The sequence below is a fragment of the Dromiciops gliroides genome, chromosome 3 (assembly GCF_019393635.1).
Source record: "Dromiciops gliroides isolate mDroGli1 chromosome 3, mDroGli1.pri, whole genome shotgun sequence".
Classification (NCBI taxonomy): Eukaryota; Metazoa; Chordata; class Mammalia; order Microbiotheria; family Microbiotheriidae; genus Dromiciops; species Dromiciops gliroides.
The window spans coordinates 547,012,197-547,084,285 of NC_057863.1; the positions used below are offsets into that span (position 1 = coordinate 547,012,197).

The window sequence follows — 72,089 nt, forward strand, 5'->3', positions numbered from 1 at the left end:
GCACAGCAAAGACTGGGCCAACCCAGAAAGAGAGGAAGGAAATGAGGACCATGGGGAAGATGGGAGGCCCCCTTAATTGTGATCCCCTAGAAGCTGCAGCACAAAGGTGAAGATGTAGATGACACTCATGTAGATTGTCAGGGTACCTATGATATATTCCTCTGGGTTGATGGTGTGCCTCTTGTTCCCCAAGACCAGCTATGTGTCATATGCTATAGACAGAGTACAAGCCACAGCTCCATGGGCAGCATATAGCATATGGAAGCAGTAGACATATTTGAAAGCCCTCACAATGGCCGTGATAATCCTATTCATTGTGAAAACAATCCCAAGCACACGGAAGAGCCAAGCACAGGATGTGAAATCCACCTTGGTCTGGAAGCAGAATATGGTGACAATGATGGTGAAGATGTCAGTGATAATCATGGCCAAGATGACCACTTTGGTGTTATACATTCTGGCTATGCAGCCAGTCATGAAGCTCACTGCTAGGGTGAAGATGGTCACCAAGATGATGTTTCATGGGAAGCAGCGCCTAGATCCCTGGCATCAGACAAGGGTCAGGCATGTGCCCTGGAAAACACCATAGGAAGCAGAGTAAGTAGTGAAGTTCTTTACAAAGGTTTGAACAAGTTCCACAATGGTGAAAACAACAATGATGACAACTGTGATGAGGAAGTGGATTGAGATGATAATATAAACCTTCCGAATGAAGTGGTGTCAGACCTTCTTGTCCTCCCACTCTCCAGTCCCAAAGTTGTCTCCTCTTCCCCATAGACTTCAGCTCTGCCAAAATTCATGGCCACTGGATGGATGGGAGGCATAGTCTGAGCATAGCCAGCTGGGTGTCCAAAGCCTGGCTCGGGGTGGGGGGGGGGTAGGCTGGGTAACTCCCAGAGTATCCTCCTGGTGGAGGAGGAGGATAAAGGGGTTTTTGGTCTTCATATGGAGGTGGGGCACTAGGGTTTGACGTGGTTGCTCAAGATTGAGGGTTCCTCAGTGTCCTATACCTAGCCACCACTGAACTGCTCTGAGCTCTCTGCCTCCTGGCACTCGGCCTTGACAATTTTTTTAGATTGTTGTGTTTAGGTTGTAATGTTTTGGGAGAGCTAGGATTGTATATGATGCCATCTTGACTCTGCTCAAAGGGATGTCTCTGGATGGGAATAAGGGACTGACAGATTTTAAGCCAGATGGCCACACTGTGGTCTCTGACCCAGAGATTCCAGTTCCTGCTGAGATCCAGGTCAAGAGACAAGAGGACAGCAGACTTCGGGTAGAGATTTGGGGACTTCGACTGGTGATAAGAAAGCTCCAGGCTTATCCAATCACTTCTTCTGGAAGGAGTATGACTCCCTGCCCTAAGGTAGCAGGCAGTGAGCAAACTTCTGTTAGGGAGCTGACCTGGCTGCAGAAGTTCAAACAGAAACCTGAGGGAGGAGTCCCAGGAACAATGGCTCCTGAGTAGTCAGTGGAGACAATGGTGAGCCACTTTGAGCAGCTGATTTCCTTACCCTACTAGAGACCTTCTAAGGGCTTCCTTTAAGATCCAACTAAAATCCCATCTTCGATTGGAAGCCTCCCCCAACCTTTAATTCTAGTGCCTTCCCTCTGTTAATTATTTCCTATTTATCCCATACGTAACTTGCTTTGTATATGTTTGTTTGCATGCTGTTTCCCTCCTTAGATTGTAAGGTCCTTGAGGGCAGGGATTGCCTTTTGACTTTTTTTTTTGCATCCTCTTTTTGCATCAGCACAGTGCCAGGCACATAGTAGACACTAAATAAATGTTTATTGATTGATTGATACCCCAGAGGATTTCTCTGAGGACAAATCTTACAGAGTCAACTAAATTTATTAAAGCCCCTAGGTGGGGGGGAAATGTTCTTTATCCCTTTTCAGGTGGCAGAACTGGGAAATTATTCACACCTGTCCTATTGAGTTCATTATTAATTTATGAAATGGGGACAGGCATGCCTAGTTCTTTGGTTACTCTCCAGGAAAGACCACCATGGCAGCAGGAAACAGGGCTCTAACCACATTTTAATAACCATGGAGAAGGTGAGGGCAAACAGCCCAGAAAGTACCAAGATAAGCTATGAAAGGAAAACAGAAACAGACAGCTTGGGGGCAGCGGATGGGATGGTAAAGGAAAGGCAGGCATTGTAGGGAAGAGGAAGGAGAGGGAGAAAAGCAGAGATATCACTCATATAACCATGGATTAGAGTTGGGAGCATTAAGCAGCATGGAACCCATAGAAGGGTGCTGCGGTCAGGGGGGGAGTGGAATGTTGGGGGGACAGGAATTTGAACTCTCACTTTTATAGGGGTTTTGAGGGGCGGAAACAGATTAAATCTTATCCGTTCATTAACATATAAAAATCATTTCTGTCAGTAAAACTTTAAAGTTAACTTGTCCATATCATCTCAAAATTATCAACATCATTTGGTCATCTGCTGGTCTTTACTAAAATGGTCTGGAATTTGTCTGGGATTTACATCCCATAGGACCAAAGGGTTCTCTGACAAGGGTGCCTTCTGCTGATTTAGAACATATTATGTGGTGATGAATGTGAATTCAGGATGTGAATTTTGGTTAATGTATGAAACAATTTGAAAATTCTGCTCCTTTGATTTTTGGGATAATTTGTAGAAGACTTTGAGTATCCCCTTTGCATTCATATTTCCTGCTACTGCCCCCTTTATACTGCCTACTTATAAACTTACTATGCTGACTAGAAGGGGAGGGTGGTCAGGGGGACCAGAATAAAATGCAATTTAACACACCTCTAAAGACGACTCCCCTCCCCCCACCCCCACCTATTTCTTGCAGCTAGATCCTGATGGGGACCTGTAAGGGAAGGGAGCATGGTGTGAAGATACTAAAGGAAAGGGGTTTGAAAAATTAGGCTTCTGGGGCAGTCCCCAAGGTCTGTCATATTCTTTTTTTCCCTCACTTAATAGTATTTATTTTTTCCCCAATTACAAGTAAAGTCATTTTGCAACAGTCATTTTTTTTTGGGGGGGGCAGGGTAATGAGGGTTTAGTGACTTGCCCAGGGTCACACAGCTAGTAAGTGTCAAGTGTCTGAGGCTGGATTTGAACTCAGGTTCTCCTAAAGCCAGGACCAACACTTTATCCACTTCGCCACCTAGCTGCCCCCAACAGTCATTTTTGTAAGATTTTGTGTTCCAAATTTTTTTCTTCCCTCCCTTCTCTCCCCCCTCCCCAAGACAGCAAACAATCTGATATAGGTTATACAGTACAATCATGTTAAACATTAGTTGAGTTGTGAAAGAATAATCAGAACAAAAGGGGAAAACCACAGAAAGAAAAAACAAAAACAAAAACAAAAAAAATGAAAATAGTATGCCTCAATCTTCATTCAGACTCCATAGTTCTTTCTGTAGATGTGGAGAGCAATATCAGGACTCTAAGAGAGTGAAAGATATTTTTTCTCTAGTGATGAAGATGACGGAAGTAGAATTACTTCATTATATCAGCTCCTCTTGCAACAATCCTGTGTTACCCATGTTTGCCACAAAAATGTCCTTATGGCTATTACTGGACGATTCTGACCTCAGGGATGCAGGAAGCCTGATGTAAGTAGCACTAGAAGAAGAGCTTAGTGTATATAAGAGAAAAAGGAAAACAGAAAGACAGGCCCAAAGATAACAACCCATGTAATAGACCTCTAAAGAAAGGATTAAGTATAGAGAAGATTGACAACCAGAAATCTCAGGATAAGCCTCCCTGTGCCATAAATATGGAATATTAGTTTTAATGATCTGGACAACATAGTGGTTGATAAAATTTTAAAAAATAGATCTTTATTAATTTTTTATGTCATATACATTTCTCCCTACATCACCTTTATTCCCATTTCTCAGAGTTATCCCTTATAACAAAGAAAAAAAAAGAAAAAAAATCACTAGCAAAACCAATCAAAACACTGGAAAAAAAATCTTACATTTTATATATAATACTCCACTCCAGTACTAGGCCTATGAACAGTCATGGAATTGCTGGACCAAAGGGTCTACCCAATTTAGTTATCCATTATTATTTTGGGGCATAGTTCTAAATTCCTTTCCAGAAGGAATACATCAATGCAAAGTTTGACCAACAGTGCAATTTACCACCCACCCTTGTGTGATTGGTGTACAGGTAGAGATTTGGTGAAAGGCTTAGATCTTTGGAGGAGACACTTTCCCCCTTTTTTCATTTTACCAGACCTTTGTTTGTGCAAAACCATTTCAATTTATGTGATAAAAATCGTCTACTTTATCTCCTTTGATATCCTCTCCTTTATTTGTCAAGAATGCTTCCCCTAACCATAGCTGTGGAACTTATTTTCCTTGATGACTCTTGATGAATTACTAAATTGTTTATAATTTAATCTCATATCCAGGCTAAGAGTTCTTAGCCTTTTTTGGTAACACAGACTTCTTTGGCAGTGTGGTGAAGCCCATGAATTTTCTCTGAAGATTGTTTTTAAATGCACAAAATAAAACCACATATATTGAAATAGAGTTACCAGAGTAAGCAAACAACAACAACAACAAAACAAGATCAGGCACCCCAGGTTAAGAATCTGTGATCTAAATTGTAGATTCATTTGCAGCTTATTGTGGAATATGGTTTGAGATGCTGATCAAAACCTAATTTCTGACAGATTTCTTCCCAGTTTTCTTAGTAGTTGGTGTCCTTTAGTTTGTGGAACCTTATCACGCTATATTAAATTTCTTCTTGGTCTAGAGTATATAATTGGTTCCATTAATCACTTCTCTGTTTAGCCAATAACAAATTGCTTTGATGATGATGGCTTTACATATAGTTTCAGATCTGGTACTGGTAGGCACAAGGATACCTTTGCTTCCCCCTCCACCAATGACTTACTTTTAGATTCTTGATCCTTTATTCCTCTAGATGAATTTTGATTTTGTTTTGTCTAGTTCTTTTAAAAAGAAACCCTCTGGTACTTTGTTTGGTATGACACTGAAATGTAGATTAATTTCTATAGTATTTTCATTCTTATGTTGTTATGTTCGAACCATGGAAAACTAACATCACCTTAATTATTTACCTTTGTCTATTCTGTAAATAAGCTATAAATATATATGTGTACATATGTTCATATAATTCTTGTGTGTATATTGGTGGTTGATGCTGCCAGACATGTAAAATATTCCATATTTATTTTTAAAGGAATTTTATTTTTATCTCTATTTTCTATGTTTTGTTGAAAATGTACAGAAAGACATAATTTTCTGTGTTATTTTATATCCTGCTGCTTTGATAAAGTTATACATTTTTGCTTCAATTAATTTTAGTTGCAATTCTAGGGTTCTCTATCTTAACACGTCATCTACAAAAAGTGAGGGATTTCCTTTTAGCCTATGCTTATTCTCTCAATTTCTTTTTCTTGTCTTATTACTATAGTTAGCATTTCTAGAACTAAAAGTAGTATCAGTTGGACATTGAGTATATATCACAAGTCCAAAATATACTTTGTCTTAAAAATTGGTAATAAACACCTCATTCCTATGAACTTTGTTCACTTTGTCAAGAAAGTAATACCTCATTAAGGAGACACAAAAAGGTCCATTATCTTTATGGGCAGAAGATTTAATAAGGGAAGTTCAGAGTTATTCCATCTTTGGGATTTGAAGATTTGGGGGTGGTCATATCAAGGAAGGAAAAGACACTCCCTGTGTGTAACAGGACATTGTAAACCAAGTCATAGGGACACATTTTTGTTCCAGATGTTGTAGCTTCTTGGTAGCCAGCATAGTTTCAACTTATTTATTTTATTTTGCTCAATAACTATTTGTTGAATCACTGGCATACCATATGTGTTTACTGGGTGCCAATGATATAACTAAGGTAAATCTTCAGGATAGGAAAGGATCTGAGGCATGTGAGGAGAGGTAGGAAGAATGTGAGATAAAAAGTGTTGCCCTATAAATGTGTTTTTGATGGGGAATTTCCAAAGCAATGAGATTAGAAATCCATTGTATTTGAGTATTTGAGATATTACACTACAAATAGTCAGTGATCATAGAGTCCTCTTCCTGACTTCAGAGTGTTTAGAGAGATCTGTAATTAACAGCTACCCAAGTCATCCAGCTTCCTATGCTAATCATCCAGCACCTACAGTCAGTCCACTGTCACTGCATGCCTCATGTCAATCAGTCAGTCAGTTCAGTTCTTTTCTGTTATGTCCAACTCTTCATGACCTAATTTGAGTTTTCTTGGCAAAGATACTGGCATGGCTTGCCATTTCCTTCTTCAGCTCATTTTACAGATGATGAACTGAGGCAAACATGGTTAAGGGACTTGCATAGTCGCACATCTGACACTGACAGAAGTATCAGATGCTGGATTTGAACTCATGAAGATGAGTCTTGCTGATTACAAGCCCAGTGCTCTATCCAATGTGCCACTTAGTCACATTGGGAGACAATGTATGATTGCCTTAAAAGTCTTCCTCCTAAGCTGATTTACAACATTTATTTTGTGCTTATATGTCCTTTCACCCAGTTCTGCCTACTCATTAATGTTTTCTCTAATTTTCCTATGGAAAAATAATACAGAGGAGAAAATGAAATGTTTAGAGACAAAAATATAGTGTAATTTACCTCCAGAATCCCTGACCTACAGAATTGCAGAGTTGTAAGGGATACCAGTGGCAATCAAACTATCTATGCCTAGCAAAGTATTTGAATTACAGTATAACTTTCAAGGCATCATCTATCCTTTGCTTCAGAAATCCAATGAAGTTAGCTGTGTGACCCTGGGCAAGTCACTTAAACCTCATTGCCCTGCAAAAAAAAAAAAAAGAAAGAAAGAAAGAAAGAAAAAGAAATACAATGAAGTAAAACAGTTTTTTTTTTCAGATAGACCTTTAATTATTATTGTATGTATTCCCCTCCACCAAAAGCCTCATTTTGGGGGAACTTCTAGCCATTTCTTCTATTTTGGCCTTCTGGGGACAGGCTGAATAAGTTAAATTTCCCCTATCCATGTTATATTCTTTCAAATAATTGTAACACAGTGGATATCTAGATACCATTAAGTCTGAGGCCACAGGGACATTCTGACTATTCAAGGGGAGAACAGTTGCACCTTATCTCTGGGTACCCCACACCTTCCTTCTGAGACTTTGATGCACAAAGCAAGAAGCTGGATGATTTGATGGGATTGATAAGGTATCAAGGAGAGTATTTAGAGTTGGTGAGACAATGTATATGCCTCACCCAGACATTTTCCTCCCCCAAGCCTCTCTTTCTACTGTTGTAGTTGGGGTAGAAGGAGTAGTTCCTATTAACTGCCCACCTCCAAGTTTTTTTTTCTTTTCTTCTCATGAGGAAAAGAACCTAAAAACATAAAAGCTAACTGTGCTTCTGCACCTGGCAGTGCAAGCCACCCCAACAAACTGCTCCATCATTTGCTTACTATCCTTTCATTACTACCATTTTATTCTCTCCTTTATATAGAAAAATCTAGGACCCACTCACCCTTGTATGATTGGTGTACAGGTAGAGATTTGGTGAAAGTCTTAGGTCTTTGGAGGAGACACTTTCTCCCTTTTTATCATTTTATCAGACCTTTAATTTTTTTCAAATTACATGTAAAGATAGTTTTCAACATTCACTTTTGTAAGATTTTGAGTTCCTAATTTTTCTCCCACCCTCCCTTCCCTTCCTCCTCCCAAAGCCAGCAAGCAATCTGATATAGGTTATACATTACAATCGTGTTAAATGTATTTCCAAATTAATCATGTTCTAAGAGAAGACTCAGAACAAAAGGGAAAAAAAACACAAGAAAGAAGAAACAACAACAACAACAAAGCAACAAAATCGAAAATTGTACGCGTCAATCTGCATTCAGACTCCATAGTTCTTTTTTCTGTGTGCAGAGAGCAGTTTCTTTCATGAGTCTTTTGACATTGTCTTGGATCATTGTATTGCTGAGAAGAGTTAAGTCTATCACAGTTGATCATCACACAATGTTGTTGATACTGTGTACGATGTTCTCTTGGTCCTGCTCATTTCACTCAGCATCAATTCATGTAAGTTTTTCCAGGTTTTTCTGAAATGTACCTGCTTATCATTTGTTACAGCACAATAATATTCCCTTACATTCACATACCACAACTTGTTTAGCCATTCCCCAATTGATGCACCTCAATTTTTAATTGTTACCACAAAAAGAGCAACTATAAATATTTTTGTATATATTCGTCCTTTCTCTTTTTTATGATCTCTTTGGGATATAAACCTAGTAGTAGTATTGCTGGGTCAAAGGATATACACAGCTTTATAGCCTTTTAGGCAGGGTTCCAAATTGCTCTCCAGAATGGTTGGATCAGTTCATAGCTCCACCAACAATGCATTAGTGTTCCAATTTTACCACATCTCCTCCAATATTTATCATTTTTTTGGTCTTAATACACATTCCCTTTTTTAAAAAAAATTATTTTATTTTAAATTTATGGACTAAAACAAACATTTCCATAATAGTACAATAAAAAGAAGGTTGCACATGAAACTACAAATGTACTATGCATAACTTGCTACTCTTTTCAAATAAACAACAAAATTATCACGTGAATTTCTTTTTTTCACTTTTTTCTTCTCTTCTCTTCCACCCTAGAGATGACTACTATTAGACATAAATAGGCATATATATGTATATATATATATTATACAAAAATTATTCTATACATTTATTTATCAGTTCTTTCCCTGCATGCAGATAGCATCTTTCTTCATATGTCCTTTATAGTTAATTTGGGTAGATCTCACATTCCCTTTTTCAGAGCTACTGAACTACAGGGGAGGAGGAGGAAGAAACAAAGACTCCTATTCAGAAGTCAAAATCATAACAAAGGTACATTGAAATTGTGCTCCTAAACAAACACAAGTTTCTACAAATGGGAGGGTCTTCCACAAGCAAAGGTAGATGAGTAGATGAAGGACAAAAATGTAAATGTATCATGCCTTGACCAGGGGTTCCTAATTTCCTTTGGTTTGGCTTTTAGTAAATCTTCCTGTATACTTTATCTAGGATGAAAGGACCAAAAATGTAGAGTTGACTAAGCATAGGGCTTTTCCCATATTTCTAGCTAAAAATCATTTTTTCTGGAATTAGAGGACCTGGGTTTGCCTCTGACATGATTCATATGAACCTGATAAGTCATTTAACCTCACTGGGCCTCAATTTCCCAATGTACAAAATGAGGGAACTGGACTATATCTCCTCTCAAGGCCCTTCTAACCTTTAGATTTATGATCCTATGTAATCTTGGGATTTGCCATCTACAGAGTGGGCCAAAAGTTACAAAAGGGTTTCAATATTTAATAACTCCTTTATTTTTTGTTTTAACTTTACAATACCATAACATCATATACAGTATATATAGGAAATGAATTTGTTATATGTACAAAATCAAATCTCACAAATGGCAAAAAATAAAGAAAAATAATTTCTAAAAAGTTATTAAAACATTGTGACTTTTGGTCCACCCTAATATATGCTATAAGGAATAAAATAAGACGGTTAATTTACATCAGATACTATTTAACAAATATTGCCCATATTCCCTCAACATGGTTATTCATGTTCCGATTTGGAAGCCCTGGCCTAGGCCTAGAGGCAAACCAAAGGGAGGGGGGCAGGGAATTTATACTATCTCTTTTTTTTTCCATTTACACTATCTCTTAAAATTGGGTTTTCACCCTTTAGACAAGTGAGTTCCATGGGACAGTGCTTAAAATAGGGGTTCTTAAACTTTTTGTTTGTCCTTTTGTTTTGTTTTGGTTTTTTTGTGGGGCAATGAGGGTTAAGCGACTTGCCCAGGTCAGACAACTAGTAAGTGTCAAGTGTCTGAAGTTGGATTTGAACTCAGGTCCTCCTGAATCTAGGGCTGGTGCTTTAACCACTGCATCACCTAGTTGCCCCTAAACTTTTTAATATTATAGACCCCTTTGGTATAAAATAAAATGCGTAGGATTATAAAGGAAACCAATGATATTGAGATAGAGTTATCAAACTTTTAATTAAAGTTTGCTGACCCAAGCCTCAAATGGAAATACATTCCTCTCCACCCCCAACTTGTTGGGGGGCACAGGGCAAAGGGCATTCCAACTGGCAACTATCCTGGTTAGGTCTTAAAAATGAAGATTCCCATACTGATGTCAGCACTGGCCAGTCTGATACATTCATCTAAAATATGTGTAAAGGTCAACTATTATCAAGGACCTCATTTTGCAACTGTGTGAGGCCCAGAGAAATTAATTGACTTGCCCAAGATCACACCAGTAGGATTCTGACCACAGATGCACTGCTTTTCCCACTTGGCACATAGTGCTCCCCGTTCCTGGATCTGTCACCAATTTTCTGTGTTACTTTGGACAAGTCATTTCCCCTCTTAACCTCTGTTTCTTGATCTGTCAAACAATCCAGAAATTAACAGGAATGTCTACTCATTTCTTTTGTTTGATTTGTGTGAGGATGAGAAGGCAGCTTGGGAGGGATCCCAGGCTAAAGCAAAGATTGGCCAGCTCAGCCTGGGTGGGGCCCTAGTCAGGCCCCTTGGAATGAGTGCTTTGTGCTTTATGCACTCTGAGCTGAGTGTTGGTCAGACAGTAAGAGAGGAGCACTTGGGACAGCTCCCACCTCAGCGCGGAAACATGGTTTCCTTCTCATCTCTCTCCGTGCAGCTGGAGCGGCACCTGCAGACATTGGCTGTGATTCTATGGATCTTGAGTTTCCTAGTCTTGAGTAAGGAAGTCCTGACACGACTCTGTGTCTGTTGCTGTTTGTGTGTGTGTGTGTGTGTGTGTGTGTGTGTGTGTGTGTGTCCTGTGTCTGTCTCTGTTTCTGTCTCTTTCTCCCTGATTCCCACCTTCCTAACCTTGAGGGGGGCCCCTCCCTTTTCTCTTCCAGGGTCCCAGGGGAAAAGGGGATGGAGATGGGAGGAGTAGCAAAGGAGGGGCCAGTATTGGAAATCAATGTGAGGGTCCTTCTGCCTAGAGTCCTTTCCCTCTACCTCCCTCCTAATGATGCAAAAGGAGAGGAGGAAAGCCTGGGACAGTAAAAGAATAAAGAAATGTATAGTCCTGGCTTTGTCACTCGCTACGCGTGTGATCTTAGACAAGGCACCTATCCCCTCCTGGCCTCAGTTTTCTTCTCAGTAAAATCAGGTAATTGGGCTAGATGATCCCTAAGGTACCTACTAGCCCTGAAGGTTGAAGGGCTTCAGAGGAAGATCAATTAAATGTTGAAGGAAGACTGTGTAGCCTGATCATGAAAGAGAGGAGACAGTATGGTAGAGAGTGGCGATCCTCCTCCCAGTTAATTTCTTCCTCTAGATTTTGGAGGTGATAAAGGGGAGGGAAGGAAAAGGAAAGAAGAGGAAGAAAGGAAAGTCCATTTAGCACAGTATCCCAGGGATGTGTCCTTGATCCCTGTTGGGGTTCAGCATTTTTATCAATGACTTAGTTAGAGACAGAAGTGGCATGTTTGTCCAATCTGAAAGTGGCTCAAAGCTAGGCAGATTCAAAGCCAACTAATAAGTTGGCTGATAGGATGTCAAGAGATCATGCTAGGTTGTAATAATGGAATGAATCCTAGAAGATGAAAATCAAAAGAGGAAGTATAAAATTCTGTATCTGACAGAAAGAATAAGGGACAGGGAAAACAGAGCTAGACAGAAGCTCGAGAAAGGTCTGAGGGCTTCAGTGAGACAACCAGACCAATAGGAGGAAATGGTGGGATGTGGTAGAGAAAACAGATAATATAATCTTCAGTTACCTTAAGGGAGCCATAGTGCCCAGGTCTGGTGCTTGTCCCATTATACCCTTCACTAGTCAGACTACATTTGGAGAATATTATGTTCACTTCTGGGCACCACATTTTAGGAAAGACATTGACAAGTTGGAGTGTCCAGAGGAGAGTGGCCAATTGGGTAGAAATAATGCCCTAGAAGGATCAGTGAAGGAGCTGAAGATATTTATCATGAAGAGAAGACTTAGGAGGCATATAAAAAGTAAAGTATTTGAAGAGTTGTCAAAGAGGAATTTGTTTTGTCCTGTTTGGCTCTGGAGAGCAAAAGTAGGATCAGAGAATGGGAGTGGCCAAAAGGCAGATTTTGAATTGATGCAAGAAACTCCTAACAATTGCCCTGTACTGGAACCCAAAGCTCTGGGAAGGTTGTGGTTTCCCTGTCACTGAAGGTCTTCAGTTGGAAGATGAGTGACCGCCTTCTGGGAGAGACTCTTTAGTTATAGGTTGGACTAGCTGAATTCTTTTTCAGGGTTGAGATTTTATATTCCATGAGTTCTGTTACTCAGCCCATCTCTATTTCCTCGGGCCCTGGGATCACAGAATATAAGAGTTTGTGGGGATCCAGAGTACATCCAGTGCAACCCCTGCCTGAAGAGTAATCTCTTCTATAATGTCCCTGACAAGTGGCCATCCAGCCTATGCTTGAATACTTCTAGTGAGGGGGAGCTCATTACCTTCCAAGTCAGTGCTTTCCATCTGGGGACAGATCTGATTTCTTAAAGCTAGTATGGTAGAATGGAAGGAGGAATGAATCTGGAGTCAGGAGAGATGGAGGTTCGAATGTTGTCTTTAGTACCCAGTGTGAGAGTATAGGGAAGTTCCTATACCTCTCTAAAGCTCAGTTTTCTTATCTGTACAATCAGGGTGATGGCATAAATGCCTATAGCACTTACCATATAGGGTTGTCGTGAGAGTCAAATGAAATAAAGTGTGTAACTTTGTACATTTTAAAGCACCATCTAGATGTCAGCTCTTATTCTAGTCCTAGGGACTAGAATGTTGGACTTGGAATCAGAATGACCTGGTTTTCAGTCCTGTTTCTTCTACTAGTTTTGTAAGGTTGGGCAACTCATTTTTACTTTTCCAAGGTCTCAATTTTCTCATCTGTAAAATGGAATAATAATCTCTAGATCTTAACTCATAAGGTGATCATGAGCCTCAAATGAGATAATGTGAATGAACTCAATTATTATTACTGCTATTATGTGCAAGCTAGATTTTCCTTATCTTAAACTGAAAACTGTCTGTCACCAAGGATTCTGTGACCTCATTCTTCCAAACTTCTGCCTCCTGGCATAGAAACTTGAGCCTCTTTTTTTCCTGTACTTTTCTCCGTTATTCTCTTTTTTCATTCTTTCAAGAATCACTTTGTTCTCCCTGATTAGAAGGGTATATATTGAAGTGTTCCTCTGCCAACTTGATCCTTCTTCTGTAGGTGAGAGACCAGTCTAGAATTTGGGATCCAGAGCTATTCCTTGGCACTTGAAGGAAGAGGAACAAAGGAGGAGAAAGAGGAAATGAAGAATGGGGGAAAGGAAGAGGAAAAAGAAGGAAGAAAGGGAGATGGGGAAGAAAGAAGAGGAAATGGAGGAGAAGCAAGAAAAAGAGATGAGGGGGAAGGAAAAAGGAGGATGCAATGGATATGGAATAGAAAGAAGAGGAGAGAGAGGAAGAAGAAAGAAGAGGAGGAAATGGAGGAAGAGGAAATAGAGAAGTAGGAAGAGGAAAGAAAGGAATAAGGAAAATAAAAAAGAAAGGAAAGGAACAAGAAAAGGAGAAAGAAGGGGAGGAAGAAGTAGAGAAGAAAGAGAAGGAAAAGAGGAGGAGGTGGAGGAGGTGGAGGAAGCAGGAAGAAAGGAGAATCTAAAATGTAAAAAGGAAAATGTGCCTGGCATATAGTAGACACTTAAATACTTATTGATTGATTGATTGATTGACTCAGGTTTCCACAATCCAGTCTCCATCCCTCCCAAAGGCCCTGGTGTTATTGGGGAAAAGGACAAAGAGAAGGAAGAGGAGGAAGAGGAGGGGGGGGAGGGGAGAATCCTTTAATGGTACTCAGCAGTGAGGCAAGAGGCAGCATCAGAAATCAAGCTGCTTGAGGCATGTAAAGAAAAGTCCTTGAAGGGACTATGTGGTGGGAAAAGTGGTGACAGAAAAGTACTTGCCAAGTTGGAGAGGAGAGTTGTAGAGAAAACAAAGCAGGAATTTGTGGGCTTAAAAGGAAAGATTTTTCTGCTCAAAAATCTTCAGTGATTCCCTATTACCTACTGAGAAAAGTCCAAATTCCTCTGCCTGCTGTCAGGGGCCTCTTCACTCTAGTGTCACCTACCTTTCCAGTCTTGTCTTTTACACCTCCACTCAATCTGTGCTCTGACAAATCTGAACAAATTCTTTGCCAGTGCTGCCCTTTGCTTCCGCTTCTTAATAGCATCCCCATTTGTTCCCTGTGTCTGGAATGTCCTCTCTATTCATCTTTAAGAGCGCAGCTCAGATTTGACCTCCTCCATGAACTCTTCCTTGATTTCCTTCCTTATATCAGCAACAATCTTCCTCCTGTGTCTTACACACCAAATTATTTTGCACCTCTCTGATGAATTTGTGTACCTTATCACATAATGTAATTAATTATGTGTGTGTGATATTGCCTATTGACTGAGCTCCACAGGAAAAAAGGATGGTGTCTCACTCAAATTTTGTAGCTCCCCTAGAACAGTACTCGGCATATAGTAGGTACTTGATCAATGTTTGTGAGTTGGCTTATTAAAGAACTCTCAGGATCAGCTAAATTTGTTTTATATCTCACCCCTAATGTCAAAATCATTCTATGAAAACAATTGGATCACTTAGGAAACTAGGAAATAGACTAAAGAGAGGAAAGTACACTTGGGAGAGACAGAGGGAAATAACTTATCTCAGTGAACTACAAGATAAACCTTTGATTGTCAATTTTGAGCCTACAAAGTTTCATATATATGTATTATGTATATCTATCTTTAGATATGTTTATTATACACATATATAGATGTAGAAAAATATCTATCTAGATATCTATATATACGTGTTGTAACTATATCTCTATAGACATATGTATATATGTACAATTTGGAATGTACACATAGCTATATGTAGATAAATCTATAGATGTAGATATATGTAGAGCTATCTCACTATGGATATATCTACATCTATATATTTTGATGTTGTTGTTCAGTCATTTCAGTTATGTCTGACTCTTTGTGACTGCATTTGGGGTTTTCTTGACATAGATACTGGAGTGGTTTGTCATTTCCTTCTACATTTTTGTCTGTCTCTTTGTCTCTGTCTCTCTTTGTGTACACACATATACATATCTCTGGAATATAAATTCTGAGCTGGGGGAGACATTAGAACATAGAATACCAGATTTAAGAGGGATCTTAGAGCATAGACTATCAGAGCTGGGAAGGACCTTAGAACATAGAATGAAAGAGCTGGAAGTGATCTTAGAACATAGAATGTCAAAGTTTGGAGGGACTTTAGAACAGAGAATCTAAGACCTGGAGAGGATCTTGGAACATAGAGACATATTTATTCTAGTGTGCCTTCTCATCCAGTGCATGGATCTCCTCCCTAACCTCCATCCTGCATATAGATCTCCAGTAACAAGAAGATCATTAACCATAAAATGCAGTCTGACCCATGTTTGGATGCATATTTGGAGCTAGGCACTCTACCCTGAGTCTCCCTGCTGACTGCATTGCATCTGTCCTTTTCCCAGGCCAGGTCTGCACAGTGATCTTTGTTAGCCTCTTCTTCACCCGCTTTTGGCTCCTCAGCGTCCTATACTCAGCCTGGTGGTACCTGGATAGAGATACCCCAAGGAAAGGTGGGAGGCAATCCAAGACCACGAAGCAATGGCGCATATGGAAGTACATGGCAGACTACTTTCCCATCTCGGTAAGTGGGCTCAATGGGGAGTTGGGAAGAGATGAGTTATTGCCATAAGAAACTCCATGGCATGGTAGAAAGAGCCCTGAATTCAAGGCAAGAGCAGGAAGGGACCTTTGAAATCAGGTTTTAGTCCCCACTTCTGGCCAATGCAAGGATCCAGCCTCTGCTTAAAGATCTCCAGGGACAAGGAGCTCACTACCAAAATAGCAACATATCCCCAGAAAGCTTTGACAGTCTTGAACACCTGGGTTTAAGTCCCACCTGACACACTTTCTAGCTGTGTGATACTGGTACCGTCTCTTCACTTCCCTCACAGGACTGTGAGGAAAGCACTTTGTAAATCCTTAAGAAACCCCCTAAGTGAGTTAATATTATATTGGGGGAAAGGGGGACCTGGGTCCTAGTTCTAGCTCTGCCATGAGGTACTCCCTCCCCTGCGTCTAAGTTTTATTTCTTTTCTTTTTCTTTTTCTTTTTTTTTTGGTGGGGCAACTGGGGTTAAGCGACTTGCCCAGGGTCACACAGCTAGTAAGTGTTAAGTGTCTGAGGCCGGATTTGAACTCAGGTCCTCCTGACTCCAGGGCCGGTGCTCTATCCACTGCGCCACCTAGCTGCCCCCTAAGTTTTATTTCTTACAAAAAAGAAGACCCTTTCAGCTGTGATCTCCGATGATGTTAAATGCTTGTTAATATAAACACAAAATTAAATAATGTTTAAAAGGTCATTGGTAACTTTTGAAAGGGCAGTCTAAGTTGAATGATAAGGGTAGAAGTCAGATTGTAGAGTTTAGAAAAGAATGAGAGGAGAGAGATGTGGGAGGATTGCCTAATGTTGACATCTTTCTCAGAGTTTAGGCTGGAAGGAAAAAGAGATATAGGATAGTAGCTAGCAGGGATGGTCAGATGAAGTGAGGGCTATTTGAGGATGGGGTGCTTGTGGGCATGTTCATGGGCAGCAGAGAAGCAGCCAGTAGAGAGGGAAGGACTGAATGTTCTCAAGAGAGAAGGAACAATATCCTAGAAAAGATGAGAGGGCAGATGAAAACATGCAGTGGTCCACACAGAAATGTGCATTCTTTAGCATCATTGCAACTGTTGAAACCTCCATTTCTGACATTAAAATGTAAAATGTACATGATGTAAATATCAATGTAAAATGATAAAGGTAGACTAGATCAGAGGTTCTTCACCCTTTTGTGTATCTTGGACCCCTTTCGCGATCTAGTGAAGTCTAGGGACCCCTTCAAAATGTTGTGTTATTCAAATGCATAAAGGAAAATACATAGGATTAAAAAAGAAACCAATTTTATCGAAATACAGTTATCGAAACATTTTTCAAAGCAAGTTCATGGCCCCCAGCTTAAATTCTGTTCCTCCTCTAAGACTGTGACTTCAATGGAACTGTGATTGAGATGATATGTGTAATCCTTCCAAGATGGTGTCCATAGTCCATCCATGCTACTCTCATCTTGTCTGACTCTAGTACACCTTCACCCATAAATCCTGCAGTGGGAGCCTTCCTCTACTTCTCTTGACATTGCACAGACCCAGGTGGAGTCTGGGTGCTGTCTTTCTCTTATCTTTCACTCTCACTCCATGACTGACCACCCTACCTTCTTTCCTGGTTCTGTCTGGTTCAGATGACATTCTTTTTTTTTTTTAGTTTAGAATTTTTTCCCAAACTACATGTAAAAACAAATTTTATCATCAATTTTTAAAACTTTGTGTTCCAAATTCTCTTCCTCCCTCCCTCCCTCCCCACCCCCCCTTTAAGAACTCAAGCAATTCAATATGAGTTATACCTGTGTAGTCATGTAAAACATTTCCACATTAGTCAGGTTGTGAAAGAAAACAGACCAAAAAAACTTTAGAAAAAGGAATTAACAAAAAAAATTATGCTTCAATCTGTATTCAGATACCATCAGTTCTTTCTCTTTCGATGGATTGCACTTTTCATAAGTCCTTCAGAGTTGTCTTGGACCATTGTATTGCTGAAAATAACTATGTCGTGCACAGCAGATCATCTTACAAAATTGCTGTTATTTTGTATACGGTACATTTCACTTTGCATCAGCTCATGTAAGTCTTTCCAGGTTTTTCTGAGAGCATCCTGCTCATCAATTTTTTTAATAGTAAATTACATTTATATAATACTTTAAAGAGAGAGTTCCTTACAATCAACTCATGAGGTTGATTATTGCAATAACAGTAATAGAAAACATTTATATAGTACCTTATACCTGACAAAGAATTTTCTTCACAATAGCCCAGCAAAGTAGGTAAGCACACATTTTATAATCATCATCATCAGATGACATTCTTTGCTACTTCCCTTGCCCAGTTCTTGGCTGGTAATATGGCATAGCCTCCTCATTCCCAAGGTGTTCCTCTCCAGTGGCTTTAGTGCTTTGGAGACAGAGGTAGCCCATGCCCCACAGTCATGAAGTTTGAAAGTCATGCTTAGAATCCCACAGGTGATAGAGCTGGGATTTGAACATCCATCAGGGTTTGTTCTCTTTAGATGAGGAACTAGGTTTCCCTCGTAAGACCAGGATAGGAGTCATGCCTGGGGACCCCTACCTATTGAAGGATGGCCAGAAGTAAAGACCAAGCACCCTCTGAGCTAATCCTGAAAGCCTTTAGGATACAAGATTCCAGGACATCCTCAGAGCAGCCAGTGAGAGTCTCAGAACTGTGCGCAGTTCAGGGAGCAGTGAGTACTACATAATGGCCAGCAGAGGGCGCGTGTGTACCGCATTTAGCTTTGCCTGGGACTCCAGCCTCTGGGAGAGCGCTTCAGAGGCTGGTATTGTGGGGTGCATTTAGGTGGGGAGGAAACCTGGCAAAATTCTCGTTCCTTTGATTTTCTTCTGCTGACCTTTGGAGTGAATCTCTGAGAAGAAGTAAAGGGAGAAGGAGCATATGAGAGATGGCATTTTTTCCCCATCTGCCCATGACACATATTGCACAAGTCACACTTCATTTCTGTCTGCCTCAGTTTCCTCAACTCTAAAATGGGGATAATAATACCACCTACTTCCTGGGGTTGTTGTGAGCATCAAATTAGGATCAAATATTTGGAGAGTAGTTTGCAAACCTTAAAACACCATACAAATGCTAGCTGCTGTTATTGTTGCTATGACAAAGCATTTTATCTAAGATCATAGATTTAAAGCTAGAAGGGACATCAGAGGTCCTCATACTCTTTCATTTGATTTTCACATTTATCCCATGAGTTGTCAATTTTAGAAGTGAGGAAACTGAGAACTAGAATGATAGCACCTCTGTGAAGTGGGTTGGGATAGGAAAGGTCCTGAGATTCCCTGAGAGACCTTTAGGGAATCTGTCTGAGCTTGTTTCTTTTCTTTTTTTGGGGGGGGGGTGAGGCAATTAGGGTTAAGTGACTTGCCCAGGGTCACACAGCTAGTAAGTGCCAAGTGTCTGAGCCCGGATTTGAACTCAGGTCTTCCTGAATCCAGGGTCGGTGCTTTATCCACTGAGCCACCTAGCTGCCCCTGAGCTTGTTTCTTTAAAGAATATCTTATTGGGGCAGCTAGGTGGCTCAGGGTCACACAGCTAGTAAGTGTCAAGTATCTGAGGCCGGATTTGAACTCAGGTCCTCCTGAATCCGGGGCCAGTGCTTTATCCACTGTGCCTCCTAGCTGCCCCTTCTCTCATTCACTTTTTTGGAGAGATTCAGCACCGTGGATTCATTTTATTTTCTGCTTTGCTAATTATTTCTTCTGTATAGGCCGTATGTTCTGAAGTGTGTTCTTTTCTTACTTGTCTTCTGTTTCCCATTTCTCTTTTGAACTATTCTGGATGATCTTGTGTTCTATGCTTTCTTGGAATCCCATAAAGTTCTATGTAAAGCCAGAGCTGGCAAAAGATTAAAATATCAAATAGTGTCCCAGTATCTGACCATGAAGGGTTCAGAGTAAACAATGACTCTCTGATTTGGGGTGCTTTGAGAGAGTGGGACCTAGTTTAGGTCATCTAATCTAAAAATCAGGCCAAGAGATTGCTGCTTTATGAGGAAATTGATGGTGTAGGATGCCAAGGATAGATATGTTAAATATATCATGGGAACTAAACAATATCAGCATTGGATATATAGCTATAAACACACATTTTAATCCTATTTATAATAAGGTTTTAATTCTTTTAACTGAAAAATGAATATTTGCATTTTCTAAAGATGTAGATGTTTTATTGCTTTGCATTTTGCTCTTTCTGATAATGAATTTGTAAAAGTTAAAGACTTTTTTGTATTTTTAATTTTATTATACATTTTTTTTTTTACTGGGCAATGGGGGTTAAGTGACTTGCCCAGGGTCACACAGTTAGTATGTGTCAAGTGTCTGAGGCCGGATTTGAACTCAGGTACTCCTGAATCCAGGGCTGGTGCTTCATCCGCTGCGCCACCTAGCTGCCCCCAATTTTATTATACTCTTGTAGAATTTGAATGTCTGAATGGAATTGTTGTAATGTTGAAAGTATTATGTTCTGTACCCTTTTGTTGTTGCTTAGTCGTCCAGTCATGTCTAACTCTTTGCGACCTCCTGGATGATACTGTCCATGGAGTTTTCTTGGCAGAGATGCTGGAGTAGATACTGCCATTTCCTTCTCCAGTATCTCCTTCAGAGTTCCCTAACCTAGGGACCACACCAGACAGAAGAAAGCCCAAGGGGATTACACAGGCAGAACCCATCCCCCTTCTTTTCTCCCCTCATACACACACACACACACACACACACACACACACACACACACACACACACACACACACATACACACAACATACCCACCCACCACACTAGACTAGGAAGACATTGCTGCTTTTTGCAATGGGATGGGTGACATATAGGGATGGAGTGCATTAGCAGAGTATCTTTAGCAGGAGGGGAATCCCTGAAAGAGTTCCAGAAACAAGCTCATGGGCCAGTTTTTGGAGCCTCCCATAGTCTGGGGGCCGGTGGAGGAGGACGGTCCAGTGAGCTCTGATGCTATTTCATGAGGTTGTTATCTTGTTGGGCTGCTATATCCTGTGGATTCAGTTGTAATTGTTTTACCTCTGCCACATAATTCTTCTTTGGGAGGTTTTGAGAATTAGTGGGGCCTAAAGAAAATATCGATTCCTCTCTCTTGTTCATCATGTGAGTTGTCATCTCTGAGCCTAAGGCCCATCTCAAGGGGTGGCCTTATTACATAGGGTGACTTAGAATTATAGACTCTTGGAGACACCCTTGTGTAGTGGGACTTAGAGTCAAGGAACCTTGTTTCAAATCTTCCTTTTGCCATTTACTAATTGTAGGATCTTGGCCAAGTTACTTCCCCTGTTGGGCCTTAGTTTTATCCACTAAATAGTTGAGCTCCTGAACAGTTTTTCTCCCTGTGGTGTTGGAAGGGGAAAACTGGGGATAGCCTGAACTCCCTCTTTTGCACCCTAATTATAATGCCTGGAACTCTCTGTCTTTCTCCTTGTTTCTAATCCCTGGTTTCCCCAGCTTCCTTCATGTCCCAGATAAACTCTCGCTTTCCCCCTTTAATCTTTTTTTTTTGGCAGGGCAATGAGGGTTAAGTGACTTGCCCAGGGTCACACAGCTAGTAAGTGTCAAGTGTCTGAGGCCAGATTTTAACTCGGGTCCTCCTGAATCCTGGGCCAGTGCTTCATCCACTGTACCACCTAGCTGCTCCTCCTCCTTTGATCTTAATTCCTCCCTTCTAAGACTTTTTCCAATTAATCCTATATATATGTATTGCTCATTCATAGATGTTGTCTCTCCACTGGACTGTAAACTCCCTGAGAGCAGGGGCTGTTATTGGCCTTTCTTTGTATCCTCAGCAATTAGCACAGTACCTGGTACATAGTAGGTGATTAATAAATGCTTGTTGACTTGACTCTACTGTCTTTATCATAGCCTGAAATTATAGATCTATTCCTTTGAGTTAAAGTATCAAAAGCTTTTTTTTAAAGTGCAGATCTTTTCTTTTTTTTTTTATAAGTGAGACAATTGGGGTCAAGTGACTTGCCCAGGGTCACACAGCTAGTAAGTGTTAAGTGTCTGAGGCCGGATTTGAACTCAGGTCCTCCTGACTCCAGGGCTGGTGCTCTATCCACTGTGCCACCTAGCTGCCCCTAAAGTGCAGATTTGAGGGACAGCTAGGTGGCGCAGTGGATAGAGCACCAGCCCTGGAGTCAGGAGGACCTGAGTTCAAATCCGGCCTCAGACACTTAACACTAGCTGGGCAAGTCATTTAACCCTAATTGCCTCACCCCCCCCCCCCAAAAAAAGTGTAGATTTGTCTGGGAAATGATAGACAAGAAGGTTATGCATGTATCATCCCTTCCCCTATGACAATTGGCTAAGAAGAAGGCCCTGATGAGACGATGGTTTAAGGTTTGGGAGATGGAGGAAGGAAAGTCTCCACTTGAAATGGGAACCCCCAAGCTGGGCCAGGACAGGTAGATGCAGGGAAGGGTGTGACTTCTTTAGTCTCAGTTTCTGGTTTGGGGCTTTATATGAGTCACACTTTGATCCCTCCTGTATTCTGGGATAGTGTGGGCTGGCCCTTCTTGGTCCTGGAGGTAGTGGCTAAAAATAGAGCACACTTTCTGTAGGAACTCCCAAATCTTGGCTCAGTGTACTGGTGGCTCAAACCGTGGCTCATTCTCTTTCTTCTGACAAAGTTCCGAACCTAGAGTTGGTGCCATCTCTTACTCTGAGGTCAGACCCTATTGGTAGCAGGTCTCCTGTAGGGCTACAGGTGTTTTGCTGTTCTGCTTCCTCTCTCCTGCTGTGGCTAGGTATGGACTCCCAGAGCTGTCTAGTTGCTATAATGCCTGGGCCTGGACACTGTGATGCCTGGGCAGAGGTCTGGCCCTATGTCTCCCTGTGCTTCCTATAGGGCTACCTGTACCCTGTAGTTCCTGAGCGACATGGACTTGTCTGGGCACTACACTGCCTGGTTCTAGTCCTATCTCCTTCTGTTCTACCTGGGCACTGCCTGGACACTGCACCCCTCCTACCTCTCTGACCACTCCTCCTCAGTCCCCTTTGCTAGATCCTCACCTAGCTAATTGTAGGTGTGCCGTAATCTGTCCCAGGCCCTTTCCTTTCCTCCCTCTAGACTACTTCCCTTGGTGATCTCATCAGTTCCCATGGTTTTAATGATCATCTTTGTGCTAATGATTCTCAAATCTACCTATCCTGCCCCAGCATCTCTGCTGACCTCCAGTCTCCCATTTCCAACTTTCAGACATCTCCAACTGGGTGTCCAGTAGACATCTTCAACTCAACATGTCCAAAGTAGAACTTATTATCTTTCCTTCTAAACTTTCCCCCCTTCTCTATTACTGTAAAGAGCAGTACCATCCTTTCAGTCCCTCAGACTCAAAATCTGGGAGTCATCCTGGACTCCTCACTATCTCTCATCCCTCCCCATATTGAATCTTTTGCCAAGGCCAGTTGATTTCACCTATGCGACATCTACCAAATATACCCCCTTCTCCCCTTTGATACTGCCACCACTCAGGACAGGTCCTCATCACCTTATCCCTGGACTATTGCAATAGACTGCTAGTGGGTCTGCCTACTGTAAGACTCTCCCTCCAATCCATCCTCCATTCAGCAACCAAAGTGATTTTCCTTAAAGGAAGGTCTGATCATGTCACACTGCCCACTCCCCCCAACCCTCAATACATTTCAATGGCTCCTTATTACTGGCCAGATCAAATACAAAATTCTCTGTTTGGCATTCAAAACCCTTCGTAACCCAGTCCCCTCCTACTTTTCCAGTCTTCCTACAGCTTAGTCCTCACCACACTCTTTGGTCCAATGGCACTCACATCCTGGCTGTTCCATGAAAAAGATGCTCCATTTCTCACTTCCAGGCATCTTCTCTGACTGTGCCCCATGCCTGGAATGCTCTCCCCCCTCACCTCTACCTTCTGTCTTTCCTGGATTCCTGCAAGTTCTAAGTAACATTCCATCTTCTACAGAAAGCCTCTCCCAATCACTCAGTTCTAGGACCTTCTCTCTGTTAGTCATTTTCTATTTATCCTGTATATAATTTGTCTATACATATTCACTTGCATGTTGTTTTTCCTTTTAGATTGTAAGCTCTTCCAGGGCAGGGGCTCTCTTTTGATAGTCTTTTTGTATCTTTTCATTTGTTCAGTAAACATTTATTAACTGCCTAGTATGACGGCACTGTGATAAATTGCTAGGGATACAAAAAAAGGCAAAAGACAGTCTTTGCCCTCAAAGTTTACAGTCTAATGGAGAGACAATATGCAAGTATCTCCAGCACTTAACACAAAGCTTGGCATGTAGTAGGCACTTAATGCATGTTTATTGACTGACTGATTACACAGCATGTTTCTCCTGCTGTGCTTTAAGCAGGTTGGACTGGGCACTGAGCTAGCTGCCTGACTGCTTTCTTCTGGCCCTCTCTGTTGCCATACCTCTAGAGGGACCACTTTCATGCAAGTTGCCTGGGCACAGGTCTCATCCTGCCTTCTGCACTGGGTGCCAATCTCTCTCTCTCTTCTGGTCTCATTTTCTGCCCTTGGGTCTGCCCTGCTGCTTGCCTCCATCCCTGCCCACCGTCTAATCCCTTTTCCACCTGACATCCCTTCAAAATGCTTGAAGATAACTAACTCCAGAGGCTCCCAAGTTTTCTCTTTTCTATCATAAATATATGTAAGTGGGGGCAGCTAGATGGCGCAGTGGATAGAGCACCGGCCCTGGGTTCAGGAGTACCTGAGTTCAAATCCGGCCTCAGACACTTAACACTTACTAGCTGTGTGACCCTGGGCAAGTCACTTAACCCCAATTGCCCCTCAAAAAAACAAAAACAAAAAACCAAATAAATAAATAAATAAATATATGTAAGTGTATATGATCATTATTATTTTTTTGCAGGGCAATTGGGGTTAAGTGACTTGCCCAGGGTCAGATTATTATTATTATTATTATTATTATTATTATTATTATTATTATTTAGCACTTTATACTTTACAAAGAATTCTCAAATACATTATCTTAGTTGATCCACAAAACAAGGAAGCAGGGATGTTAAATCCTTTTTATAGCTGAAAAACGAAAGCCCTTGCTTTACCCAAGGCTTCAAAGCACATCAGTGGTAAGGCCAAAACAAGACAGAGCACTGAGCCAAGCCTGCAGAGTTAGCTTCAGGTCCCCACTCTGCTGTTATTAGCTATGTGACCTTGAGTAAGTCCTATCCCCTCTCTGAACCTTAGCTGTGTCTCCTGTAAATAGGAGTACAAATGGATTAGGTGAGCTTCCAGCCCTGATTCCATGAAACCTTAGTCTATTGACTTCTGTCAAATGCTATCATCTCTCAAAGAAACAAAAATAGCAGCTACTTGAATCGTCAAAGCCAACTGGCTTCATTCCTTAACCTCAGCTCTCATTTGTCCTCCCCCCTCCCCCCCCCACCATCTCAGGGGACAAGCGACATCAGCAGAGTTTAGCTCCTGGTCAGTGGAGGAGAGCTCATTAATCTGTTCTTGTGCAGAGCCTTCCTGCCACACTGGGCGGAACATTTGTCAGAGCAGAGAACTTTCTGCTGTTGACATTCATCTTAGCTTATTCATTCTTTCCTCCCCCCCCTCCCACCTGCCTCAGCTGTCTCCCACCCACCTCAGTACCTCAAATAGGACCGAGGTAGAGGCACAGAGAATCCCCTGAGCTCACAGGTAAAGCGGGAGGATAGAATATCAGCCTGGATGCCCTGCAATTCAACAAGATTTAGTTCAATGAATGTTTATTAAAGACTCACTCTAGGCAGACCCCGGTGCTAGGATAGGGGAGTTTATCAAGTTAGTTAATGTTTTGTTGATTTGGGTAATCTTAATGGGTAATCTGTTAATCAGATCCATCATATTATTTTCAATTTTATCTATTTCTCCTCTAATTTTTGAATTCTTTCAACGTACCTGTTTTGAGATTAGTTTCTTTCCTTGTTTAAAAAATTTCATGCTAACTTTATTAGCTTACTTTCCTTTTATTTTTTTTACCATGTAGTTTCACAGCTATAAGTTTTCTTCTGAGGACTGCTTTGGTCACATCCCATTCATCAGTCACTTAAATCCAATTTATGATAGATGATACTCCAAGAAGAATTTAGGGAACATTGCTGGGATTATAAAGTTGTAGGCAAGAAAACTGTAGGGACATGGGAGGCATTTTCACCACTTTTGCTGAATGAAATCAGGAACCTCAAAGAGAAAAGTTTATTTGAATAATGAACAGCTAGCTGACTGTGCCTATGAATTGTGGAAAGAACTATTAGGAGAATAAATACCATAAAAGAGAGAGTGGTATACTTACTCAAGCAGTAGATTTCCTGAATACTGAAATAGATCAAAACAAATCAATAAATCCATGAGACAGCAAGCAATATTAGAACAAAATAAAAAAGATTAAAAATAATAAAAATCTAAGATACTTTTTTTTTTTTAGTGAGGCAATTGGGGTTAAGTGACTTGCCCAGGGTCACACAGCTAATAAGTGTTAAGTGTCTGAGGCCGGATTTGAACTCAGGTACTCCTGACTCCAGGGCCGGTGCTCTATCCACTGCGCCACCTAGCTGACCTAGGAAAAGGTCAAGGAGAGATAATTTAAGCATCATTAGACTACCTGAAAACCATGATTTAAAAATCCTAGAAATATATTTCAAGAAATCATAAATGAAAACTACCTAAATCTATCAGAGCCAGAGGGCAAAGTAGAGATAGAAAGAACCTATCAATCCCCTCCTGAAAGGAACCCCCTAAAAGAAAAGTCCTATAAATATCTTAACCAGAATTCAAAGCTCTTATGTCAAAGAAAAAAATGGATAACTGCAGTTACCCAGAAATAAGAAGTTCAAGTAGGAAGAGATAAGCGGTTCAATTATAATCAGGGTCAAACAAGACCTGGCACTTCTACTACAGACTAGAGGAGATCTTGGAATATAATATTCCAAAATAAAAGACTTAGGCATACAACCAGGAATAACTTACCCTGCAAAGCTGAATATAATCCTACAGGAGTAGGGTGGGGGGGATATATCTTTTTTTTAAAAAATTGGGGGGGGGATAGATGTTTAATGGAATAGAGAAGTTTTATGCCTCTCTGATGAGAATAAAAGACCTAGGTTGAGTAGGAATTATTGAAATCCAAACACAAGAGTCCAGAAAAAAGACTAGAAAGGCTTGAAGTTTCCCTTGTAAGTTCCAAATGTCTTTCAACTGTCAGATGTCAGATATGTGGCAAAGGAAATTTTCTCATTAGAGAAAGTGATCACTAGCAGGAGGATAGGCCCTTGTCTTGGTCTGGATTGATAGAAGACATGGAACAAAGCTGTTTCTATAGTGCAAACCTGAGGTAAATTCTGATTGCTTGTCTTAAGTACTATAAGTCCTTTAGTTCTTTAACATTCATTTTGTGTACAGGAAATAACTATCTGTCCCATAAGCATAAATGCACAAATCTAAGCCACTAACATTGTTAGAATTCCAACTCATCCTGATGTTGATAAATGCCTCTTCAATGGCGTTTTCCAAGTTCAGATTTTCATATGTCAGGTATTGTTAAAGTGGGATTCACCAGCCATGCTAGGGAATTCTGCAATGTGGAACACACTGGAATGGGGAAGGTACTAATTGCTCAAATGGTTGGTGTTTCCTCAGCTCATCAAGACAGCAGAATTGGACCCAACCCGGAACTACATTGCTGGCTTCCACCCTCATGGTGTTCTGGCTATTGGAGCCTTCACCAACTTCTGTACTGAGGGCACCAATTTTTCTTCTGTGTTTCCTGGGATACGTTCCCACCTGATGATGTTGACTTTTTGGTTACAGCTTCCTTTCTTCAGAGACTATATCATGAAGGGAGGCAAGTATTTCTCTCTACCCTACCTCCCCATCTTCATCCTACCTATATATGGTTTAGGGTGGGAGAAACAGTCATTAAAAGAAAGTAGCAAATAGGTCTTACCTCTCTACTACCAGGAAAGGGATCTGATAGGCAGCAAGAAAGATTGTGGTTAGAGAGAGACAGAGAGAGGGAGGGAGAGACAGACAAAGAGGGGGGGAGAGAGGAAGGCAGGGGGGAGGGAGGGAAGAAAAGAGAGAGAGAGAGAGAGAGAGAGAGAGAGAGAGAGAGAGAGAGAGAGAGAGAGAGAGAGAGAGAGAGAGAGAGAGAGATCTAGCAGAACGCTGGGTAATTGAAGTTCCTTATAACTTCTGTGGACTATAGTATGCTCCAAGCACTTTCACATTTTCCCCATGGGGTAGGTCATTCATGCAAGTATTCCCATTTTCCAAAGATGTGAAGTGAGGTTGAGAAAAAGTGGTCAAACAGTTAATCAGTGCTAGTACTGGGATTAGAACCTAGATCTCATGACTCCAAGTCCTTTGCTATTTCTACTTGATGATTTTTGCAGAATGAAGGAAACATCAGAAATTTATTACCATACTTGATTTTGGGACATACATTAACTCTCCTTTCCATCTGCTCTCCTCTGTATTGGCCAGCCTGGGCCCTGGGTAATACTGGAGTATGTTTGCATCTTCTTTCAGGGGACAGGAAGAGCTACACCCATTCCTACATGGACATTAGCATGATCCAAGACTTCCCCGTTTTCCTCTCTGTCTCTCCCTAGGGCTGGTATCATCAGACAAGGAGTGTGTCTCACACCTCATGAGCAAAGAGGAGGGAGGAAACTTGCTGGTAATTACAGTGGGAGGGGCCAAGGAGACCCTGGATGCCCATCCTGGAGACTATACATTGCTACTGAAGAATCGGAAAGGATTTGTTAAACTTGCCTTGATTCATGGGTAAGAGCGATCTTAGCAGGGTTCATTCTTGGGTTTTCAGCCACTCTAAGGCTAAAATTGATTATATTTTGATGTTTATATACTCAGTCCTATGTCAACATAGATTATATTTTTATGAAAAGAATGATTAATTTTCTTTTTTATTAAAAAAAATTGTTTAGTATTTTATTTTCCCCAATTACACGTAAAATAATCTTTGACATTCTTTTTTTTTTTTTTTTAGTGAGGCAATTGGGGTTAAGCGACTTGCCCAGGGTCACACAGCTAGTAAGTGTTAAGTGTCTGAGGCCGGATTTGAACTCAGGTACTCCTGATTCCAGGGCCGGTGCTCTATCCACTGCGCCACCTAGCTGCCCCGACATTCATTTTTAAAACTTTGAGTTCCAAATTCTCTCCCTTCCTCCATTCCCCCCCCACCCCCACATTGATTTGGCTTTTGTTTTGTTTTGTTTTGTTTTTGCAGGGCAATGAGGGTTAAGTGACTTGCCCAGAGTCACACAGCTAGTAAATGTCAAGTGTCTGAGGCTGGATTTGAACTCAGGTCCTCCTGAATCCAGCTCCAGTGCTTTATCCACTGTGCCACCTAGCTGCCCCTCCTCCCCCACATTGAGAAGGCAAGCAATTTGATATAGGTTATATATGTATAGTCATACAAAACATTTCCATATTAGTATGTAGTAAAAGAAAATAGAGACAAAAAAAACTCAAGAAAAATAAAGTAAAAAAAAAAGTATGCTCCAATCTGTATTCAGACAAAATAGCATTTTTCATCATAAGTCCTTCAGAATTGTGTTGGAATCCCCAAAAAGAAAAAAAGACTTAATTGTACAAAAATATTTATGACAGCTCTTTTTGTTGTGGCTAAGAATTGGAAATCAGAGGAATGCCCATCAACCGGGGAATGGCTGAACAAGTTGTAGTATATGATTGTGATAGAATATTTATTGTGCTATAAAATGACAAGCAAGATGATTTCAGAAAGGCCTGGGAAGACTTATATGAACTGATGTAAAGTGAACAGAACCAGGAGAACGTTGTACACAGTGACAGAAATATTATTTGATGAAGAACTGTGAATGACTTAACTATTCTCAACAATACAATGGTCCAAGACAATCCCAAAGGACTAAAGAAAGAACTGAAATTGATTGAACACAGACTGAAGCATGCTATTTTCCACTTTCTTCCATTTTTTTTTTTTGCAGGCAACAGGGGTAAAGTGACTTGCCCACGGTCACACAGCTAGTAAGTGTCAAGTGTCTGAGGCCAGATTTGAACTCAGGTACTCCTGAATCCAGGGCCGGTGCTTAACCACTGTGCCATCTAGCTGCCCCCACTTTCTTCCCTTTTTAAAGTGTTATTCAAGTTTTCTTGTACAAAATGACTAATATGGTAATGTTTTACATAATTGCACATGTATAACCTATATCTGATTGATTCCTGCCTCAGGGAGGGGGGAGGACAGGGATGGAAGGAAAGAGAATTTGGAACTTAAAATTTTATATAAAAGTGTTTATTATTAAAAAAAAAAAAGTTAGGGGGGCAGCTAGGTGGCGCAGTGGATAGAGCACCGGCCCTGGAGTCAGGAGGACCTGAGTTCAAATCCGGCCTCAGACACTTAACACTTACTAGCTGTGTGACCCTGGGCAAGTCACTTAACCCCAACTGCCTCACTAAAAAAAAAAAAAGTTAGATGAGAAAAAAAGAATAGTCTTGGGTCATTATATTGCTGAGGATAGCTAAATCATTTACAGCTGATCATCCCATAACATTGCTGTTACTTTGTACACAGTACATTTCACTTTTTCTGAGAGCATCCTGATCATCATTTCTTATAGGGCAATAGTATTCCATCATAATCATATACCGTAATTTGTTCAGCCATTCCCCAATTGATGGATATTCCCTCCATTTCCAATTCTTTGCCACCAGAAAAGAATTGCTATAAATATTTTTTGTACATATAGATCCTTTTCCTTTTTGTTTTTATCTCTTTTTGGATGCAGACCTGGTAGTGGTATTGCTAAGTCAAAGGGCGTGCATGACTTTATAGCCCTTTGGACATAGTTCTACATTTCTCTACAGAATGGTTGAATCAGTATATTACTCCACAAACAGTACATTAATGTCTCATTTTCCCCACATCTTCTCAAATACTTGTCATTTTCCTCTTCTGTCCTGTTAGCCAATCTAATAGGTATAAGATAGTACCCCAGAATTGTTTTGATTTGCATCTCTTCAATCAGTAGTGAGTTAGAAGGGTAGCTAGATGGAGCAGTAGATAGAGCACCGGCCCCGGATTCAGGAGTACCTGAGTTCAAACCAGCGTCAGACACTTAACACTTACTACTTGTGTGACCCCGGGCAAGTCGCTTAACTCCAATTGCCTCACTAAAAAAAAAAAATAGTGAGTTAGAGCATTTTTTTCATATGGCTATAGATAGCTTTTATCACTTCATCTGAAAACTGGAGACCAATCAATTTTCACTGAATCACAGAAGTTTAGAGTCAGAAGAAATATACAACCTGGACCCAAAAGAGGTCCATGCTATAACATGCCTTACAAGTGGTTATCCAGCCTCTACTTGAAGACTTTTTTGTGAGTGTAGCCCACTACCTCTCTAGGCCACCTATTCTGCTTTTTTCTATTCTGCTCTTATTATAAAGAAGTTTTGATTAGCAAGTCTAAATTTCCCTAAATTTTCCTTTTTGAAAATTCTAGTTAATCATTGCTCCTGTTTCTCCCCTCTGGAGACAAACAGAACAAGTCTCCCACATCATAGCCCTCAAATACTTGGGGAATTTTGGTGACATTCAGTCTCTCGCCAAGACATTATATTTTGTTGGAGATATGTCTGACCCAATAACAATATAGATTATATTTATTTGGGGGTGATTGTTGGTGACTTAGTTTAGGGGTTTACAGGAGGTTTTAAAGGACAGAAGTGATTGATTTCTATTGTTGACAACTCTCCCTTTAGCAGCAAATGCTTTCTAAATGATTCATTTTTGTGGCAAGCCTGAAGGTGTGTTAGAGAAAATGAAAGATAAAATTTAAATATCCTAGGAAATATTATTAAAAGACATTTCAAGTCCCCCAAAACCATGCATGATGAGACTAAGGATGCAACTACTAATTCCTTCAGTGCTTTCTTACCTGACTGATGGAATTCCCCAATCCTATACCTCCCAATGATTCAGGCCCTGAGAAACATAACATGTGGACCCAGTTCATAGTATGACAATAGAAAAATGACTTCCAACTTTTCTTCCTTTATGTAGGAAGAGTCCCATCTCTGACATGTGTAGTTGATGCTTCACTTTTCTCATTTCCCAGAAATTCTAAGGCAACAGTCAATTTGTTGAGAAGTTATTGGCATTTGCCTCTACTTCCAAATCTCTGATTTGGGATCTTAGAGCATTATAATTGGCTGAGATGAAGGACAGTGGAGAAGACCCCATATGAGATCACAACCCACAGTTTAAGAAGCTTTGGGCTAGATGACAGTAGAGCCAGATGGATTTGGAGCAGGTTGAATGTCCGGACCCAAAGAATAGTGCTCAGTCATTCAATATCATATTGGAAAAAGGTCTTCAGAGGAATGAATGCCACAGTGATGTTTGCTTGATCCTCTGCTGTTTAGCATTTTTATCAGTGATATAGATGAAAACATATGTGTAATGCTCATAAAACTTCAAGATGAAACAAATATCAGAGGGTAGGGGACATGATGAATAATAGAGTCAGGATCCCAAAAGGTATTTACAGACTAGAAGACTGGTCCAAATCTAATAAAATGATTTTGATAGGGATAAATATAAAGTCTTACATTTGAGTTCAAAAAATCAGATTTATAAGAAGAAATGGAGAAAACATAGATAGACAAAAGTTCATCCGAAAGAGATCTGGGAATCTCAGTCAATCACAAGCTCAGTATGAATCAAAAATGTGATATGACAGTCCAGAAGTGAAAGGTTATGAGACATTATGAGAGATATAGTGTATAGTAACTGAAAGACAACGAGCCTGACATATTTTGCCATCATCCAAGTACATCTGAAACACTGTGTAACACATTTTAGGAGGGATGGTGTGTCCAAAGAAAGGCAACCAAGATGGAAAAGAACCTTGAGTTCATGGCATATGCAGAACCATATTAGAAAATGGGGTTTAACCTGCAGAAGAGACAATGATGTAAATAGACAATGGAAAGAGCACTGGGTCTAGAGTCTGATAGTCCTAAGTTCAAATCTGGCCTCAGATACTTACTAGCTATGTGAGTCTGGGAAAGTCATTTAACTTCTGTTTGCCTGAGTTTCCTCAACTGTAAAATGGGTATAACATTAGTCCCTCCTTCCTGCAGTTGTTGTGATAATATTTATACAGCTCTTAGCATAGTAGGCACTTATAGAAATGCTGATCCTCTTCTCCCACCCTCATTCCCCAGGGGTGATGAGATAGTATGCAGTATTTAAGAGTTCTCCCAGAGATGAAGGATTGTTGGATACTTTGGGTTGGCTCCCCAGAGCAGAACTAGGATTGCATGTTTAGAAGCTGTAAAGAAACCACATTAAAGCTGAAGTTGTTTGAGTTCTTAGAGCTAGCCCAAAGTGTAATTAATCAGCTGCCTCAGGAGCCTGTGAGTTCCTCCTCCCTGAAGGTCTTCAAGCAAAGGTTCCAAGGCCATTCATCAGGCATGTTGCCGAGAGTATGGTATGGGTCAGATGAGATGGCTCATGCTTGGGGGTCCCTTCTAACTCTGAGACTATATGATACAGTGTCAATGACAGATTCCCAAGAGATCATGGAACCACAGAGGGATGTGCTTGAATGGCTGAAAAAGAGAAATAAAAATCATGAAAGAGTTACAGCCTGTGCAGCAGAAATAATTGGCCAAATGGGAAAGCTTGAATCTACCATGGCAGCTCTCATCAAAGACACAACAAAGAGAATAACTGATTGAGAATGCAGATACACATCCAAGAAAAGGACTGTGTTGATGATGGCAAAGGTTTTATATTTGGTGGGAAGATATTTGGTCTAACCCCCACACATCATCTCAATTAGTCAACATTTACTAAGTGCCTACTGTGTGCTGGACACTGTTCTATGCCCTGGTGATACATAGAAAGGCAAAAGACAGTCCCTGCTCTCAAGGAGCTCAGTCTTATGGGAGAAACAACATGCAAACCACTATATACAAACAAGGTCTGTGCAGGATAAATTGGAAATATTCAACAGAGCAAACACTAGAATCAAGGAGAAGCAGGCAAGATTTCCTGTAGAAGGTGGTATTTTAGCTGGGACTTGAAGAAAGCCAGGGAAGCTGAAAGGCAGAGATGAGTAGGAAGAGCATTCTAGGCATGAGGGACAGACTGGGAAAATGCCCAGAGCTGAGAGATGGAGGGTCTTGTTTGAGAAACAGCAAGGAGACCAGCGTCCCTGGATCCAAGAGTATGTGGGAGTTGGGTGATGGTGGGAGGTTAAGAAGACTAGAGAGGTAGGGGCACTGAGTAATGAAGGACTTTGAACCCCAAAGAAATGGAATGCACAAGTTTCATTTCAGTTCAACAAACATTTATTGGTGTCTACCACTTGCATGCCAAGCCCTGTGCTTGGCTTTGGAGATATAAATTCAGGAAATAACCCAGTCTCTTCCATCATGGAGATCTCAATCCAATACAATCAGATTGGATACATTTCAGCTAGATATAATGGCAGAAAGAGTAAGATACATCACACTGCTTTCCTGCTCTCAGCAGAGGCTGGATGGCTACTTCTCAGGGAAACCCCTAGAAACTCCCCCCCCAACCCTGCCCCTTTTCCTCACATCTCTCTTCCCTAAAGATAATTCTAGCACAAAGAGGATGATGGAGGATCTATTTTGCATAACAAAATCTCTATCTTCCTCAGGACTCAGTTCAAGACTTCCTACAGGAAGTCTAGCCAGATGTCCCCAGTCCCTAACATCTCCCCATCCCACATTTATGTTGTTTTAGATTTATACAAATATTGTGTAATGACAAATTGTTCTAGCCCCATTGGGTTAGGCAGGCTGTCTCCCATAAGGGGGCCCTCAGCTCTGGATTCATTCAGGTGCTAGGTTTAGCCCTGGGGGTGGGGGATGGGGTCATCCAGCCTCTAAAGAGAAGAACCCTATTCTTTCTTGTTGGCTCTTTGTACTCTGGTGTCTTCGTTTTGACACATGTCTGAGGTCTCCCCAAAAGGAATCTGGAAGATTCTCAGTGTAAAATGTAGATTAGGTATAGGTCAGCTATTTACTTCTTTCAGACAAAAGAAATTCTTAAAACACAAGACTCCCAAGTATGCGTTAAGAAAGAGTTAACACATGGTATAGTAACCTATAACTCTTATTATACTCTTCTGGAAAGTAGATGCTTCAAATATTAAACATGAGACAATTAGTGGGGCTACAGAGTTGCCATTTCACTTTCACCTCAGCTTTGCACTGTCCAAACAACTCCTTCAAGATCCATATCTTCTGGGAATCCAGGGCTTGGCTTGGGTTCATCATCTTGCTAGTGGTAATCTCCTTTTAGAAATATTGTGGTAGTTTCAAAAGTACTTCCTTCAAGAGCAGCTGGTGGCACAGTGGATAAAGCACCGGCCCTGAATTCAGGAGGACCTGAGTTCAAATCTGGCCTCAGACATTTGACACTCGCTAGCTGTATGACCCTGGGCAAGTCACTTAACCCCCATTGCCTGGCCCCCCAAAAGTACTTCCTGCAAGGCATCAACTGAGAGACCTAGAAGCCCTTGACTTCTTGAATTCACAGAGGTGGAAATATCCATCCCAGGATTGCTATTTGGTCATGTAGGCTTAGGGAAAGAAACAAACAGAGGAGGCAGCCAAGACCTTCCTATCTCATGTCCAGCTGACCTAGATAGCATGTGTGCTCAATGTCATGTAATAGTAACCACTATTGCCCCCACAGGAAGAGAAAAAGTTTCATTCCACATGAAATGGAGAATTTCTCCTCAGGAGAGAGGAAGAAGAAAGCCTTTTCCTGGATTTGTACCCTTTGTCCTTTAATTCAGTGCTATCTCGTGAGGTGCTGGGAGACATATGAGACTGTAAATGTCTTTAACAAAGAGTCATCATGGGGACTGATGGATTGCTGTGTTATCCCATAATCCTTCAGTACTGAGAACATTCCCCCAAAGTGGCCAGGGAGAGCTGGACTGAGCCCCACGAGGCTCCATGGGGTATGCTCTATCCCCAACCCTCATTGAATGTAAATTCCTCGAAAGCAAAGGCTGTTTCATTGTTGACTTGGGCAAAAAGTCACCTCAGCCAGGTGGCTCATCAAAAGAGTGTTGGATAGGGAGTAAGGAAGACCTGAATTCAAATCCTGCCTCATACACTTAGTAGATGTGTGACTTTGAGCAAGTCACTTAATGTCTCTGTGCCTCAGTTTCCTCATTTGTGAACTGGAGATAATAACAGCATTTACCTCTCAGGGTTGTTGTGAAGATCAAATGAGATAACAGATGTAAAGCACTGTGTAAGTGCTAGTTAATATTCTTGTTATTATTACTTTCTATCCCCAGTGCATAGCACAGGATCTAGAAGACAGTAGGCCATGAAACAAGGTATGTGGTCAACTGATTCCTGTTCAGGTATGGGCAGGGCTAGGTGGCCTCTAAAGCATCTTCTAACTCTGAGATTCTGTGATGCTATGGATACCTGAGGGGAACTTGAGGGATTAAGGACTGATCCATACCCTGTGAGGATGGTGTCAGGGGTTGTGGCCTTAGCTTTCCCCATGCTATCACTAGAGGCCAAGAGATGGTATGATGAATGGAGCACTGAGCCTAGATGCGGGAAGATCTGAGTTCAAATTCAATCTCAGAGACTTACTAATCATGTGACCTTGGGCAAGTCACTTAACCTCTTTCTGCCTCAGTTTCCTTAACTGTAAAATAAGGATAATAACAGTACTTCCCCCCCCCAGGTTGTAGTGGGGATCAAATGATATATGGGTAAAGCACTTAGCTCAGTGCTTGCCTAGGCACATAGTAGGTATTTAATAAATGCTTATTTCCTTCCTCCCATGACCATTAACCAAAGCTCCAGACAAAGGGGCCTAGGTGCCGAACCCAGGACCCCTGTCCCACTTACACCGAGCACCCCAGGCATGAGCATTTTCTCACCTCCTCCCCATCTCCTCTCTCTCTCTAGGGCATCTCTGCTGCCTATATTCTCTTTTGGGGAGAATGAAATCTTTGACCAACTAAACAATAGCCAGGGGTCCTGGCTCCGATCGATCCAGGACAGACTCCAGAAGATCATGGGCTTCCCCCTCCCAATCTTCCATGGCCAAGGGATCTTCCAGGACAGATTTGGCCTGCTGCCCTATCGCCATCCTATCACCACTGTGGGTAAGTTCCCAGGATGCCAAAGGGGGTGGGATTGACATAGGATGAGGATCTTTTGATGGCCCCAAAGATACCTTTCTGGGGACCCAAAACCCAAGAAGGATCTGTGGTCATAATGTAGCACCCATTCTGGGATAAGTCTCACAACCTCCACTCAGATTATCTGGTCGGGTCCTCAGAGGGCAGTTGAATATTTCTCCCCTCTGGGTTTTAGAGACAACCCTGAGGAAGGGTGGGTGTAGATTCTAGTACTGTTGTTCAAGGGCCCCAGACTGGTGTGCTCCTTGCCCTTTGATTATCAATCACCTAGCTGGAGTCAATCAGCTATTAGAAACAGGCATTTCCTAGGTTGCCATAGTAATCATAGTTGGTACAAAAGCCCACCCACCCACCCCCAGGCTGAGAGTGCAAAAGTAGGGGATGTTCATGACTTATTAGAAGTCCTCTTCTTTTTTTGTGGGAGCCTCATGGAGTTCTGCTTTGTTACATCTCTCTTTCGGACTCCGAAGTCTGGGGCTTTGGGGCGTCCTGAAGCTGCTCATGCTCATTGTGTCTAGTACGCCCCCCTAACTTCTCTCAGCTCCCAGTATTTGCAAAAACCATCATCAGGAGATGCAGAAGGGGGAAACCAAGACTCCCTCTGCCCCCACAACTCTGTAATCTTAAACATACAATATCAGGGCAACAACTAGATGTTCAATGATACAAATCATTTGTATTTGTTACATCTATCACTTTTAAAGCAATAACCATAGCTATAATATCATCCATGTGACAGGTGGGGCTGGTTTTCAGCACAGACTTTTTAAAAAAGTGGTATCATCAATGGTATCAGACATTTTTTTAATTTATTATAGAGATGTGATTTTTAACTATTGGTGTGTTATTTGCATTATCTTTGCCACTAAAACTGTTTGCAAAGAGAGGAGGGGGTGGGGAATGGCCCTTCTAAGCCAGAGAAAGAATTGTTCTTCAGGGTCATTAGAGGAAGGAACTTGAAGACAGTCAGGTCCTGGTCCCTGAGGCCACGGATCCATCTACACTTGATCCCCCATCAACAAATGGGGTTCACCAGGGGCTTAGGTGAAGGAAACATTTGAATAAGTATTGAGGGATTCCTGGGGGGAAGACAAGGATCACATAACTGGATCAGGGTGGAGCAATGAATAGAGTACTGGACTTGGATTCAAATCTTGATTCAGATGCTTACTAGCTGTGTGATCCTAGACAAGTCATTTAACATCTCTTGCCCTCAGTTTCCTTGTCTATAAAATAAAACAGCTGAACTTAATGACTCTAAGGCCCCTTCTAACTCTAAACCTATGATCCCATGATATATTGGCCTCCACTTCATCCCCCACTTCAGGGGGACAGCTTTACTGACTGAAGCTATTGGGTTGATTGGTGAGAGAGAAATGAGTTCTCTTCCCTGGGCCTTCTCCCCATTACCATTGCCCACTCTGCCCCAAGGCATCGAATGGCCCTAACTCTGAGAGTTCAAGGACTGAGCACTGAAGCTTAGGGACACTGCAAGGTCTTGGGATGTCGTTGGATGCATCCCATTTGGCAGACAGAGAAGCTGAGACCCAGTTTATCCTGACCTAAGGGTCCCATGTGATTGTTGGTCTCAGCGTGGTTAGTTTCCAAAGTTTTCCCACTCGTTGGATCTCTCTGTTCATTGGGTGGGGGAAATACAGAAGCCTTCTCACCTTCGACCCCTGTTTTGTGTCTCCCAGTGGGGAAGCCAATTGAGGTGGAACAAAATACCAACCCAACCCAAGAAGAAGTGGACCGTCTGCACCAGCGTTACATGACAGAACTGTGCAGCCTTTTTGAAGCCCACAAGACCAAATATAACGTCCCCCCAGAGCAGCACCTGAAGTTCCGATGAGCTAAGCACCTCTTGTGCTCTTTCCCTCTGCCTTGCTCCTGTCCTTATCCCTGCCCTTGGGTGACATCACAAAGTAAAAGCAGTGTGGTATGATGGATAGGGAACTGAACTTGGAGGCTAGTGCCCTATCCTAGCTTGAAATCCTACCCCAGACGCTTACTAGCTGGGTGACTAGGAAAACCACTTAACTCTCTGTACCCCAATTCCTCATCTGTAAATCAAGGGGCTGCCATAGTAATCACAGTTGGTACAAAAGCCCACCCACCCACCCCCAGGCTGAGAGTGCATTATGGGGTGTCATACCTAAGGTCTATTCCAGTTCTAAGTCTGCAATCCTACATTCCTATGATCCTTAACTAGCAACTTTTTTGAGGCCAAGAATGGGTATGAAGTTTCACTAACTTTACACACATTAAAACAAACTTTATAATTAATGATGTGAAAAGTAATCAATCTTTGAGGGAAGGATTAATTAGTAGATAAACCAAAAGGAGTCATGAATTAAATTTTTGTTCCCCTTGAATTTCAATGCCCTGGGCCAAAAACTCAAGTGCCTGCTCTGCAAAGTAAGTCACAGGTCCCCAAGTTCTATCTTGGTTCTTCCATTGTCAAAATTACTTTATCCCAGAAACTAGTAACACAGGAATGTACTCCTTCCTCCCTCTCTGGCAGAGGTGGTAGAAAAGGGAAACTGAGACATAGACCAGGACTTGAGGAATGAGGAGAAAACCTACAGAAAGTGGTCATAGTGGGTTCCAGGTCTCAGATAAGCTCCCCAAAGCCCATCCTTAGCTGGACTATCCATCTTCATTTCTTCTTGTTCTCTAGTCTTAGCACGAACTTTGTCAGTCCCCACACTATCCTCATGAGAGTTCTAGAAGTCACTCTCCCACTTTCCTCACTTTCTTTGGGACCAATAAATTGCAGACTTCATGAATTTGCAGCCTGTGTGACCATGGACAACTCTCTTCCCTTTTTTGAACCTGTTTCTCCACCTATAAAATGAAAGGGTTGGACTAGATGCTTTATTTTATTTATCTATTTATTTATAAATATTTATTTTGATTTAATTTTTAACATTTAAAAAGAGAGTTCCAGATTCTTTCCATCTTACCCCTCCCCTATGAGAAGGCAAACAATATATCAATTCTACATGTGAAATCATGGAAAATACATTTGCATATTAGCCATGTCATTCCTCCCAAAGCAAGAAAAACAAATAAAGTGAGAAAATTATACTTCAATTTGCACTCAGAGTTTAACGGTTCTTTCTCTGGAAGTGGATAATATTTTTCATTGTGAGTCCTTTGGAATTTTCTTGGATCATTGTATTAATCAGAGTAGCTAAACCATTTGGTTTTTGGTTTTTGTGTTTTAGTTTTAAATTTTTATTGATGCTTTTTTATTGCATTAATTTAAAAAATAATAAACATTTTTATCTATAGTTTTGAGTTCCAATTTTTATTCCTCCTTCCCTCCCCTGGTCCCTCCCTGAGTCAGTAACCAATCAGATATAGGTTATATATGTGCAGTTATGTAAAACATTACCATGTTAGTCATTTTGTACAAGAAAACTTGAATAAAATGGAAAAAAATGAAAGAAAGTAAAAAATAGCATGCTTCAATCTGTACTGAATCAATATCAGTTCTTTCTTTGGAGGTGGATAATATGTTTCATCAATAGTTCTCTAGGATTGTCTTGAATCATTGTATTGCTGAGAATAGTGGTCATTCATAGTTCTTCTTCAAAAGATATTGCTGTCTTTGTGCACAATGTTCTCTTGGTTCTGCTCACTTCACTATACATCAGTTCATAGAAGTCTTTCCAGGCCTTTCTGAAATCATCCTGCTTGTCATTTCTTATAGCACAATAATATTCCATTACCATATTGCATTCATTTAAAAAAAATGTATCTCCTTTATACCCCTGCTCCCACCTAGTAGAATCTGTTTGAATAACAAGGAAAAACACTGTTTTTCTTAACTTAAATAAATCCAACCAACACAATGGCTAGATAATTTAGCCTATGCAACATTTGTTAGCTGTAGTTAACCCATCTGCCTAGAGGTTTTGTGTATGTGTGTGTGTTTCATTATCTTGTCATAGCTAAGTCATTTATAGTTGATCATTGTATAATATTGCTGTTACTATGTATAATGATCTCCTGGTTCTGCTCACTTCTCTTTGCATCAGTTCATTTATGTCTTCCCAGTTTTTCTGAAACCATCTTCCTCATCATTTCTTATAGCACAATAGTAATCCACTACAATCACATACTATGGTTTGTTCAGCCATTCCCTAATTGATAAGCATCCCTCCCATTTCTAATTCTTTACCATTTCTAAATCCCTGTCCAGCTATCAAGCCTGTCAACCTATAACTTTATTTAAGGATCCTCTGCTTTCTCTCCAACTGGCCCTATGGGTCTGGCATTAAGCTGTTGCCTTCTTGGAATCCTAGCTATCTTGGAATTCACCTGTCCTAGGAGACCAGCTATGAAGAGTTAATTTTATCCTGTAGGCAGTGAGGAGTCAGTGATATTTTTCAAAATGTCTCTCCATGATAACTGGAAGTAGATGTAGGTTGGATTCAAGGAGAAGAACTATTAGGAGGTTGTTTCAATGGTCAGGATATAGATTAATAAGGACTTGTACTGGAATGGTAACTGTGGGGATGATGAGAAAGGAATACATGGAGTACATTTCCAGAAAGGAATTAAGAAGACTTGAAGACTGGTTAGGTATGTGGAGAGAGAGAAGGGAGAGATAGATTTTAAGCTTTGGTAACTGGAAGGGTGGTTTAATCATCAACAGAAATAGGAAAGCTAAGGGAAGGAAACAGTTTAGGAGTTGAAGAACATAGTAAATTCTGTTTTGGAGATTTGGGGTTTGAAGTGCCAATGGTACATCCAGTTGAAAATACCCAGCAGGGACCTAAAAATATAATGCTCTAAGTAAGGGAGAATGTGAGGGCTGGAGGTATGGACTTGGGAGTCAACTGGGAGTCAGAGGGCAATGGGAGGAAATAAGATTGCTAAGGGAGAACAGACAGAGAAAGAAGAAGGTCTGAGAGAAACCCATACTTGGTTGAGAGAAGGACAAATGGAATCAGTAAAGGAGACTTCCATTTCTATAGGATTTTAGGGTTTACCATGTCCTATCTTCTGAACAGTCTTGTAAGGTCACTACTGTATACATATTTTAATAAATGTTTGTATATTAATTAATGTTTAATTATGTTAAGATATTTCAGTAAATATGATCATTTTCATGTTCAAGGCTCAGAAAGGATAAGTAACTTCCCTATGGGCTATTAGCTAGTAGGGATCCAAACCAGGATCCCAAATTAGATCATGAACTCTTCACTAGCATTCTTTCCAAAACACCAGGCTCATCTTATTATGGGTTGTGAACCATGGTGTCAGAGCACCTCTCCTGGAATAGGCACCCAGATACAATTTGAGGGATGCTTCCCAAAAAGGATCTTGGGCTTTTGCCCCATTCAGGGTTTCCTATGAAACCATCAGAATTTGTCTCATGTCTCTCCCTAAAAGGGCCCAGAGCTCCCCTGAAAGTATTCAGTTTCAGACCTCATTGAATATAGGATAATTGTTGTCTTTAACTTGACAGAGAAAACAGAACAGATTTTTCCTGAGTCTTCACAGTCAAGAAAATTCTTCCCTTTCCAGAAGTCATCAAATAACCCTCCCTTCTTGGGGGTCCTTCTTTCTCCCAGAATTTATACATAACATTCTGCCAACAAAGGAATGGGTCCAGGTTACCCTTTGATGGACATCATTGCCTACTGTGCTAGGCTTTGTTCCCCTTTAGGGCTACACAGGTGGTATAACCTGTGGGCTTCTCTCATGCTCTGCCTCAGCTTCCACCTTGTCTTCTCGAGGCTCTAAATCACTTTCCAACCATGTCATCCCCATAGTCAATAAACTCCAATGTCTCACAATCACATCCAACATCAAATACAAAATCCTCCATAATTTAAAGCTTTCTGGGGGGCAGCTAGGTGGCACAGTGGATAGAGCACCGGCCCTGGAGTCAGGAGGACCTGAGTTCAAATCCAGCCTCAGACACTTAACACTTACTAGCTGTGTGACCCTGGGCAAGTCACTTAACCCCAGTTGCCTCACTAAAAAAACAAAAACAAAAACAATAAAGCTTTCTGTAACTAACCACCTCCCACAACCACATTTCCAGTCTTCTTACAACTTATACTCTACATGTACTTGGATATACTTTTTGATCCAGTGACACTATTCTCCTTACTCTTCCATCTTGGTTCTGAGCCTTTTCTCTGACTATTCCCTGTACCATTCTTTACTTCCTGGTTTCCCTAACTTCCTTTTAAGTCTCAACTCAACTCCCACATTTTACAGAACCCCTTTTAATTATGGTGCCTTCCCTCTCTTAATGATTCCCTCTTTATCCTGTGCATAGCTTGCTTGTATATATTTGTTTGCTTGTTGTCTCTCCCATTGGATTGTGAGCTCCCGAGAGCCAAGATTCTCTTTAGCCTCTTTTTGTGTCCTCATTTGGTTGATGAGTTACAAGATTGGTCACCAACTTGGAATCATACCAAAAAATGAAGAAAATGTCTGGGGGTGAGTAGGTCTTGAGATGCAGATAGATTTTCTTGGAGGAAGGTCCTAGGTTGTGGAGCAGATAGGTTCATAAACCCCATGGGAGTGAGAGGGTGTCATAGAGCAATAGACCCGCAGGCAGCAGGAACAGAAAGGTTTCCTTGTCTCTTGGCTGATGGAAGGCTTTGCACTGGAGATGTGGTTTCTGGCATCCCTAGGACCTAATTAAAGGCACCCATTGAGGGGAATCTGGCACTATCATGTGGGCTACACTAGCCTTCACTTGAGCATCATCTCTTTGGAGAAAAAGGGGGACAAAGGGAGGTGCTGCCACTCAACAGAACAGAAACAGAACCAGAGCCAGGCCTATCAATAGGTATCCGTGCCATGTGTCTGACATCTGTCTCTTTACAAGCTAAGTCAACATTCTTTTAATACCCCTGACTTGTGTTGCTTGTGTCAAATCTGGCATTTACACCACTCCAGCTCTTGAGGTTAGGATGACTGCCCGGAGTCCCAAATAAGTTGGCATCATTGGCTGGAGAGTTAAAATGACTCCTCAGTTCAAGCAAGGAGAAAGGACATACCAGATTAGACCTGGCAATGTCCCAAGCAGGAGAGAAGCCCTCAAACTACCTTAGACATATTACCCAATTTTAAAATTTCTTTCCCAGATGGATGGTTTGGGCAGATAAAATCTAGATCAAGTTCATCTAAGAAGGAAGTGGTAGTGGTTTCAGGTACCATCAAGCCTGACTACATGGAAGATATAAAGCTGTTGATTACAGAGCCCCAGGAAGTAGAAGTGATGGTGGAAGAAGTCCAACAGTACCTTGTCCAAGGTCCGAAAGGAAGGGTGGAATTTTCTGGACTTGTACAACAAGAACATTTGGAGCATGGAGGAGGTGGGGAATGGATTTTCCAGGGCTTAATTGTAGCAATAGCAGGAGGTTAACTAATAAGCTATACAGTCTGTTCAGTTAGGGGTAGAATGCTGTGCCCAGAACCTAATACAAATTTGAACTAGATAGAGTGTCTGGGTCCTTCACTGCTAAAGATAATTGGGCTCATGGGTTGGTTGCCCATGATCCTAATTCAGGGATAAACTGTGGTAGATCACAGCTAGTCCTATAAAGTTTGAGCACTCCCTGTGATCCGGACAGAATATGAAGAAAGAAATAAGCATTTATAAAGTTCCTACTAAGTGTCAGGCACTGTGCTAGGTGCCTTATACATATTATCTCATTTTATCCTCACAACTCTCCAAGTTAGCTGCTGCTATTATTCTGATTTAAGAGTTGAGGCAAACAAAGGTTAAATGACTTACCCAGGGTCACACAAGTGTCTGAGGCTAGACCAGGTGCTCTAATCACTCCATGACATCATTATCTCCCAACATTGTCTCTAGCTCCCACCTCCCTTTCAGCATACCTGATTGGCTATGGTTCTTTGTCAGCCATCACTGACTCTTCTGTTCCAGGATAGCCCCTGTAGGCAAGTCCAGGGAAGCTCATCAGCAAATTTGTACAAACTATGCCACAGATTGCAAATATTCAAAGGCTTTTTAAAAAATAGTATTTTATTTTTCCTATTACATGTAAAGATAATTTGCAACATTAACTTTTTTTTTTTTTTTGGTGAGGCAGTTGGGGTTAAGTGACTTGCCCAGGGTCACACAGCTAGTAAGTGTTAAGTGTCTGAGGCCGGATTTGAACTCAGGTCCTCCTGACTCCAGGGCTGGTGCTCTATCCACTGCGCCACCTAGCTGCCCCAACATTAACTTTTGTAAGATTTTGCATCCCAAATTTTTCTCCTTCCTCCCATTCCTTCCCTCCTCCCAAACCCAGCAAACAATCTAATATAGGTTATACATTACAATAATTTTAAACCTATTTCTACATTAGTTGTGCTGTGAGAGAAGAATCAGAACAAAAGGGGGAAACCACAAGAAAGAAGAAATTAAAAAAAACAAGGACAAAAGTGAAAATAGTATGTTTCAATCTGCATTCAGACTCCATAGTTCTTTTTCTGAATGTAGAGAGCATTTTCCATCATGAGTCTTTTGGAATTGTCTTGGATCATTGCACTGCTGAAAGGAACTAAGTCTCTCACAGTTGATCATCACACAATGTTGCTGTTACTGTGTACAATGTTCTCTTAGTTCTGTTTACTTCACTCAGCATCAGTTCAAGTAAGTTTTTCCAGGTTTTTCCAAAATCCGCTTGCTTATCATTTCTTACAGCACAATAATATTCTATTACATTCATATACAACAACTTCTTCAGCCATTCCCCAGTTGATGGGCATCCCCTCAATTTCCAATTCTTTGCCACCACAAAAAGAGCATCTATAAATATTTTTGTACAGATGGGTATTTTCCCCCTTTTTTGATATGTTTGGGATATAGACCTAATAGTGGTATTGCTAGGGTATGCATAGTTTTATAGTCTTTTGGCCATAGTTCTGAATTGCTATCCAGAATGGTAGGATCAGTTCACAATTCCACCAACAGTGGATTAGCGTCCTAGTTTTCCCACATATCCTCCAACATCCAATATTTCCCTTTTTTGTCATATCAGCCAATCTGATGGATGTGAGATGGTACCTCAGAATAATTTTTAATTTGCATTTTTCTAATCATTAGTGATTTAGAGCATTTTTTTCATATGGCAATAGCTTTAATTTCTTCATCTGAAAACTGCCTGTTCATATCCTTTGACCATTTCTCAATTGGGTAATTATTCAGAGACTTTGAATTCCTGTGTGCCTTTCCCCTCTCTGTTTCCTTGGAATGGCTCACATAGCCTGGTATCATTACATGCCACTCAGTTCCCTGCTTGATTCCTCAGACTTTGGCATTTTACCTCCATTGTATTGCTTAAACTCTCTTGGTCTAATTCTTGGTGTTGATACTAATTGCTATCTTGGTGCTGACTCATTACGTGCTAATTATATAAAAAGCTTCCACCTCTATTTATCAGCAGGTGGCCCCAGCCTTTCCAGAGGTCCCAAAGGGTGTCTATGCATAAGCTCTAATAGCATCTACAATGCTGAATTTCCCAGAGCTTAGGAGTCTCAGGATCCTGGGTGGAGGTGGGGAGGAATGGGGTTGGGTGGGACTAGACAGACAGAAATGTTGCCACATGCACCCTTTGCCCATTCAATGGCAGGCTTGTCTTTGTCCTTGGCTCAGTACCCTTCAGAGAGCCTATGATCATGCTTGCTCTAAGTGACCTGGCGGACATGTGACTGACACTGTGGTCAGATGCCCTCCCCCTCCCCCACCCTCTGGCTCAGTTTTTGCTGTTCTTGGATGCTTTCCACAGCTCAGTTCCCCTGCAGTCATGACTTTTGTTGCTTGTGTCAGGCCCAGCAGATGGCACTCATCACCCATCTGTTTTCATCACTCAGCTGATTAATGAACTTGGCAGTTCAATGGTGGTCATTTCTTTTCCCAGTAGACTTGGTCTATATGGGACAAGTCGGCTTGTGTGTCTAATACCACTTTTTAAAAATTTCTGTATTAGTTATGTTGTGAAAGAAGAATCAGAACAAAAGGGGAAACCCTCAAAAAACAAAAGGTAGAAACTATGGTTCAATCTTCACTCAGATCCCACAGTTCTTTTTCTGGATGTGGAGAGCATTTTCCATCATGAGTCCTTTGGAATCGTCTTGGATCATTGTATTTCTGAGAAGGGCTAAGTGTATCACAGTTGATCTTGACACAATGTTCCTGTTACTGTGTACAATGTTCTCCTGGTTCCAGCATCAGTCCACTTAAGTCTTTCCAGGTTTCTCTGAAATCGGCCTGCTTATCATTTCTTCCAGCACAATAGTATTCCATTCCATGGGCAGCTAGGTGGCACAGTGGATAGAGCACTGGCCCTGGAGTCAGGAGGACCTGAGTTCAAATCTGACCTCAGACACTTAATACTTACTGGCTGTGTGACCCTGGGCAAGTCACTTAACCCCAATTGCCTCACCAAAAACAAAAACAAACAAAAAAACCAACAACAACAAAACCCAATAGTATTCCATTCCATTCATATACCACAACTTGTTCAGCCATTCCCCAACTGATGGGCATCCCCTCGATTTCCAATTCTTTGCTATAACACCCTTTTTATATGACAAAAGTTTAGATACATCTCTTCCCTCTTCTCCCAACTCCTGTTGAAAACCTTCCTTTCTTTCAAGGTCCAACTCAGAAGCCACCTTCTCAGAGGCTTCCCTTCCTCCCTACCTGCTCTTGATGAAAAAGATCACTCTTGCCTAGACCTCTCTGGTGCCATTATTCCCCATCTCTTGTATCATTGCTATGAATAAATTTAGTAATACCTAGCATTTATAGAATTCATTTAAAGTTAGCAAAGTGCCTTAGATATATTATCTCAATTGATTCTCATAACAGCCCTGTCATATAGCTACTATTATTATCATACCCATTTTACAAGTGAGGAAACCAAAGGGGAGACGTTAAATGGCTTGCCCAGGATTTACACTGCTGCTTAGTGTCTGAGGAAGGATTAGAACTCAGGCCCTCCTGATTTCAAGTCTGGCATACACCATCTACCTGCTCTACTTGAACCCATTAGACCATACACTGACTGAGAACAGGTTCTATGTCATAGTTCTCTCTGTCTCCCCATTGTGGAATGTAACAATTGGAATGATGCCACCTGCTGGAGACTTACTGTAGAAAAGTTCCACCATGAGGTGAAGGTCTCTGAAGGCAAGACCATGCGTCTTTTCTTTGGCGTCAGGAAGTGACGTTTGCTGGTGTGGGAGGAAGAAGGGGGAGCCTGGCACTCTGACTTGCGTTCTTTCGTGAGGACTCTGGTGGAGAAGGAGCTAGAAATGTGCTCTCCCTTTAATAGATAGATGAATGTAGGCCTTTCCTTCTCTCTTTACCAAATTCTTATTCTCCTTAATAAATGCTTAAAAGTTTAACTCTTGCTAAAGCTTATAATTTATTGGCGACCACTCATTAGATATTTCAGACAGAATAGCTAGAATTTTAGCCTTAACAGGAACAAGGACCTGGAGCTTAGTTACATACTTGATACAGATGCTGTGAAGTGAGATTATGCTATGGGATAGCGAAGAGAGCACTCTGTCTCAGGTCAGATAAAGGTGTGAATACCAGCTTTGCTTTTTCTGACCAGTTTTCTCTTCTGTTAAAGGACGTGGTTATACTAAATGATATGTTCTGATTGTAAATTCTATGAGCCTGTGAACTGACTCCAAAGCTGGATGAATAATTCCCTTCTGACAGGAAGCCTTCCCTGATGTTTTTAGTGAGGCAATTGGGGTTAAGTGACTTGCCCAGGGTCACACAGCTAGTAAGTGTTAAGTGTCTGAGGCTGGATTTGAACTCAGATATTCCTGACTCCAGGGCTGGTGCTCTATCCACTGCGCCACCTAGCTGTCCCCCCATGTGTGAGCCTTTTATTGAACTATCTTGGACCCATGGGCATAAATCTAGCTAAAACCTGGCATTTATCCAGCAGATACTTATTAAGTAACTGCTGTGAATCTGGCACTGGAGACCTGACCTTGCAAATGAGTCAGTATGAAATTACTCACAAAAGACACAGACTGACCCAAATTTCATAGAAGGGGGAATGGAAATCCTAATAATACTTGACCTTGAAGATCTGGGTCCAAGGCCCAGCTCTAGTGATTTAGCAGAAAACACACCCTAACAAAATCCAAAGAGATCTTGTTCAGGGGTCACTAAACTCTTTCTGTAAATGGCCAGATACCAAATGTTTTAGGCTTTATGGGCCAAGAGGAAAAATCGAGGATATTATGTATGTAACGATTGGAATGACGCCACCTGCTGGAGAGCTACTATAGGAAAGCTCCACAATGAGGAGAAGGCGTCTGAGGGCAAGCCGTGTGGTCAGTTCCTTGGCATCAGGAAGTGATGTTTGCTCGTGGGTACTGTCTATCAAAGCTACCAGCCAATCAACTTGAGGAGCCTCCCATTTCTGGGAGGAGGACACAAAGTAGGAAACAGAGGCTGGCGGAGGGGTTTTTCTTCTTTTGGGTCCTGACCTTGCCATGGTGGGTTGGATGATAGGGTCTCTTAGAAATAGATTTTTACCTTTCTCTCTGATCCTAATGCTCTGTAATAAATACTTAAACACTTAAATACTCTCCTAAAGCTTATAATTTATTGGCGACCACTTATTAGATTTTAAATAGTATAGCTAGAATTTTAGCCCCTTACTTGTAGATACTTATATAATGAGAGAAAACCAATTTCTGCAAAATTTTTATTGATGAGATTTAAAATGTAATTGTAATAACTGAATATATTTTTGGTAATAATGTAATAATGAAAAGAAGAGAATTTTCTTTTGGGGGATGTCATTTCACTTAATTGGTGTTACCTATCATCAAAATCAAATACAAATGTTCATCAGCTAAGCTGTAATAAGATTTTACATATTTCATCTTTGAAAATACCTTTTCACACAGAGAGGTATTGAAAATGCTGGTATCTGTCCATGAGCATATCTTTTTAATTGAGCATATTCATATCTTAGAAGGTATTTAATTCCATAAGATTCTTTTCTTGGTATTTGCCTTTTAGTGAGTGTTTACATTGGATATTAATAATTTCCAATGGTAAGTTAAGTGGAAATTCCTCATTTGTACAGTTCAATGGATTCTGCAATATGGGCATTTATTTTACAAAATCATCAAGGTCCAAAAATTACTACTGGAACCATAATTTGAGCTCAGAAAATATATCCATGACAAATATATGTAGAAATGGAGATCTTGCTTTTTGTTTTAATTTTTGACAGCATAAGAAATATGTATAAAGCAGTTTGATATTACTTATGATTCAAATATTGTCATCTAATTGACTTTATCACAGCATAAGTTTTGAAAAGAAGTGCTGTTTTGCCTTGTAATTTTAGGTCAAATTCATTAAGAAGCATTATCAAGTCTTCAGCAAAAGTTAATTTCCCAAACCATCCGGTGTTGGGTGATAGTAGGTGGAAGTGGTTCTTCTTCTCATTCAGAAAAATGTCAATTTCAGGGCTGAGGTAAAAAAATTGTAAAACCAAAAAGAACAATTTTCCCTTCTTATTTTCTTGTTTTGACATAATAAGTATTACCTGGTAATAAAAAAATAATAAAATGTCATGGTAGGGTGCGTCTCATGGAACTTGAAATGCTGTCATGTTATAACTGCAACATAATGGTTCTTTGTATTACTTGGTAGTACTTGGTACTTTGAAGTACACTGAGCATCATTGTGAAGCCACAAGAGGACCACCTATGGCCTCTGTCACAACTGTTTACTTCTGCCTCTGTAGCACAAAAGCAGCCACAGACAATATGTAAATTAATGTGTAGTTATGCTCCAATAAAACTTTACTTATGGACACCAGAACTTCATAAAATTTTTATATGCCATGAATTCTTCTTTTGATTTTCCCTCCCAATCATTTAAAAATATAAAAACTATCCTTAGGTAGAGGGTTCTTTGGCCTGCTGGCCATAGTTTGCCAACCACCGATTCAGTTCAATCTTTCATTTTACAGATGAAGAGATTGAGGTTCCCAAAAGGCCAAGTGACTTGCCCAAGGTCACACATCAAATTCGTGATGAGGTCAGAACTAGAACCCTGGCCCTTGAACTACTAATCCTGTGTTCTTTTTACTGTAATTGGGCAATCCCAAAATAACCTTAGAACATGGGGTATAGAATTACAAAGCTAAAAGAAACCTTAGAGCGTAGAATGCCAGAGACAGGAAGACCTTAGAACATAAACTGTAAGAGCTAGAAAAGACCTTGGTATCTGGGAGATCTGGGAGGAACTTTAGAACACAGAATGTTAGCATTGTAAGGGACTCTAGAACATAGAATGTTAGAATAGGGAGGTGCCTTAGAACATAGAATATCAATGCTGGAAAATTTGAATGCATCCTGTGGGGATTTGAGTCGTTAGATAGTCATCTACCTTCTGACCCTATACCAGGGGTCCCTTCTACTGCTTTTCCATTCATCTGGCCTCTGTTTGAAGACCTCCAGTGACAGGGAGCTCATTACCCAAAATGCTGTATGAGCCACTTTTGGGCAATTCTGCCTATTTGGCTGTTCTTCCTAATGATGAGCTGGATTCTTGGCCTGAGTCTCCCTGCTGACCGAGTTGTATGTCTCCTTCTCCCAGGCTGAGCATCCCCAGACATCTTCATTGGGCTCTTCACCCACTCTTGGCTCCTCAACATGCTATATATACTCGGTCTGGTAGTACCTGAACAGAGACCTCCCAAGGAAAGGCAGGAGGCAGAGCCAGACTATGAAGAGATGGCTCCTACTGACAGACTGCTTTCCTATCTTGGTAAGTTGGCTCAATGGGAAATTGAGAGCGGAAGAGTTATTGCCATGAGAGTCCCCAAGTCATGGTAGAAAGAGACTTTGAATTAGAAGTCGGGGATGCACACAGGGAGAAGCTAGAAGGGACCTTTGGACAGAAGATCAAACCCACCTTCCCAAGGAACATAGGGATCCCCTCTACCTGAGGTGGCAGGGGTGGTGGAGGAGTCATAGGATTGGATGCTCGGAGCTTGAAAGGGACCTTAGTTCAACCTCCGCATTTTGTATGGGAGGAAATAGAAGACAGAGGAGGGAAAATGATTTACCCAAGATTTCTTAGGCAATAAGTGGCAGAGCTAGGATTTGAACAGTGGTTTTTTTGTTTTGTTTTTTACTCTTATTCCAGCATTCTTTCCATTGTACCACACTGTTTTATCTAGTAGTGACCTTCATCGCTGGAAGTCTAGTGTCCTTCCACGTGGCAATCTGGCCCATTTGTTAGATGGTTCTGGCCATCTTGGAGATCTGGATTTGAGGTTCACCTCCAGTACTTCCTAATAGCATGATACAGGGCAAGTCACTCTGAGCCCCAGATTCCTCCTTTATAAAATGGAGAAAGTAATGCTTGACACAGCAACAACAACAACAATAATAGGGAGAGGAAGAGGAAGGAGGGAGACAGAAGACAAGGAGGAGAAGAGAAAGAAGGGGAGGAGGAAGAAGAGCCAGTATTTTTGTAGCACTTACAGGTTGCAAAGCACTTTACAAATATTCTCTCATTTGATCCTTGGAAGTAAATGTTTTTTATTATTAGTCTTCCCATTTTACAGATGATGAAATTGGGGCAGGCAAAGTTGAAGTGAATTGCCAAGGGTCACACAGCTAGTGAATGTAGCCTGACTCCAGGCCCAGAACTATTGAGACTATGGTACCACCTGGCTGTCTCACAAGGTGGTGACAATAGTGCTTTGTAAATCATAAAATGTTCTGTGCATGTAAAGTTAGTATTGTTTTGGGAGGGGTTGTTGGAATAAGAGACCTGGACTGAAATTCTAGCTTTGCTACTGGCTTGCTATGTAATCTTGGATAAGTTATAGCCCTTCTCTGGGGCTCATTGTTATCTAATTTAAAAATAGTTTAGGGAAAGATTCTGCACAGTCAAAATGAGTGCACCTAGGATAAGAAGAGAAACAGCTGAATGGGGAAAAAATCTTTGTATCAAAAATCTCTAATAGGGTTTGGTATCCAAGATATATAAACAAATAACATATATAATGTTATTATATATGTATGTATATATAAGATTAATGGCCATTTTTCAATTTAAAAATAGTCAAAGAATATAAACAATTCTCAAAAGAAGAATTACAAAGTATTCACAACCACATTAAAATTGCTCCAGGGGGGCAGCTAGGTAGTCCAGTGGATAAAGCACTGGCCCTGGATTCAAGAGGACCTGAGTTCAAATCTGGTCTCAGACACTTGACACTAGCTGTGTGACCCTGGGACCTCATTGCCCGGAAAAAATGCTCCAAATCATTAATAATAGAGAAATGCAAGTCAAAACAACCTGAGTTTTCACCTCACACCTTGAAAATTTGCAAAAATAACCAAAAATTGAAATATTCAATGTTGAAAGTAATGTGGAACAATAGGAACACTAATACATTATTGGTGGAGCTATGAAATGGTTCAACCATTTGGAAAACAAGTGTGACTTAGGAAAATAAAATTACTAAAATTGTCATGCTCTTTGATTAAGAAATTCCATATTGGGGTCATACTTTGAGGAAGCAAAATCCTCTGATAGCAAAGAACTAGAAACAAAGTGGATGCCCATCCATCGGGAAGTGGTAAACAAACTGTTGCATATGAAAGTAATGGAATATTACTGTGCTGTAAGAAATTATGTGTGATGAATATAGAGAAACATGGAAATATCTCCATGAACTGATCAAAAGTGAACTAAGCAGAGCCAAGAACACAATATACCCAGTTTCTAAAATAATGTAAATGGAAAGAACAATCTCACACACACAATCGAAAGTGAATTTAGCAAAATTATACAGCCAAAGCATGACTCAAATGAAGAGTTAAGAGATAACTCCCCTACCCACCCCTTTGTGGAAGTTGGAGGTCCATAGCTATTAGACATAGTCCATGTTTTTGTATTTTTTCAATGTACTGATCAGTCATGCTGAATTTCCCCTTTTTATTTTTAAAAACACTACTTATTAGGTTGGATGGCTCTCTGGGAGGGGGGGAATTCTCAGGAAAAATACGATGATGCATAAATACAAAAAATATCAATAAAAACTCATATTCTTTAAGCTCCACCCACCAGTTCTAATATACTATGATTTGATAGCCTTTGAAAAATTGAGGCATGGGCATTAGGACCCAAATGAGCTTTCTCCTGGGGTACCAGCATCCTGTTTTGTAGTATCTCCAGAGGAACTTTACTTTCAGAACCCAGAGCTTTCTCCTTTTATACTTTCTAAATTTCCCTGATCCTTGAACTTCATCCTGAGATCCCCCAAGTCCTGTGGAATTTCCTTTCATTTGAGACTTCCCAGTTTCCCGGATTCAGATACCTGCAGCCTTTGGTCCCTAATTATCTCCACCATTCCCTACTATTGTCACCATCTTTTGGTGCCCAGTTTTTTGCTTTGTTTTGTTTATTTTGAGAATATATCTCTCTATCTCACAGGGGCTGGAAGTGCATTGGCTATTCACTAGCAGATTTTACTGCTGATGAGCCCAAGAGGTTGATCAGTCCATTTCTGACTTGGTTTTGACCCGACTTAGGCAGCCTTGAGCCTACTCCCTTATGCCTTTATCAGATTTGTGCTGGACTTAGTGTAGATACCCATTAGGGCCTTAGCCCTACTGAGTCTCAGAACTTCTGAGTTCAAGAGAGTCACCAGACTCAGGTTCTCCATCAGCCAGGATTTCAAGGGTGTATCACTACACCTGAAGACTGGTGCCCAGTTCTAGAACACACTGGCTTCTTTCTTTTTCTTTGAAATAGAAGTTTATTGATTTTGGGAGAGAACCTTTCTGTCACTTCCAAATGACTCTACCACCCTCCACCCCCCAGCTGGACCTTCCCTTGTTATAAAGAAATATAGTTTGACAACATAGACCTCATTGAGCACCTATAACCCACTGAGTCTCTGGCAAAAGAATGTATCAATTGGTCACTACACTAGTCATAGTGGTCTTAGGGTCATAGATTTAGAGGTAAAGAGACCTTAGAGGCCAGTAAGTCCAACTCCCTCATTTTACAAATGAGGAAACTGAGGACCATAGAGGTTAAGTAACTTGCCCATGGTCACACAGCCATTAATTATCTGGAGCAGGATTTTAATTTGGGTCCCCCTGATTCCTGTAGGTAGCTTCTATCTTGACCCTGTCCCTGTTCCTTTTGCAGCACACCTACCTTGCTGTTGAAACAGCAAGGACTATCCTATCCATTAGGGTTGAGATAGCTAATCCTGCTCCAGTCCAGGTGCTGTCCAATCAAGGGATAGCACATCTTTTATTCCTACCCTGCAAGCCCTCTGCAACAAGCCCCATCCAATCCTGAAGCACCCTGTTCACCTCCTACCTAAATTGAAACCTATATAAACTTTGTCCTTTTGTTCTCGGGGGAGTCTGCCTTGGTGGGTGGGGCACCACTGCTAATGAATTCAATGCACCCTCATCGGTTCCTAAATTTCTGGTTTGGGTTTGGGTGTGGTTCTGGTTCTGGTTTTGGTTCTGGTTCATCCCAGCACCAAAAATTTTACCCACACTCTGACTTCAGTTCTCTATCCATTGTACCCTCAAACAGTCTCTTTTTTTTAGTATTCTTTTATACTATCTTAGTCTCAGTATATATATATTGTTTACTCAGTTCTTGTCTTCACTTCCTGACCCCCTACTCACCAGCCGTCTCATCTGGACCAGAAACTATGGCTCCAGAGGATTTATTCCTTTCACCCCTGGAATGCCTGTCCCAAAGACCTAGCCTGGTTGGCTGTGGCGTTACAGCCTCCAGTGTACTGCTCCTTGAACCCTGATCAGACAAAACCAGCTCTGCTGGTGCTTCTGGGTTAATCTAGTCTCCTGGGCCCCACTCACCATGCCTGTAACTTTCCAAAGTTAAATACTTCTTTCCCCTACAGGTACCCTGTTACGATATTAGCTTTTTGAGGTCAGGGACTGCCTTCACATTCACGATCTACAGACCTCCTTGACTTCTCTCTATTGAATCACTCTGATTCCTACACTCTAGAGTGACTGTGGGTCTATGTTGTCTAATTACTTGGGCAGATCCTTAACCTCACAAAAGAGGGCACTACCTCCAGAGAACAGGGAATGGCTCTTCCACACCCCCCACACCTTTGTGACTTTTGTCCATGGTTTCTCATAAATTTCCATGGAGGATCAACATACTTAAGGCTTCCTCTCATTCATTTTGTATCTTTTTTTATGTCAACCTTGGAGCTAAGATCCCAGGATTGTTGTTATTGCCAGCCTAGCAGAGAGGCCTTAAGAAGCTCGGGTGCTGGGACACAAGCCCAGGAAGAGCTTTGAACTTGGAACCTGGTGGAACTGGTGTTATATAGGAACTAAGTTAACTAAGTTAAAATGTGAACTTGATACTGGGAAAATTTAGGGGAAGACTATGCTTTTCCATTCCACTGGGGTATGGGGCATGGGATGTTTGTACATTTATTGTTGCTATACCTTTGAAGTGAATGTTCCTTTGTAAAAAGCAAATTTTTTTTTTTAAGGCAAATGGGGTTAAATGACTTGCTGAGGGTCACATAGCTAGTAAGTGTCTGAGGTGAGATTTGAACTCAGGTCCTACTGACTCCAGGGCCAGTACTTTATCCTCTGTGCCATCTAGCTTCCCCAAGCAAATCTTTCAAGTAGCAAATGTAATTGGGATTTCTAATGGAGCACCATCAGTGGGGGTTTGAGTCAATGGCAGAGACTAGATACCCTTCAACCCCTTAAGGGTGCAGAAAAATCCTGGGTAAGGGTGAAATGCAACTTACTTGACCTTTAAGAAGTGAAGGGCATAGTGATAACTGTTTACTTATATATATTGCACATTTGTATATCAGTCCTAACCAGTGGTGTACTGGTAAATATTTAACAACCAGGGTTTTTTTTTGAGGGGGGTGAGGCATGTATGCATGACACAATTTTAAATTTAATCTGCATTACAAACATTTTCTCCATTATTTTCTTAAATACAGAATCCAGAAAATTAATAAAACAAAAAAACAAGTTCTAACTGTACTGCTTGCCAATTTCTGAGTTGCAAATGCTCACATTGAGAATTTAATAATCAGCTGACTCTAGCATACCTCTGGTCCTAACCCCTTGCTAATCTATGAGCTCTGTGAATGGTGAGGTGATAGTAAAGTGCAAATGGTATCAAACTCAAATAGAAACACACATTTCCATGTTGTATTGACCTAGAAAGCCACAAATTAACCTTATATTAAATTTTAATTTACTTTTTTAAACGTTTCCCAATTATATTTTGATCTGGTTCTAGTTGCACTCAACCTGGGTTTACGCTGGGCCTTTGACAAGCGATCGGAGGTGTCACAGCCTCTATGAGTCTCAGTTCCTAATCTCTGTAAAGTGGATGTAATAATACACATAGTAGCTGTTTAAGAGGCAGCTCCCATCATGAGGTTCAAAGGAGATAATGTAGGTCAAACCATCCTCTGTCTATTTTAAAGCGTTATATAAACAATTCCCTATTAAATCTTTCAGGGGCATTCCTAAGTAACTTTACCTTCTTTTCTTCCCAGCACTAAAGCCAGAGCTCCACCTAATCAGGGGTAGTCAAAGAATGGCCCCAATTCTCTCTCTCACCTCAGATTTGGTGGGTGGTCACCAAGATGGTGGCCGTGGTTCCCTCCTCAGACCACAAATACTCCTTGGGCAGTGGCCATGCAAAACACCACAAGTCATATATTCCTTGCAGATGAGGGTCTTGTCTTTCCCTTCTCCTCATTAGTTGTAGGTGCTATCCTCAAGTGATAGCTACTCAGAAATAAAGATTAAGCATAAAGCTTTTTTTTTCTCTTTTTCTCTTTCTTTTTTCATTTCTTTCTTTTTTTTTTTTTTTTTGGTCAGGGCAATGAGGGTTAAGTGACTTGCCCATGGTCACACAGCTAGTAAGTGTCAAGTATCTGAGGCTGGATTTGAACTCAAGTCCTCCTGAATCCAAGGCTGGTGCTTTATCCACTGTGCCACCTAGCTGCCAAAGATAAAGCTTATTAAGAAACAAAATATGAGAGATGGGGTTGTTCTGTCCTTTCAGAATCTCTGTGACCCCATTTGGGATTTTCTTGGCAATGATACTGGGGTGATTTGCCATTTCCTTCTTCAGCGCATTTTACAGATGAGGAAACTGAGGCAAGCAGGGTGAAGTGACCTGCCCAGGGTCACACAGCTACTAAGTGTCCAAGGCCAGATTTGAACTCAAGTCTTCCTGACTCTAGGCAATGGCACTCAATCCACTGGGCCACCTAACTGCCCCATGATAGGTAGTTAGAAATAAACACTGAGCATCTTCTGAGCTAATCCTGTGAGTGACTGGAATTGTAGTGGAACGAAAGTTAGATTTTAATCAAAGGTCCTAGGTTTGAATCCCACTTCTGCCACTTTATAGTTGTATAGCCTTGTGCTCATCATTAAACCTCTTTAGAGACCTTAGTTTCCCCTCCACGACCCCCTCCCCCAATGAAGGGGTTGTATGAGGTGGAAGATCTCTAAGGTCTCTTTCAGCCTGAAAACTATGATTCTTTATCCCTGTGATCTTATTCAGAAAAAAAAAAAACCAGGGGGCAGCTAGGTGGTTCAGTGGATAAAGCACTGGCCCTGGATTCAGGAGGACCTGAGTTCAAATCCAGCCTCAGACACTTGACACTTATTAACTGTGTGACCTTGGGCAAGTCACTTAATCATCATTGCCCCACAAAAGAAAAAAAAAAGGAAAAAACCAAACCTCTTATACATGAAGTTCTGGGAATGGCCAGGAAGCTGACTAGAAGAGACAATCCAATAGCCATTAATTAAATTACCCTGTGCCCAGACCAGAGAGAAGGGAAGAAAATACTAGAGAATGGCCAGTAGAGGGGCCACATGCTACATATAATTTTTGCCTGGCTCTGACTCCAGGAAAGCCTTCCTGGGTTGAGTGTCAGTGAATGGAAGACAAAAATCTGGGTCTTGCCCAAGGATTTCCCACTGACTCTCTTATTTGCTGCTTGTCTTTGGGGACAATAGATAACAAGAGGAAAAGCAGGAGGAAAGTGATGCTTCTTTCCCTATGTGTTTCACAGGCCTGTAGATGTCAAGTTTGTAAGGTACCTCAGCTGTCATCTAGTCTGCTCCCCTTATTTTACAGATAAGGAAAACTGAGGCTCCTGAAAGGTTAAATGATTTGCCTAAAGTCACAGTGGTAATAAGGAGCAGAGCTGGGATTTGAACTCAGGTCCTCTGATTCCAATCCAGCACGTATTGCATTATACACTTGGCTCCCAAAGGAGCCCGTGATCATAGAGCTGGAATTGACATTGGTCTCAATGACCATCTCGTTCAACCTGTGACTTGTTCAAGGTCCCAGAAGTTGCATCAGAGGTAGAATTTGAAGCCAGCTGTTCCAAGTCCAGAGCCAGTGTTCTTATCACTGTCCCAGAAATAGTCTATTAGCAGTGAAAAGAGTACTGGCTTAAGAGTCACCAGATCTGTGTTCTAATCCCCAGAGCAGGTTAAAGTTTTGTTCCTTATTGTTCAGTCATTTTTCAGTCAAGTCTAACTCTTTGTGACCCCATTTGGGGTTTCTTGGCAAAGATACTGAAGTGGTTTGCCATTTCCTTCTCCAGCTCACTTTACAAATGAGGAAACTGAGGCCAACAGGGTGAAGTGACTTGCCCAGGGTCACACAGCTAGTAAGAGTTTAAGGCCAGATTTGAACTTAGGAAGAGAGGTCTTCCTGACTCCAGGGCTGGCACTCTATCTGTTGTGCCACCTAGCTGCTCCAGGTTAAAGTTTACAAAGAATTTTACACCCAAGATCACAAACACCCCAAGAGATAGGCACTACAGTTATTACCAATCTTATTTTACAGACGAGGACTCTGAGGCTCAGATAGTGGAGGTAACTTGCCCATGATTGTACAGTAAGCAGGATCAGAAATTTAGAGCTGGAAGAGGATCTCTGAGGCCAAGTCAAAACCCTTCATTTTACAGGCAAAAAAAAATCAGACCCACAAAGCTTAAGTAACTTGTCTGAGGTTAAGTGACTTATCCAAGGTCACACACATAGTGAATATCAGAGGTGGGATCCTTTGACTTCAAAGTTATTATTATTTCTACTATATCATAACGCTTGCCTCCCCAAGGTGACAAGTTAGGATGCTTGTAATCTCCTTGCCTAAACTCCAATTTCCTCATCTGACCCAGATGATGGCTGAGATTCCTCCCAGCTCTGACATTCTCCAATCCTACACATACTATTCAGGATGACAAACAAATTTCCCTCCTGGGCTCACCCCCTGCTGCTTGGCCCTTCCTTCTCCTCAGAATTCAACATAGAAAATTCTTTTTGCCAGTTAGATTTGTCTGATATTTTGCTCCATAGAGGCTAGGTATCCTATTCTCAGCTATCCAGTAAATACAGCAATGGACTTGGAATCAACAAGGCCTTAGTTTAAAATCTGGCCTCAGATACTTACTAGCTTTGTGAATCTGGCCAAGTCACTTAACTGCTATCTGCCTCAGTTTCCTCAACTGTAAAATGGAGATAAGAATGGGAATAATATTAACATCTACCTCTCAGGGTTGTTGTGAGGATCAAATGAGATAGAATTTGTAAAGTGCTTTGCAAACCTACACACTCTGTAATAAATGCTGTCTTTTACATAGAGCTGGGGTGGGGTGGGGGGATAGAGTCCAAAGGGGGAGTACACGTGGGCCTTGACCTCTAGGAGCTCGAAGGCTGCCTGAGGAAACAAGATCCACACATATGGAACAAATCACATGTTCTGATTCAGTGTTACAAACTTATTAAGTATTCACTGTTAGCAGAGCCCTGTGGCAGGGCCCAAGGAAAACACCGTTTTGATAAAACAAAGTCCCTGTTGTCACTGTCTATTAGGGGGGAGTGAGAAACAGAAATAGATGCCTACAATGCACAAACCAGAATGCTTACAGAAGAGTAGTAAGCGAGGTCCACATAACGTCAACATAAGTTAGCATGATTAAGTGTGTAGGAAAGATTTTTCTACAGTTTCTTCCCAGTGGGACAATGTGTAATAAAATATTACATTGGGCATTTCAAAACAGGCCCTGGTCTGGGCTCAGCTGGAGGTGGGTGTGTCAGGGGGGTGGAGTAGGGATCAACCTGGGGTTTGGACCAGGGCTCCGAGATGGGGACAGTGGACACAGATTTCCATCTGGGGCCAGGGTTAGTCCTCAGTAGCCAAAGATAGATTTATTTAGCTTGGTCAAAGGGGACAGAACTTGGGGGAGGGGAAGAAGAGAGGACCAATTAAGTTCAGTTTTAGAGGGGACGCTGCAAAGAAGTGGATTTGGGCTCAGTGTGAGGACAAACCCTACCAATCAAAGCTGTCCTAGCCAGGAAGGGTCCATCCACCTCCAGAGATAGAGAGTTCCCCCTTGCTACAGACTTTTCTTTAGACATAGGCTGGATTATTGGGGATGGTCCGGGTACAAGTTATTATGGTCTCAACCAAGCCTGAGAGTTTATAATTTGCCCTGAGAGAATGGACTTTATATGGGTATATATAGAAATATCTCAAATATATGTGTGTATGTGTGTGTGTGTGTATATGTATGTATATATATACATATATATATACACATATATATATACATATATATATATGCAGGTAGATATCATAAAAAGAGTCCTAAATTTTTAATAAGAAGGGCAAGGTTATACTAGCTCCAATGGTCACAAGATGGGTGTTTAAATTTTTGTGCCTCGGTTTACTCATATGTAAAATTGAGATAACAATACTTATACTAATTACTTCCTAGGATGGTTATTAGCAAAAGTGCTTTTCAAATCTTAATGAATTAGTATATGATACTTATTATATAGTACTTCTAGAAATATATTAGATCTTGGAGAAAAGAGATTACATCACTCATGAACAGTAGTTAATCATATACCATGATAGGACAGAGGAGAATGCCTGAAAATAGAAGGTGAGTTCCCAAGTGAACCTCATATCATATGTTATGGGTTGCCACATACTTCACTAAAGTCTAAGCCATGAAAAGTCCAGCCACCTACTTGTTCTCTTTTTATGAGCTCTCTAGGGACTCCCTCACTTGCACTGGACTCCTAAAAATTTCACAATTTCTTGGACAAACAAGGACTTCAAAGTCCAGAAGACTTAACCCAAAGAGCGAGGCTTAGATGGGTGAGGTCATCTTGGGCTACCGAAAAGAGTGCCCAGGGTAGGATCCTACTCTGGCCCCCAGGGTTTGCCTTGAAATGTCCCATTCTCTATTCCCTCCCCTCCAGCTCAGTGCTTTGATGGGGTTCCCAGGGGTAGGGTAGTTTTATGTAGTAGAAAAAGCATTGGGTTTGAGGTCAGAACTGTGGTTCTGTCACTGATGGGTCTGTTTCTTCATCTGTGAAATGAGAGGGTAAAACAAGATGATTGCTAAGGTCCCCTTCTCACCTAAAAATCCTATGACCCCACCCTTCCAGGGTCATGGATGACCTGAATCCATAAGACCATCCTCCCAAGGCAAGGGGGCCCTGAGCTTCTCTCAGGATTCTCTCTGAAACTTTTCCTATTCCTAGCCTCAAGTTCCTCTGCAACAATGGATTCCCTCGGGGCAGCTAGGTGGCACAGTGGATAGAGCACCGGCCCTGGATTCAGGAGGACCTGAGTTCAAATCCGGCCTCAGACACTTAACACTTACTAGCTATGTGACCCTGGGCAAGTCACTTAACCCCAATTGCCTCACTAAAAAAAACACAAAAAAAAAAAACCACACAAAAAAACAATGGATTCCCGCCCTATGAGGACCCTGAGAATGTAAAATCTTAAAGACAACTTGAAAAAAATAGAAAAAGGAGCAGCTAGGTGGCGCAGTGGATAGAGCACTGGCCCTGGAGTCAGGAATACCTGAGTTCAAATCCAGACTCAGACACTTAACACTTACTAGCTGTGTGACCCTGGGCAAGTCACTGAACCCCAATTGCCTCACTAAAAAAAAAAAAAAAAAAGGAAAATACAAGGCACTGACCCACCCAGGAATTGTTCAGTCATTTTTAGTCATGTTTGATTCTTCGTGATTCCATTTGTTTTTTTTCTTGGCAGAGATACTGGAGTGGTTTGCCATTTCCTTCTCCTGTTCATTTTACAGATTAGGGAATTGAGGCAAACAGAGTTAAGTGAATTTCCAAGGTCACACAACTAATAAGTATGTGAGGCTAGATTTGAATTTAGGAAGATGAGTCTTCCTGACTTCAAGCCTGGCACTCCATCCACTGCACCACTTAGCTGCCTCAGGAGACCTGGGTTCAAATTCATTCTTGGATACTTAAGAGCTCTGTAATTTTAAGCAAGCTACTTCCCTCTTTGCGCCTCAGTTTCTTCATCTGTAGAATCAGTACCAGAATACAGGGCAGAACAATGCAGAGGCTTTCCAATTTGTATTTTATATGTCAGTTTTAGGCTGTAGCTGATGATGCTAGTGAGAGCTGGTTGATAAATGTTCAGTGTGAGCATTTATACCTCTGAAGCAAGCAAATACTACAAATCAGGCCTTGGTCTGTTTTTTTCTTTATTGTCTTCATTTTTTTTTTTTTGCAGGGCAGTGGGGGTCAAGTGACCTGCCCAGGGTCACACAGCTAGTAAGTGTCAAGTGTCTGAGGTCAGCTTTGAACTCAGGTCCTTCTGAATCCAAGTCCTGTGCTCTATCCACTGCGCCACCTAGCTGCCCCCTATTGTCTTGATTTAAGAAAATGATGGAGAAAATGTCAATAATGTAGATTCAATTGAAAAATGTGTCTTATGTTCTTTGCAGGAGTGGGAGGAAGTGGAGAAGTAGAGCCATTTGTTAAACGCTTACCAACACACCCTGGCTGTAACTTTAAGAAAAGGGGAGACTATATCTACTAAGGTAATGAATGGTTTACTCTTTTTTGGGGGGCAGGGCAATGAGGGTTAAGTGACATGGCCACAGGGTCACACAGCTAGTAAGTGTCAAGTGTCTGAGGTCAGATTTGAACTCAGGTCCTCCTGAATCCAGGGCCAGCGTTTTATCCACTGCACCACCTAGCTGTTCCCTGAATGGTTTACTGTTAAAAAACATTTTGTAGACCTTAAAGCACTGGAGAAATATGAACTTTTTTTTTTAAATCATCAAATCTCAAAATGGGAAGGGATCTTAGAGGTTGAGGACTCCAATCTCCCATCCAATGCAGGAATTCCTTCCAAGAAGCCATCTAACCTTTGCTTCTAACCTCTTCTTCCCTCTGAGCTCATTGCCTACCAACACCACCTTCCTAATAATTTGACAAGGGCAATGGCGGGCCCCCAATGCTCTGAGCTTCTCTTGGTGGCTTCTCAGAGATGTGCCATCCAGGAATTTCTTTTACCCAGTATGGGTCCTGTGTCCATTTCCTGTCTGGGCCTTGGGTGTAGTAAAGAGAGTGCTAGATTTCATGTCAAAGGATCTGGGGTTTTTTTTGTTGTTTTTTTGTTTTTAGTGAGGCAACTGGGGTTAAGTGACTTGCCCAGGGTCACACAGCTAGTAAGTGTTAAGTGTCTGAGGCTGGATTTGAACTCAGGTCCTCCTGACTCCAGGGCCGGTGCTCTATCCACTGTGCCACCTAGCTGCCCCAAAGGATCTGGGTTTTAACCCTAATTTTAGACAAGTCACTTTTGCTCTCTCATCTATAAAATGGGGACTAGGTGGTACCTTCCACCTCTAAAGCCCGTGATCCCTCACAAGAAAATGAATTTCCTGTGGAGACTCACTGTCACCCTATAAAAACTCCCCCAAGACTGGAAGTAGAAGCATCTTTTAGGATAGGGTTTATGAGTATCAGGAGAGGGCTAAATAAAAAGGGAAGGTATAGAAATCTGTGGGAGCCAGGGTAGAGCTAGAGAAGGTGGGGAAAAGGACTCGGTATGATAGATGAGTAGTGATCATCTCACCCAGCATCTTCATTGTAGAGATGAGGTTCACAAAAGTGGAAATGACTTGCCCAAAGTCACACAATTAGTAAGCAGCAAAGCTGGGGTTCAGGTTTAGGTCTGATGACTCCAAATGCAGTGTTCTTTCCACAATACCAGGATTCTTCTTAGAGGATATTGGGGCTGGAAAGGATCTTAGATGCTCAACTGTATCAGGAGTTGTTTTATTTTTTTAATTATAAAAGTATTTTATTATTTTCCAGTTACATGTAGAGATAGTTTTCAACATTTGTTTTTATAAGATTTCTAATTTCAAATTTTTCTCCCTCCCTCCCCTTCCTCCCCTCCTTCCCAAGACAGCAAGTAATCTGATATAGGTTATATATGTACAATAACATTAAACATATTTCTGCATTAATCATATCATAAGAGAAGAATCAGAGCAAAAAAGAAAAACAACAGCACCAAAAACAAAAGAAACAGTATGGCCCAATCTGCATCCACATTTCACAGTTCTATTTTTTTTTCTGGATTTGGAGAGTCTTTTCCATCATGAGTCCTTTGGAACTATCTTGTACTGTTGTATTGCTGAGAAGAATCAAGTCTATCACAGTTGATCAACACACAATGTTGTGTATCAGGAGTTTCTAACCCCTTTGTGTATCATGGAACCCTTTGGCAGGCGGGCAGTGAAACCTAGGAACCTCTTCTAAGAATTGTGTCTTTAGATGCATAAAATAAAACACACTAGATTACAAGGAAGCCAATTATATAAAAATAAAATATTTTTCCTATCCGAGTTCACAGATCTCCTGAAATCTCTGCACGGTCCCCTTGGGTATTCGTGGACCTCAGGTTAAGATCCCCTGATCTGGTCCAAACACCACATTTAAGAGATATAGCACTGTGGATCAGAGAAGGTAACTTGTTCATGGGCACACAATGAGTTAGTTTAGAATGCAGGTCTTCTGGTTCCTATTTCTGGGCTCTTTTCACTCCATCACATTATAGAGGTTCTGGGAAGCCAGAACAAATCATCACTGCCTTGTGTACAGCATGTTGCAAATCTTAAAACACGTAGTAGGAGGAGGAAGAGGAAGAGGAGGAAGAGTAGTAGTAGTAGTAGTAGTAGTAGTAGTAGTAGTAGTAGTAGTAGTAGTAGTAGTAGTAGTAGTAGTAGTAGCAGTAGAAGAAGAAGAAGAAGAAGAAGAAGAAGAAGAAGAAATGATGATGATGATTATAATCCTACTTCTAAAGCAGCGAGGTGGTATGGTGAATTGAGTCAGGAAGACCTGAGTAAAAATATGGTCTCAAATACCTCTGCATGACCCTGGGCAAGTCACTTAACCCTCAGTTTGCCTCAGTATCTTCATCTGTAAAATGAAGAAAAAGGCAAACCACTTCAGCATCTTTGCCAAGAAAACTCCAAAATAAGGGTCACAAAGAGATACAACTGAAAATGACTAAACCACACAACATTTGCAGGTGACAGCCCCCAAAATGCTTGAAGATGAAGACAATGCCCCTCTAAAGTTTCCTCATATCCGCGATCAATACATTTACCATTATACATAGAATTTGACCCTTTCCACCTGCTCTCCTTTAAAGATCTCCATCCTGATCCCAGGAGCCTCATCATCCTGCAAGATCAAATCAGCCTTGACACTCAGACCACTTCAGCACCTTCTTTCTGTCCCCTCTGATTGGAGGGTGGAGGAGAGAGCTCTTCTCCAAACCTCCATTTCTAGAGGGTGCCTGGGCCAGCTTTCTCTTCATTTCCAAACAGACCACACTCCTTTGGACTTGTTTCTCATTCTCCTGCATGAGATATCTTCTCACCTTCTCCTCTCTACTCACATTTTAGCTTCTTTTTGTGTGTTGTCTTCCCCCGTTCAATTTTAAGCTCTTCATATCATAGACCAAAGCTTCTTAAACTGTGGGTGAAGAGTATAAAAAGTTTAAGAAGCCCTGGCATAGATTATCTTTCCTTCCTTTTCCTATTTGTATCTTAGCAAAATACCTAGTATATAGAAGGTGCTTAATAAATGCTTATTAACTGACTGATCGACATTATCTTGGTATAGTAGGAAAAGTACCATCCCTGTTGACAAAAGACCTCAAATCCCACTTTTAATGCTTACTGCCTTTGTGACCTTGGGAAATTTGTTGACCTTCCAGGGACTCAGTTTCCTCATCTGTAAAATAAGGAATTTGGACTAGTGGTGTCTAAGCCCTCATGATCTCATGCTTTAAGTCAAATGAGGTCTGTTTATTAAGGCCCAGAGATGAGATGGGACTTGCCCAAAGTCATCTAGCAAGTCAATGGTAGAATCAAGGCAAGAATGAGCAATGGGTGGGAATTCAGAAGTCCTGGGTTCAAGTTCCTGCTCTGCTCCTTATTAGCTGTATGACTCTGGGTAAATCCCTTCTCTATCTGAGCCTTAATTTCTTTCTCTGGAAAATGAGTTGTTGGACTAGACCAGGGCTTCTTAAACTTTTTCCACTCAGGCCCTTTTCACCAGAGAAATTTTTGCATGGACCCAGGTATGTGGGTATATAAAATAGGTACACATAACCTTTTACTCTTGCCAAATTTTTCACGACCCCCACATTCAGTTATGCAACCCCATCTGGGGTCGTGACCCACATTTTAAGAAGCTAGGGGCTAGATGAGAGCTCTGAGATCCCTTCTATCTCTGATTCTATGAAACTTTAGTCTTTTGACTTTTAGTCCAGTAATTGCTCTTTGCCCAATGCTATGTTCTCACTAAGAGACAGGGAACAGGGATAAAAATAGCAGCCACTTTAATCATTGGAGCCAACTAGCTTCATTTCTTAACCTCAGCTCCTCCCATCTCAAGAGACAGGTGAAATCTTCAGGGTTCATCTCCTGGTCAGTGGAGGACAGTGCATTAATCTGGTCATGTTTCCAGCCTTCCTGCCATGCTAGGTTAGATTTTTGTCAGAGCACAGGATTTTCCACTATTGACACTCTTTCAGCTTAGTCGTTTTTCAATAATGTCTGATTCTTCATTTGGGGCCTTCTTGGCAGGGATACTGGAGTGGTTTGCCATTTCCCCTTTTGCATCTCATTTGACAAATGAGGAAACGGAGGCAAACAGGATTAAGTGACTTGCCTGGGGTCACACAGCTAGTAAATGTCTGAGACTGGATTTGAACTCATGAAGATGAGCATCCCTGATTTCAAGCCCAGTGCTTTATCTACTACACCTCCTAGCTACTCATTGACAGTCAGACTTGACTTATTCATACTTCTCTCCTGCCCATAACTGTCTTCCACCTAATTCAGTACCTCTAATAAAACGGAAGCAGAGGAACCACAAGTGAGACTGGGTCCCCTTCCAATCAATAAAATTTAATTCAATGAATGGTTATTAAATCCCTGATACATAGAGTGTACATTGTGAGTCTGAAGGAGATAGAATTTATCAAGTTAGCTTATGATTTATGTTTTTCTTTTTTAAATACTTCTTAGTTCTTTTTATTCAAGATTTAAAAAATAATTTTTATTTATATCTTTTGTTTTTACGTCGTCTAAATTCTGCTCCTCATTATTTCTTTCCCTCCCAGAGAGTCCTTTCATATAATAATAAAGTATTTTTTAAAGAAAAAAAAGGAAGAATTGATATATTTTTTCTAAAAACCCTGACAATATATGCAATGTTCCACACTCATGGACCCCCACCCCACCTCTGCAAAGGATTTGGAGGAGGTATCTTCTTAAATCTCTTAGCTCTGTATAAAAGCCAATTCCTTAGTCTTTTTATTTTCATTTGTATCTATTTACCATTTGTTTTTCAAGACTTCTTTTATGTTTGTCTCCACACAAATAAAATCTTACCTTCAAAAGATAACCACAGTAACAAAAGTTGACATAGTTAGAGTTCTATCCTATAAGTTTCCTTCCATATGTATCATTCTGTAATAGCTGACACTTGTAAAGAGTGCTTTAAAGACCATTCAGGGGGAAATCCCTTGTCTCCCCATCTCTACATTTCACAGCCCCTTGATGTCAACCCTTCCCTTCCTTATTCCTTCTTTTATTTAGTCTCTGATGAAGAGGAGACCCTTCTACCCACACATACCCTTGATCCTACTTTCTCCAGCAGATTGCCCCCCGCAACCATACCACTACCACCAACCGCATCTTAAATTTCTCCATTTCTACTATGTCTTTCCCTGATGGCTATAAAAATGCCCAAATCTCCCTTATCCTTAAAAAGAATCTTTACTGAGGGACAGCTAGGTGGCTCGTGGATAAAGCACTGGCCCTGGATTCAGGAGGACCTGAGTTCAAATCTGGCCTCAGACACTTGACACTTACTAGCTGTGTGATCCTGGGCAAGTCACTTAACCCTTATTGCCCCACAAAAAAATCCCATAGTAAAAAGAATCTTTACTGGACATTACCATCCTTTCAAGTTATCATTCCATAATTCTCCTCCCATTTCTCAGCCAAACTAGAAAAACTTCTTTACATCCATTGTCACAACTTCCTGTTTTCTCTCATTTCTCAACCCTTTGCGTCCGGCTTCTGACTCTATTATTCAATATCCTTTTCTCAATCCATGTCCTTTTTGACCTCTCTGCAGCATTTGACGCTGTTGAGCACCCACTCCCCCTGGATGCTCTTTGTTCTCTCAGTTTTCTTAGCACTGACCTCTACTAGTTCTCCTACCTAGTTGTCCACTCTTTCTCACTGTCCTTTGCTGCACACCATCCTTATCATACCTTTTAAATGTAGAGAGATGCTAAATCTCTGTCCTGGGACCTTTTCTTCTGTTTTCAACTAGGTAGATAGGTGGTACAGGGATAGAGTGCTGGGCCCAGAATCAGGAAGACCTGTGTTAAAATGCAACCTCAGCCATTTATTAGTAGAGTATGACCCTAGGCAAGACATTTACCCTCTATCTGCCTCAGTTTACTTATCTGTAATATGAGGATAATTATAGCACCTGACTCACAGGGTTGTTGTGAGGACCAAATAACATAATAATTGTAAAGGCTTGGTATAATGACTGACCTTATAGTAGGTTCTTTTTTCTTTCTTTCTTTTTTTTTTAGTGAGGCAATTGGGGTTAAGTGACTTGCCCAGGGTCACACAGCTAGTGTTAAATGTCTGAGGTCAGATTTGAACTCAGGTCCTCCTGACTCCAGGGCTGGTGCTCTATCCACTATGCCATCTAGCTGCCCATAGTAGGTTCTTAATAAATGCTTATGTCCTTTCTTCTTGTTTTACTCTTTCTTGGAGATTTCAGCAACTCACATGTTGTCCATCCATATGCTAATGACTTCCATATGCATATATCCAGCCCTAGTCTCTTTCCCAAGCTCCAGTCCATCATCAACTAACTGCCTATTGAACATTTCCAACTGTATATTCTCTGGACATCTCAAACTCAACATGTCCTAAAAAGAACTCATTCTCTCCCCACCCCCCCCACCCAACTTATTCATCTTCCAAACTTCCCTATTCTTGTTAAGGTACTGTCATCCTTACAGTCACCCTAGTTCACAACCTTGGCATCAACCTCATTTCCTCACTGTCTCTTACTCACCCCATTTGTACAATAAGTTGCCAAATTTGTATGGTTTCTAACTCAATATGTTCCATAGACATCTATTCCCTTTTCTCCACTCATACAACCATTATCCTAAGTCAGCCCCTTATCTCTTCTTCCCTGGATTCTTTCAACAGCCTCCTAATGTCTTTCCAGTTCCAATTCATCTTCCACATAGCTTCCTATTTACTATGACACGTTGATTTCACGGAGGCCCTGAATTCATGGGTTTCTTAAATGGCAGTCCCAAAACTCAACTCCCTTCCTGATTCTTCTTGGAAGCTATGTCAGTTTTGTCTCTAAACAATCAGGAACATGCTACAGAGACTGATTTTATAATTGTAGTAGTGGTATTGGTATTAGTACTAGTGATAGTAACAGAAATAGTAGTAGTGATAGTAGTAGTGGTGGTGGTAGTAGTAGTAATAGTGGTGGTGGTGGTGGTGGCGGTAGTGGTGTTGGTAGTAGTAGCAGCAGCAGCAGTGGTGGCAGTGGTGATGGTGGTAATAGTAGTGGTAGTGGTAGTTGTAGTAATACTAATAACAGTAGTAGTAGTAATAGTAATAGTGGTAGTAGTAGTAGCAGCAGCTAACATTTATGTAACACTTTAAAGATTATAAAGTGCTTTAAATGCATTATCTCATTTGATCTTCCCATCAGACTTATGAGAGATATACTACAGGCATTTTTATCATTTTCCCCATTTTACATATGAAAAACTAGGGTTCAGAGAAAAATCTCTCCTCTACAGTCACATAGCTAGTGTCAGAGGCAAGATTTGAACATGAGTATCATCTGATTCCAAGTCCGGCATGCCCACCAAGAACCAATTCTTCTCAGAAATGGTAAAGTTTAGTGGGATGTCATGACTAATGCAGAAATATATTTAATGTGATTGTACATATATAGCCTATATCAGATTGCTTTCTGTCTTGGGGAGGGGGAAGGGAGGGAGGGAGAAAAATTTGGAACTAAAAATCTTATGAAAACAAATGTTGAAAAATAATTTTACATGCAACTGGAAAATAATAAGATTCTTTTATCATTAAAAAAAGAAAAAAAATTAGTGGGCTGAGACAGGCAGGAACCTAGGGAGTAGGATGCATAAGCACCAAGCTCATGCTACTAGAGACACTGATTTGAGGAAATTAGGGTTTGTCTGACACAGTCTTCCTTCCCAAAGCTTGGCTTATTCATCCCAGCTGTGGGCATTGTGAGATTAAAATTGGATATTAGATCATAAATCTACCCTACTTAACCTTTCCCTTAATTTATCTCCCAGACTAGTAAACGGAAGAAGCTTCTGGTTTTCTAGATAGAGCTTTTATTGTATGGTAGTCACAAGGTGATGTTGATTAGAAGGATAGGAAAGTAGAAATACAATACAAATCGTCTTAAGTCTAGGCTTAGTCTATATTCCGTATAAAACTCACCAAAAGCGGA

General features: G+C 41.1%; 1 protein-coding gene and 1 pseudogene across 1 annotated transcript; one reads left to right on the forward strand and one right to left on the reverse strand.

The window, feature by feature from the left end:
- Positions 1 to 72: 72 nt before the first annotated feature.
- On the reverse strand, positions 73 to 3,532 carry LOC122747923 (annotated as a pseudogene).
- A 7,164-nt stretch (positions 3,533 to 10,696) lies between these two features.
- Positions 10,697 to 38,925, forward strand: LOC122751364 (2-acylglycerol O-acyltransferase 2-like). The gene is made up of 6 exons (XM_043998372.1): positions 10,697 to 10,787; positions 15,613 to 15,791; positions 27,485 to 27,689; positions 28,459 to 28,633; positions 36,838 to 37,037; positions 38,771 to 38,925. Exons 1-6 carry the CDS (start codon positions 10,697 to 10,699, stop codon positions 38,923 to 38,925), a joined length of 1,005 nt encoding a protein of 334 aa, XP_043854307.1.
- Positions 38,926 to 72,089: the final 33,164 nt, after the last annotated feature.

What these genes read in the sequence shown, in the direction of transcription:
- LOC122751364 (XM_043998372.1), top strand. Translation starts at nt 10,697, where the DNA reads ATGGTTTCCTTCTCATCTCTCTCCGTGCAGCTGGAGCGGCACCTGCAG. An exon ending in CTTGAGTTTCCTAGTCTTGA is followed by an intron (nt 10,788 to 15,612) that starts GTAAGGAAGTCC and finishes TCCTTTTCCCAG; the next exon opens with GCCAGGTCTGCACAGTGATC. An exon ending in AGACTATATCATGAAGGGAG is followed by an intron (nt 27,690 to 28,458) that starts GCAAGTATTTCT and finishes GTCTCTCCCTAG; the next exon opens with GGCTGGTATCATCAGACAAG.